This window comes from Oreochromis niloticus, unplaced genomic scaffold, assembly GCF_001858045.2.
Source record: "Oreochromis niloticus isolate F11D_XX unplaced genomic scaffold, O_niloticus_UMD_NMBU tig00002331_pilon, whole genome shotgun sequence".
In the NCBI taxonomy this organism is placed as follows: Eukaryota; Metazoa; Chordata; class Actinopteri; order Cichliformes; family Cichlidae; genus Oreochromis; species Oreochromis niloticus.
Window position 1 is genome coordinate 1 of NW_020327619.1, and position 59,599 is coordinate 59,599.

General features: G+C 45.9%; 1 protein-coding gene across 1 annotated transcript; it reads right to left on the bottom strand.

Annotated features, from left to right (window-relative positions):
* Positions 1 to 29,428: 29,428 nt before the first annotated feature.
* On the bottom strand, positions 29,429 to 33,581 carry LOC106098548 (transposon Ty3-I Gag-Pol polyprotein). The gene has a single exon (XM_019356445.1). It carries the CDS (start codon positions 33,579 to 33,581, stop codon positions 29,613 to 29,615), a length of 3,969 nt encoding a protein of 1,322 aa, XP_019211990.1. The 3' UTR covers positions 29,429 to 29,612.
* Positions 33,582 to 59,599: the final 26,018 nt, after the last annotated feature.

Sequence of the window (59,599 nt, forward strand, 5' to 3'; positions counted from 1 at the left end):
CCGTGTGAGTGGCAATTGCTGATAAGTCACATCACAGTCACGCCCTGACATTGGCGATCGCTAATACATCACGTCATAGACACGCCCGGCGAGCTGCGATTGCTGATAAGTCACAAAACAGTCACGCCCTGACACTGGCGATCGCTAATACTTCACGTCACAGACACGCCCGGCGAGCGGCGATTGCTGATAAGTTATGTCACAGACACGCCCAATTATTGGCAATTGCTCATACGTCACATAACAAACACACCAGGCGAGAGGCGATTGATGATAAGTTATGTCACAGACACGCCCAATTATTGGTGATTGCTCATACGTCACATAACAAACACGGCCTGCGAGTGTTGATTGCTGAGAAATCACAAAACAGTCACGCCCTGACACTGGCGATCGCTAATACGTCACGTCACAGACACGCCTGGCGAGCGGCGATTGCTGATAAGTCACGTCAGAGACACGCCCTGTGCTCGGCGATCACTCATACTTCACGTCAGACACACCCCGTGTGAGTGGCGATTGCTGATAAGTTATGTCACAGACACGGGCGATCGTGGGTCAAGAGTTGGGAGTTCGCCTTGTAATCGGAAGGTTGCCGGTTCGAGCCCCGGCTCGGACAGTCTCGGTCGTTGTGTCCTTGGGCAAGACACTTCACCCGTTGCCTACTGGTGGTGGTCAGAGGGCCCGGTGGCGCCAGTGTCCGGCAGCCTCGCCTCTGTCAGTGCGCCCCAGGGTGGCTGTGGCTACAACGTAGCTTGCTATCACCAGTGTGTGAATGTGTGCATGAATGGGTGAATGACTGGATATGTAAAGCGCTTTGGGGCCCTTAGGGACTAGTAAAGCGCTATATAAATACAGGCCATTTACCATTTACCATTTACACGCCCAACTATTGACGATTGCTCATACTTCACGTCACAGACACGCCCGGCGAGCGGCGATTGCTGATAAGTTATGTCACAGACACGCCCAATTATTGACAATTGCTCATACGTCACATAACAAACACACCCGGCGAGCGGCGATTGCTGATAAGTCACAAAACAGTCACGCCCTGACATTGGCGATCGCTAATAAGTCACGTCACAGACACGCCTGGCGAGCGGCGATTGCTGATAAGTCACGTCAGAGACACGCCCTGTGATCAGCGATCACTCATACTTCACGTCAGAAACACCCCGTGTGAGTGGCAATTGCTGATAAGTCACATCACAGTCACGCCCTGACATTGGCGATCGCTAATACATCACGTCATAGACACGCCTGGCGAGCTGCGATTGCTGATAAGTCACAAAACAGTCACGCCCTGACACTGGCGATCGCTAATACTTCACGTCACAGACACGCCCGGCGAGCGGCGATTGCTGATAAGTTATGTCACAGACACGCCCAATTATTGGCAATTGCTCATACGTCACATAACAAACACACCAGGCGAGAGGCGATTGATGATAAGTTATGTCACAGACACGCCCAATTATTGGTGATTGCTCATACGTCACATAACAAACACGGCCTGCGAGTGTTGATTGCTGAGAAATCACAAAACAGTCACGCCCTGACACTGGCGATCGCTAATACGTCACGTCATAGACACGCCGGGCGAGCCGCGATTGCTGATAAGTCACAAAACAGTCACGCCCTGACATTGGCGATAGCTTATACGTCACGTGACAGACATGCCCGGCGAGTGGTGACTGCTGATAAGTCACATCAGAGACACGCCCTATGATCGGCGATCACTCATACTTCACGTCAGACACACCCCGTGTGAGCTATTTGACATCACAGCAGAGACGCGAGTTTGGTTTTTATATTTGACATCACAGCAGAGAGTCGAATCTGGAATTGATGTGTGACATCACAGCAGGGAATCTACTCTTGCATTGCTATTTGACATCACAGCAGAGAATCTACTGGCATTGATATTTGACCTCACAGTAGAGACGCGAGTCTGGTTTTTATATTTGACATTACAGCAGAGAGTCGAATCTGGTGTTGATATTTGACATCACAGCAGAGACACGAACCTGGAATTGATGTGTGACATCACAGCAGGGAATCTACTCTTTCATTGATATTTGACATCACAGCAGAGAATCTACTCTGGCATTGATATGTGACATCACAGCAGAGACGCGAGTCTGGAATTAATTGTTGACATCACAGCAGAGAGACGAGTCTAGAATTGCTATTGGAAATCACAGCAGAATCATGACTCTGGTTTTGATATTTGACATCACAGCAGAGAGACAAGTCTGGTATTGATATTTAACATCACAGCAGCGAGGCGAATCTGGTATTGATATTTGACATCACAGCAGACAGACAAGTCTGGTATTGATATGTGACATCACAGCAGAGACGTAACTCTGGCATTTATATTTGACATCACAGCAGAGATTCTTGTCTGGCATTGATATTCTAAATCACAGCAGAGAGGCGAATCTGGCATTGATATTTGACATCACAGTAGAGATTCGAATCTGGCATTGATATTTGACATCACAGCAGAGAGGTGAGTCTGGTATTGATATTTGACATCACAGGAGAGAGACGAGTCTGGAATTGACATTTGACATCACGTCAGAGACACGCCCTGTGCTCGGCGATAGCTCATACTTCACGTCAGACACACCCCGTGTGAGTGACGATTGCTGATAAGTCACATCACAGTCACGCCCTGACATTGGCGATCTCTAATAAATCACGTCACAGACACGCCCGGCGAGCGGCAATTGCTGATGAGTCACGTCAGAGACACGACCTGTGATCGGCGATCACTCATACTTCACGTCAGACACACCCCGTGTGAGTGGCGATTGCTGATATGTTTTGTCACAGACACGCCCAATTATTGGCGATTGCTCATACGTCACATAGCAAACACAGCCTGCGAGTGGCGATTGCTGATAAGTCACATCACAGTCACGCCCTGACATTGGTGATCTCTAATAAGTCACGTCACAGACACGCCCAGCGAGCGGCGATTGCTGATAAGTCACAAAACAGTCACGCCCTGACACTGGCGATCGCTAATACTTCACGTCACAGACACGCCCGGCGAGCGGCGATTGATGATAAGTTATGTCACAGACACGCCCAATTATTGGCAATTGCTCATACGTCACATAACAAACACGCCCGGCGAGCGGCGATTGCTGATAAGTTATGTCAGAGTCACGCCCTGACATTGGCGATCGCTAATAAGTCACGTCACAGACACGCCTGGCGAGCGGCGATTGCTGATAAGTCACGTCAGAGACACGCCCTGTGATCGGCGATCACTCATACTTCACGTCAGACACACCCCGTGTGAGTGGCGATTGCTGATATGTTTTGTCACAGACAAGCCCAATTATTGGCGATTGCTCATACGTCACATAACAAACACAGCCTGCGAGTGGCGATTGCTGATAAGTCACATGACAGTCACGCCCTGACATTGGCGATCTCTAATAAGTCACGTCACAGACACGCCCAGCGAGCGGCGATTGCTGATAAGTCACAAAACAGTCACGCCCTGACACTGGCGATCGCTAATACTTCACGTCACAGACACGCCCGGCGAGCGGCGATTGCTGATAAGTTATGTCACAGACATACCCAATTATTGGCAATTGCTCATACGTCACATAACAAACACGCCCGGCGAGCGGCGATTGCTGATAAGTTATGTCAGAGTCACGCCCTGACATTGGCGATCGCTAATAAGTCACGTCACAGACACGCCTGGCGAGCGGCGATTGCTGATAAGTCACGTCAGAGACACGCCCTGTGCTCGGCGATCACTCATACTTCACGTCAGAAACACCCCGTGTGAGCTATTTGACATCACAGCAGAGACGCGAGTTTGGTTTTTATATTTGACATCACAGCAGAGACACGAACCTGGAATTGATATTTGACATCACAGCAGAGCATCTACTCTGGCATTGATATGTGACATCACAGCAGAGACGCGAGTCTGGAATTAATTGTTGACATCACATTCGAGACGCGAGTCTGGCATTGATTTTTGACATCACAGCAGAGACGCGAGTTTGTTATTGATATGTGATGTCACAGCAGTGAGAGCAATCTGGTATTGATATTTGAAATGGCAGTAGAGACGCGAGTCTGGTTTTTATATTTGACATTACAGCAGAGAGTCGAATCTGGTGTTGATATTTGACATCACAGCAGAGACACGAACCTGGAATTGATGTGTGACATCACAGCAGAGAATCTACTCTGGCATTGATATGTGACATCACAGCAGAGACGCGAGTCTGGAATTAATTGTTGACATCACAGCAGAGAGACGAGTCTAGAATTGCTATTGGAAATCACAGCAGAATCATGATTCTGGTTTTGATATTTGACATCACAGCAGAGAGACAAGTCTGGTAGTGATATTTAACATCACAGCAGCGAGGCGAATCTGGTATTGATATTTGACATCACAGCAGACAGACAAGTCTGGTATTGATATGTGACATCACAGCAGAGACGTAACTCTGGCATTGATATTTGACATCACAGCAGAGATTCTTGTCTGGCACTGATATTTGAAATCACAGCAGAGAGGCGAATCTGGCATTGATATTTGACATCACAGCAGAGAGGTGAGTCTGGTATTGATATTTGACATCACAGGAGAGGGACGAGTCTGGAATTGACATTTGACATCACGTCAGAGACACGCCCTGTGCTCGGCGATAGCTCATACTTCACGTCAGACACACCCCGTGTGAGTGGCGATTGCTGATAGGTTACATCACAGTCACGCCCTGACATTGGCGATCTCTAATAAGTCACGTCACAGACACGCCCGGCGAGCGGCGATTGCTGATAAGTCACGTCAGAGATACGCCCTGTAATCGGCGATCACTCATACTTCACGTCAGACACACCTCGTGTGAAATATTTGACATCACAGCAGAGACGCGAGTCTGGTTTTTATATTTGACATCACAGCAGAGAGTCGAATCTGGAATTGATTTGTGACATCACAGCAGGGAATCTACTCTGGCATTGACATGTGACATCACAGCAGAGACGCGAGTCTGGCATTGATATTTGACATCACAGAAGAGACAAGTCTGGTATTGATATTTGACATCACAGCAGAGAGACAAATCTGGTATTGATATTTGACATCACAGCAGAGAGACAAGTCTTGTATTGATATTTGACATCACGTCAGAGACACGCCCTGTGCTCGGCGATAGCTCATACTTCACGTCAGACACACCCCGTGTGAGTGGCGATTGCTGATAAGTCACATCACAGTCACGCCCTGAAATTGGCGATTGCTAATACGTCATGTCACAGACACGACCGGCGAGCGGCAATTGCTGATAAGTCACAAAACAGTCACGCCCTGACATTGGCGATAGCTAATACGCCACGTTACAGACATGCCCGGCGAGCGGCGATTGCTGATAAGTCACGTCAGAGACACGCCCTGTGATCGGCGATCACTCATACTTCACGTCAGACACACCCCGTGTGAGCTATTTGACATCACAGCAGAGACGCGAGTCTGGCATTGATATTTGACATCACAGAAGAGACGCGAGTCTGGTATTGATATTTGACATCACAGTCGAGAGACAAGTCTAGAATTGCTATTTGAAATCACAGCAGAGAATCTACTCTGGCATTGATATGTGACATCACAGTTGAGACGCGAGAATGGCATTGATATTTGACATCACAGCAGAGAATCTACTCTGGCATTGATATGTGACATCACAGCAGAGACGCGAGTCTGGCATTGATATTTGACATCACAGCAGAGACGCGAGGCTGGAATTAATTGTTGACATCACATTCGAGACGCGAGTCTGGCATTGATTTTTGACATCATATTAGAGACGCGAGTTTGTTATTGATATGTGATGTCACAGCAGTGAGAGCAATCTGGTATTGATATTTGAAATGGCAGTAGAGGCGAATCTGGCATTGATATATGACATCACAGCAGAGACACGAACCTGGAATTGATGTGTGACATCACAGCAGGTAATCTACTCTGTCATTGATATGTGACATCACAGCAGAGACGCGAGTCTGGCATTGATATTTGACATCACAGCAGAGAGTCGAGTCTGGAATTAATTGTTGACATCACAGCAGAGAGACAAGTCTAGAATTGCTATTGGAAATCACAGCAGAATCATGATTCTGGTTTTGATATTTGACATCACAGCAGAGACGCGAGTCTGGCATTGATATTTGACATCACAGCAGAGAGACAAGTCTGGTATTGATATTTGACATCACAGCAGAGAGTTGAGTCTGGTATTGATATTTGACATCACAGCAGAGAGACAAGTCTGGTATTGATATTTGACATCACGTCAGAGTCACGCCCTGTGCTCGGCGATAGCTCATACTTCACGTTACAGACACGCCCGGCGAGCGGCGATTGCTGATAAGTCACATCACAGTCACGCCCTGACATTGGCGATAGCTAATACGCCACGTTACAGACACGCCCGGCGAGCGGCGATTGCTGATAAGTCACGTCAGAGACACGCCCTGTGATCGGCGATCACTCATACTTCACGTCAGACACACCCCGTGTGAAATATTTGACATCACAGCAGAGACGCGACTCTGGCATTGATATTTGACATCACAGAAGAGACGCGAGTCTGGTATTGATATTTGACATCACAGAAGAGACGCGAGTTTGTTATTGATATGTGATATCACAGCAGTGAGAGCAATCTGGTATTGATATTTGACCTCACAGTAGAGACGCGAGTCTGGTTTTTATATTTGACATCACAGCAGAGAGTCGAATCTGGAATTAATTGTTGACATCACAGCAGAGAGACGAGTCTAGAATTGCTATTTGAAATCACAGCAGAGAATCTACTCTGGCATTGATATTTGACATCACAGCGGAGACGCGAGTCTGGTAGTGACATTTGAAATAACAGTAGAAACACGAGTCTGGTATTGATATTTGACATCACCGCAGAGAGACAAGTCTGGTATTGATATTTGACATCACAGCAGAGAGTTGAGTCAAGTATTGATATTTGACATCACAGCAGAGAGACAAGTCTTGTATTGATATTTGACATCACGTCAGAGACACGCCCTGTGCTCGGCGATAGCTCATACTTCACGTCAGACACACCCCGTGTGAGTGGCAATTGCTGATAAGTCACATCACAGTCACGCCCTGACATTGGCGATCTCTAATAAGTCACGTCACAGACACACCTGGCGAGCGGCGATTACTGATAAGTCACGTCAGAGACACGTCCTGTGCTCGGCGATAGCTCATACTTCACGTCAGACACACCCCGTGTGAGTGGCGATTGCTGATAAGTTATGTCACCACACCAGGGCCTGTGGTGCTGGCTGATACCATCCATATCACACCAGGGCCTGTGCTTCCTGTCAGGCCATCTTCACCACACCAGGGCCTGCGCTGCTGGCTGACGTCATCTACATTTCACCAGAGCCTGTGGTGCTGGCTGATACCATCCATATCACACCAGGGCCTGTGCTTCCTGTGAGGCCATCTTCACCACACCAGGGCCTTCGCTGCTGGCTGACGTCATCTACATTTCACCAGAGCCTGTGGTGCTGGCTGATACCATCCATTTTACACCAGAGCCAGTGCTTCAGGGTGGCTGTGGCTCAGGTGGTAGAGCAGATCAGCTACTGATCGGAAGGTTGGTGGTTCGATCCTAGGCTTCCCCAGTCTGCATGTCAAGTGTCCTTGGGCAAGATACTAACCCCAAATTGCCCTCCGATGCATTCATCGGAGTGTGAATGTGTGTGAATGTAGTTATAGTTTGCACTTGAGTTTAGAATTGCTTGCATGAATGGGTGAATGAGGCATGTTGTATGCAGCGCTTTGAGTACTCCGGGAGAGTAGAAAAGCGCTATATAAGAATCAGTCCATTTACCATTTACCATTCCTGTAGGGCCATCTTCACCACACCAGGGCCTGTGCTTCTGGCTGAGGCCGTCTTCATGACACCAGGCCCTGTGGTGCTGGCTGATACGATCCACATTACACCAGAGCCTGTGCTTCCTGTGAGGCCATCTTCACCACACCAGGGCCAGTGCATCTGGCTGAGGTCGTCTTCACCACACCAGGCCCTGTGATGCTGGCTGAGGCCATCCACATTATACCAGGGCCTGCGCTGCTGGCTGTCGTCATCTACATTTCACCAGAGCCTGTGGTGCTGGCTGATGCCATCCACATTACAGCAGGGCCTGTGCTTCTGGCTAAGGCCATCCACATTACATCTGGGCCTGTGCTTCTGACTGAGACATCCATATTACACCAGAGCGAGTGCTTCCTGTGAGGCCATCTTCACCACACCAGGGCCTTCGCTGCTGGCTGACGTCATCTACATTTCACCAGGGCCTGTGGTGCTGGCTGATACCATCCATATTACACCAGAACCAGTGCTTCCTGTGAGGCCATCTTCACCACACCAGGGCCTGCGCTGCTGGCTGACGTCATCTACATTTCACCAGAGCCTGTGCTTCTGGCTGATGCCATCCATTTTACACCTGGGCCAGTGCTTCCTGTGAGGCTATCTTCACCAAACCAGGGCCTGTGCTGCTGGCTGATGCCATTCACATTGCACAAGGGCCTGTGCTTCTGGCTGAGGCCGTCCTCACCACATCAGGGCCTGTGCTTCTGGTTGATGCCATCCACATTTCACCAGGCCCTGTGGTGCTGGCCGAGGCCATCTTCACCACACCACGGCCTGTGCTGCTGGCTGATGCCATCCACATTACACCAGGGCCTGCGCTGCTGGCTGACGTCATCTACATTTCACCAGGGCCTGTGCTTCCAGTGAGGCCATCGTCACCACCCCAGAGCCTGTGGTGTTGGCTGATGCCATCCATTTTACACCTGAGTCTGTGCTTCTGGCTGAGGCCAACTACATTTCACCAGGGCCTGTGCTGCTGGCTGATACCATCCATATTACACCAGAGCCAGTGCTTCCTGTGAGGCCATCTTCACCACACCAGAGCCTGCACTGCTGGCTGACGTCACCTACATTTCACCAGAGCCTGTGGTGCTGGCTGATGCCATCCATTTTACACCTGGGTCTGTGCTTCTGGCTGAGGCCAACTACATTTCACCAGGGCCTGTGCTGCTGGCTGATACCATCCATATTACACTATAGCCAGTGCTCTCTGTGAAGCCATCTTCACCACCCCAGGGCTTCTGGTGCTGGCTGATGCCATCTACATTTCACCAGGGCCTGTGGTGCTTGCTGATACCATCCACATTGCACCAGGGCCTGTGCTTCTGGCTGAGGCCGTCTTCACGACACCAGGCCCTGTGGTGCTGGCTGATACAATCCAAATTACACCAGAGCCTGTGCTTCCTGTGAGGCCATCTTCACCACACTAGGGCCTGTGGTGCTGGTTGATGCCATCTATATTTCACCAGGGCCTGCGGTGCTGGCTGAATCCATCCACATTACACCTGGGCCAGTGCTTCCTGTGAGGCCATCTTCACCACACCAGGGCTTGTGCTGCTGGCTGATGCCATCCACATTGCACAAGGGCCTGTGCTTCCTGTCAGGCCATCTTCACCACCCCAGGGCCTGTGGTGCTGGCTGATGCCATCTATATTTCACCAGGGACTGTGGTGCTTGCTGAGGCCATCCAGATTACACCTGGGCCTGTGCTTCCTGTCAGGCCATCTTCACAACACCAGGGCCTGTGCTTCTGGCTGAGGCCGTCTTCACGACACCAGGCCCTGTGGTGCTGGCCGAGGCCATCCACATTACACCAGAGCCTGTGCTTCCTGTCAGGCCATCTTCACGACCCCAGGGCCTGTGGTGCTGGCTGATGCCATCTATATTTCACCAGGGCCTGCGGTGCTGGCTGAGGTCATCTACATTTCACCAGGCCCTGTGGTGCTGGCCGAGGCCATCCACATTACACCAGAGCCTGTGCTTCCTGTCAGGCCATCTTCACCACCCCAGGGCCTGTGGTGCTGGCTGATGCCATCTATATTTCACCAGGGCCTGCGGTGCTCGCTATTCCATCCACATTACACCTGGGCCAGTGCTTCTGGCTGAGGTCGTCTTCACCACACCAGGCCCTGTGGTGCTGGCCGAGGCCATCCACATTATACCAGGGCCTGTGCTTCTGGCTTAGGCCATCCACATTACATCTGGGCCTGTGCTTCTGGCTGAGGCCAACTACATTTCACCAGGGCCTGTGCTTCTGGCTTAGGCCATCCACATTACATCTGGGCCTGTGCTTCTGGCTGACGTCATCTACATTTCACCAGAGCCTGTGGTGCTGGCTGATGCCATCCACATTACAGCAGGGCCTGTGCTTCTGGCTTAGGCCATCCACATTACATCTGGGCCTGTGCTTCTGGCTGAGGCCAACTACATTTCACCAGGGCCTGTGCTGCTGGCTGATACCATCCACATTACAGCAGGGCCTGTGCTTCTGGCTAAGGCCATCCACATTACATCTGGGCCTGTGCTTCTGGCTGAGGCCAACTACATTACACCAGAGCCTGTGCTTCCTGTGAGGCCATCTTCACCACACCAGAGCCTGCACTGCTGGCTGACGTCACCTACATTTCACCAGAGCCTGTGGTGCTGGCTGATGCCATCAATATCACACCAGGGCCTGTGCTTCTGGCTGATGCCATCCATTTTACACCTGAGTCTGTGCTTCTGGCTGAGGCCAACTACATTTCACCAGGGCCTGTGCTGCTGGCTGATACCATCCATATTACACCAGAGCCAGTGCTTCCTGTGAGGCCATCTTCACCACACCAGAGCCTGCACTGCTGGCTGACGTCACCTACATTTCACCAGAGCCTGTGGTGCTGGCTGATGCCATCAATATCACACCAGGCCCTGTGCTTCTGGCTGATGCCATCCATTTTACACCTGGGTCTGTGCTTCTGGCTGAGGCCAACTACATTTCACCAGGGCCTGTGCTGCTGGCTGATACCATCCATATTACACTATAGCCAGTGCTTTCTGTGAGGCCATCTTCACCACACCACGGCCTGTGGTGCTTGCTGATACCATCCACATTGCACCAGGGCCTGTGCTTCTGGCTGAGGCCGTCTTCACGACACCAGGCCCTGTGGTGCTGGCTGATACAATCCAAATTACACCAGAGCCTGTGCTTCCTGTGAGGCCATCTTCACCACACTAGGGCCTGTGGTGCTGGTTGATGCCATCTATATTTCACCAGGGCCTGCGGTGCTGGCTGAATCCATCCACATTACACCTGGGCCAGTGCTTCCTGTGAGGCCATCTTCACCACACCAGGGCTTGTGCTGCTGGCTGATGCCATCCACATTGCACAAGGGCCTGTGCTTCCTGTCAGGCCATCTTCACCACCCCAGGGCCTGTGGTGCTGGCTGATGCCATCTATATTTCACCAGGGACTGTGGTGCTTGCTGAGGCCATCCAGATTACACCTGGGCCTGTGCTTCCTGTCAGGCCATCTTCACAACACCAGGGCCTGTGCTTCTGGCTGAGGCCGTCTTCACGACACCAGGCCCTGTGGTGCTGGCCGAGGCCATCCACATTACACCAGAGCCTGTGCTTCCTGTCAGGCCATCTTCACCACCCCAGGGCCTGTGGTGCTGGCTGATGCCATCTATATTTCACCAGGGCCTGCGGTGCTGGCTGACGTCATCTACATTTCACCAGGCCCTGTGGTGCTGGCCGAGGCCATCCACATTACACCAGAGCCTGTGCTTCCTGTCAGGCCATCTTCACCACCCCAGGGCCTGTGGTGCTGGCTGATGCCATCTATATTTCACCAGGGCCTGCGGTGCTCGCTAAAGCCATCCACATTACACCTGGGCCAGTGCTTCTGGCTGAGGTCGTCTTCACCACACCAGGCCCTGTGGTGCTGGCCGAGGCCATCCACATTATACCAGGGCCTGCGCTGCTGGCTGACGTCATCTACATTTCACCAGAGCCTGTGGTGCTGGCTGATGCCATCCACATTACAGCAGGGCCTGTGCTTCTGGCTTAGGCCATCCACATTACATCTGGGCCTGTGCTTCTGGCTGAGGCCAACTACATTTCACCAGGGCCTGTGCTGCTGGCTGATACCATCCACATTACAGCAGGGCCTGTGCTTCTGGCTAAGGCCATCCACATTACATCTGGGCCTGTGCTTCTGGCTGAGGCCAACTACATTACACCAGAGCCTGTGCTTCCTGTGAGGCCATCTTCACCACACCAGAGCCTGCACTGCTGGCTGACGTCATCTACATTTCACCAGAGGCTGCGGTGCTGGCTGATGCCATCAATGTCACACCAGGGCCTGTGCTTGTGGCTGAGGCCAACTACATTAAACCAGGGTCTGGGCTTCTGGCTGATGCCATCCATTTTACACCTGGGTCTGTGCTTCTGGCTGAGACCAACTACATTTCACCAGGGCCTGTGCTGTTGGCTGATACAATCCATATTACACCAGAGCCACTGCTTCCTGTGAGGCCATCTTCACCACACCAGTGCCTGTGCTGCTGGCTGGCGTCACCTAAATTTCACCAGAGCCTGTGGTGCTGGCTGATGCCATCCACATTACAGCAGGGCCTGTGCTTCTGGCTAAGACCATCCACATTACATCTGGGCCTGTGCTTCTGGCTGAGACCATCCATATTACACCAGAGCCAGTGCTTCCTGTGAGGCCATCTTCACAACACCAGGGCCTTTGCTTCTGGCTGAGGCCGTCTTCACGACACCAGGCCCTGTGGTGCTGGCCGAGGCCATCCATTTTACACCTGGGTCTGTGCTTGTGGCTGAGGCCAACTACATTACACCAGGATCTGGGCTTCTGGCTGATGCCATCCATTTTACACCTGGGTCTGTGCTTGTGGCTGAGGCCAACTACATTACACCAGGGTCTGGGCTTCTGGCTGATGCCATCCATTTTACACCTGGGTCTGTGCTTGTGGCTGAGGCCAACTGCATTTCACCAGGGCCTGTGCTGCTGGCTGATACCATCCACATTGCACCAGGGCCTGTGCTTCTGGCTGAGGCCGTCTTCACGACACCAGGCCCTGTGGTGCTGGCTGATACCATCCACAGTACACCTGGGCCAGTGCTTCCTGTGAGGCCATCTTCACCAGACCAGGGCTTGTGCTGCTGGCTGAGGCTGTCCTCACCACATCAGGGCCTGTGGTGCTTGCTGAGGCCATCCATATTACACCTGGGACTGTGCTTCTGGCTGATGCCATCCACATTACAGCAGGGCCTGTGCTGCTAGCTGAGGCCATCCATATCACACCAGGGCCTGTGCTTCTGGCTTAGGCCAACTACATTTCACCAGGGCCTGTGCTACTGGCTGATACCATCCATATTACACCAGAGCCAGTGCTTCCTGTGAGGCCATCTTCACCACACCAGGGCCTGTGGTGCTGGCTGATGCCATCCACATTGCACCAGGGCCTGCGGTGCTCGCTAAAGCCATCCACATTACACCTGGGTCTGTGCTTCTGGCTGAGGCCGTCTTCACGACACCAGGCCCTGTGGTGCTGGCTTATACGATCCACATTACACCAGAGCCTGTGCTTCCTGTGAGGCCATCTTCACCACCCCAGGGCCTCTGGTGCTGGCTGATGCCATCCACATTACAGCACGGCCTGTGCTTCTGGCTGAGACCATCCACGTTACACCAGAGCCTGTGCTTCTGGCTGAGACCAACTACATTTCACCAGGGCCTGTGCTGCTGGCTGATACCATCCATATTACACCAGAGCCAGTGCTTCCTGTGAGGCCATCTTCACCACACCAGAGCCTGCACTGCTGGCTGACGTCACCTACATTTCACCAGAGCCTGTGGTGCTGGCTGATGCCATCAATATCACACCAGGGCCTGTGCTTCTGGCTGATGCCATCCAATTTACACCAGGGCCTGTGCTTCTGGCTGAGGCCAACTACATTTCACCAGAGCCTGTGGTGCTGGCTGATACCATCCATATCACACCAAGGCCTGTGCTTCCTGTGAGGCCATCTTCGCCACACCAAGCCTGTGGTGCTGGCTGATGCCATCCACATTACACCAGGGCCTGTGCTTCTGGCTGATGCCTTCCATTTTACACCTCGGTCTGTGCTTCTGGCTGAGGCCAACTACATTTCACCGGGGCCTGTGCTGCTGGCTGATAACATCCATATTACACCAGAGCCAGTGCTTCATGTGAGGCCATCTTCACCACCCCAGGGCCTGTGGTGCTGGCTGATGCCATCCACATTGCACAAGGGCCTGTGCTTCTGGCTGAGGCCGTCCTCACCACATCAGGGCCTGTGCTGCTGGCTGAGGCCATCCACATTACACCAGGGCCTGTGCTGCTGGTTGATACCATCCACATTACACCAGAGCCAGTGCTTCCTGTGAGGCCATCTTCACCACACCAGGGCCTGTGCTGCTGGCTGATGCCATCCACATTACACCAGGGCCTGTGCTTCTGGCTGATGCCATCCACATTACAGCAGGGCCTGTGCTGCTGACTGATACCATCCACATTACACCAGAGCCAGTGCTTCCTGTGAAGCCATCTTCACCACCCCAGGGCTTCTGGTGCTGGCTGATGCCATCTATATTTCAGCAGGGCCTGCGGTGCTCGCTAAAGCCATCCACATTACACCTGGGTCTGTGCTTCTGGCTGAGACCAACTACATTACAGCAGGGCCTGTGCTGCTGGCTGATACCATCCACATTACACAAGAGCCAGTGCTTCCTGTGAGGCCATCTTCACCACCCCAGAGCTTCTGGTGCTGGCTGATGCCATCTATATTTCACCAGGGCCTGCGGTGCTCGCTAAAGCCATCCACATTACACCTGGGTCTGTGCTTCTAGCTGAGGCAGTCTTCACGACACCAGGCCCTGTGGTGCTGGCTGATGCGATCCACATTACACCAGAGCCTGTGCTTCCTGTGAGGCCATCTTCACCACCCCAGGGCCTCTTGTGCTGGCTGATGCCATCTATATTTCACCAGGGCCTGTGCTGCTCGCTAAAGCCATCCACATTGCACCTGGGTCTGTGCAACTGGCTGACGTCAACTACATTTCACCAGAACCTGTGGTGCTGGCTGATGCCATCCACATTACAGCTGGCCTGTGCTTCTGGCTGAGGCCATCCACATTACACCAGCGCCTGTGCTTCTGGCTGAGACCAACTACATTTCACCAGGGCCTGTGCTGCTGGCTGATACGATCCATATTACACCAGAGCCAGTGCTTCCTGTGAGGCCATCTTCACCACACCAGAGCCTGCACTGCTGGCTGACGTCACCTACATTTCACCAGAGCCTGTGGTGCTGGCTGATGCCATCAATATCACACCAGGGCCTGTGCTTCCTGTGAGGCCATCTTCACCACACCAAGCCTGTGGTGCTGGCTGATGCCATCCACATTACACCAGGGCCTGTGCTTCTGGCTGATGCCTTCCATTTTACACCTCGGTCTGTGCATCTGGCTGAGGCCAACTACATTTCACCAGGGCCTGTGCTGCTGGCTGATAACATCCATATTACACCAGAGCCAGTGCTTCATGTGAGGCCATCTTCACCACCCCAGGGCCTCTGGTGCTTGCTGATGCCATCTATATTTCATCAGGGCCTGCGGTGCTCGCTAAAGCCATCCACATTACACCTGGGTCTGTGCTTCTGGCTGAGGTGATCTTCACCACACCAGGCCCTGAGGTGCTGGCCGAGGCCATCCACATTATACCAGGGCCTGCGCTGCTGGCTGACGTCATCTACATTTCACCAGAGCCTGTGGTGCTGGCTGATACCATCCATAGCACACCAGGGCCTGTGCTTCCTGTGACAACATCTTCACCACACCAGGGCCTGTGCTGCTGGCTGATGCCATCCACATTACACCTGGGCCTGTGCTTCTGGCTGATGCCATCCACATTACACCAAAGCCAGTGCTTCCTGTAAGGTCATCTTCACCACACCACGGCCTGTGCTTCTGGCTGATGCCTTCCATTTTACACCTGGGTCTGTGCTTCTGGCTGAGGCCAACTACATTTCACCAGGGCCTGTGGTGCTGGCTGATGCCATCTATATTTCACCAGGACCTGCGGTGCTGGCTGAAGCCATCCACATTACACCTGGGCCAGTGCTTCTGGCTGAGGCCGTCTTCACCACACCAGGCCCTGTGGTGCTGGCCGAGGCCATCCATATCACACCAGGGCCTGTGCTTCCTGTCAGGCCATCTTCACCACACCAGGGCCTGCGCTGCTGGCTGATACCATCCATATTACACCAGAGCCAGTGCTTCCTGTGAGGCCATCTTCACCACAACAGGGCCTGTGCTTCTGGCTGAGGCCGTCTTCACGACACCAGGCCCTGTGGTGCTGGCTGATACAATCCACATTACACCATAGCCTGTGCTTCCTGTGAGGCCATCTTCACCACACCAGGGCCTCTGGTGTTGGCTGATGCCAACTACATTTCACCAGGGCCTGTGGTGCTGGCTGAAGCAATCCATATTACACCAGAGCCAGTGCTTCCTGTGAGGCCACCTTCACCACACCAGGGTCTGTGCTTCTGGCTGAGACCAACTACATTTCACCAGGGCCTGTGGTGCTGGCAGATACCATCCACATTTCACCAGGGCCTGTGCTGCTGGCTGATGCCATCCACATTGCACAAGGGCCTGTGCTTTTGGCTGAGGCCGTCCTCACCACATCAGGGCCTGTGCTGCTGGCTGAGGCCATCCACATTACACCAGAGCCAGTGCTTCCTGTGAGGCCATCTTCACCACACCAGGGCCTGTGCTGCTGGCTGATGCCAACCACATTTCACCAGAGCCTGTGGTGCTGGCTGATACCATCCATAGCACACAAGGGCCTGTGCTTCCTGTGACAACATCTTCACCACACCAGGGCCTGTGCTGCTGGCTGATGCCATCCACATTACACCAGGGCCTGTGCTTCTGGCTGATGCCTTCCATTTTACACCTCGGTCTGTGCATCTGGCTGAGGCCAACTACATTTCACCAGGGCCTGTGCTGCTGGCTGATAACATCCATATTACACCAGAGCCAGTGCTTCATGTGAGGCCATCTTCACCACCCCAGGGCCTCTGGTGCTTGCTGATGCCATCTATATTTCATCAGGGCCTGCGGTGCTCGCTAAAGCCATCCACATTACACCTGGGTCTGTGCTTCTGGCTGAGGTGATCTTCACCACACCAGGCCCTGAGGTGCTGGCCGAGGCCATCCACATTATACCAGGGCCTGCGCTGCTGGCTGACGTCATCTACATTTCACCAGAGCCTGTGGTGCTGGCTGATACCATCCATAGCACACCAGGGCCTGTGCTTCCTGTGACAACATCTTCACCACACCAGGGCCTGTGCTGCTGGCTGATGCCATCCACATTACACCTGGGCCTGTGCTTCTGGCTGATGCCATCCACATTACACCAAAGCCAGTGCTTCCTGTAAGGTCATCTTCACCACACCACGGCCTGTGCTTCTGGCTGATGCCTTCCATTTTACACCTGGGTCTGTGCTGCTGGCTGATGCCATCCACATTGCACAAGGGCCTGTGCTTTTGGCTGAGGCCGTCCTCACCACATCAGGGCCTGTGCTGCTGGCTGAGGCCATCCACATTACACCAGAGCCAGTGCTTCCTGTGAGGCCATCTTCACCACACCAGGGCCTGTGCTGCTGGCTGATGCCAACCACATTTCACCAGAGCCTGTGGTGCTGGCTGATACCATCCATAGCACACAAGGGCCTGTGCTTCCTGTGACAACATCTTCACCACACCAGGGCTTGTGCTGCTGGCTGATGCCATCCACATTACACCAGGGCCTGTGCTTCTGGCTGATGCCTTCCATTTTACACCTCGGTCTGTGCATCTGGCTGAGGCCAACTACATTTCACCAGGGCCTGTGCTGCTGGCTGATAACATCCATATTACACCAGAGCCAGTGCTTCATGTGAGGCCATCTTCACCACCCCAGGGCCTCTGGTGCTTGCTGATGCCATCTATATTTCATCAGGGCCTGCGGTGCTCGCTAAAGCCATCCACATTACACCTGGGTCTGTGCTTCTGGCTGAGGTGATCTTCACCACACCAGGCCCTGAGGTGCTGGCCGAGGCCATCCACATTATACCAGGGCCTGCGCTGCTGGCTGACGTCATCTACATTTCACCAGAGCCTGTGGTGCTGGCTGATACCATCCATAGCACACCAGGGCCTGTGCTTCCTGTGAGGCCATCTTCACCACACCAGGGCCTGTGCTGCTGGCTGATGCCAACCACATTTCACCAGAGCCTGTGGTGCTGGCTGATACCATCCATAGCACACCAGGGCCTGTGCTTCCTGTGACAACATCTTCACCACACCAGGGCCTGTGCTGCTGGCTGATGCCATCCACATTACACCTGGGCCTGTGCTTCTGGCTGATGCCATCCACATTACACCAAAGCCAGTGCTTCCTGTAAGGTCATCTTCACCACACCACGGCCTGTGCTTCTGGCTGATGCCTTCCATTTTACACCTGGGTCTGTGCTTCTGGCTGAGGCCAACTACATTTCACCAGGGCCTGTGGTGCTGGCTGATGCCATCTATATTTCACCAGGACCTGCGGTGCTGGCTGAAGCCATCCACATTACACCTGGGCCAGTGCTTCTGGCTGAGGCCGTCTTCACCACACCAGGCCCTGTGGTGCTGGCCGAGGCCATCCATATCACACCAGGGCCTGTGCTTCCTGTCAGGCCATCTTCACCACACCAGGGCCTGCGCTGCTGGCTGATACCATCCATATTACACCAGAGCCAGTGCTTCCTGTGAGGCCATCTTCACCACAACAGGGCCTGTGCTTCTGGCTGAGGCCGTCTTCACGACACCAGGCCCTGTGGTGCTGGCTGATACAATCCACATTACACCATAGCCTGTGCTTCCTGTGAGGCCATCTTCACCACACCAGGGCCTCTGGTGTTGGCTGATGCCAACTACATTTCACCAGGGCCTGTGGTGCTGGCTGAAGCAATCCATATTACACCAGAGCCAGTGCTTCCTGTGAGGCCACCTTCACCACACCAGGGTCTGTGCTTCTGGCTGAGACCAACTACATTTCACCAGGGCCTGTGGTGCTGGCAGATACCATCCACATTTCACCAGGGCCTGTGCTGCTGGCTGATGCCATCCACATTGCACAAGGGCCTGTGCTTTTGGCTGAGGCCGTCCTCACCACATCAGGGCCTGTGCTGCTGGCTGAGGCCATCCACATTACACCAGAGCCAGTGCTTCCTGTGAGGCCATCTTCACCACACCAGGGCCTGTGCTGCTGGCTGATGCCAACCACATTTCACCAGAGCCTGTGGTGCTGGCTGATACCATCCATAGCACACAAGGGCCTGTGCTTCCTGTGACAACATCTTCACCACACCAGGGCCTGTGCTGCTGGCTGATGCCATCCACATTACACCTGGGCCTGTGCTTCTGGTTGATGCCAACTACATTTCACCAGGGCCTGTGCTTCTGGCTGATGCCATCCATGTTACACCAGGGCCTGTGCTTCTGGCTGAGGCCATCCACTTTACACCAGGGCCTGTGCTTCTGACTGATGCCATCCACATTACACCAGGGCCTGTGCTTCTGGCTGAGGCCATCCATTTTACACTTGGGTCTGTGCTTCTGGCTGAGGCCAACTACATTTCACCAGAGCCTGTGCTGCTGGCTTATACCATCCATATTACACCAGAGCCAGTGCTTCCTGTGAGGCCATCTTCACCACACCAGGGCCTGTGGTGCTGGCTGAGCAGAACCAACAGCATCATGAAGACCAAGAAACTCACCAGACAGGTCAGACCAAAGTTGAACTTTTTGGCCTAAATGAAAAGCGCTACGTCTGGCGGAAAAACACTGCTCATCACCCTGAACGTACCATCCCCACTGTGAAACATGGTGGTGGCAACATCATGCTGTGAGGATGCTTTTCTTCTACGGGGACAGGGAAGCTGGTCAGAGATGATGGGAAGATGGATGGAGCTAAATGCATGGCAGAAACAGGTTTCCAGCAGCTTTCCTGGAAGAAAACCTGTTGGATGCTTCAAAGAACTTGAGCTTGGAATGGATACTGACCATCCAGCAAGACAATGACCATAAACATACAGTTAGAGCTTCAATGTAATGGTTTAGATCAAAAAATATCCAAGTGTTAGAAGGGCCAGTCAAAGTTCACACCTAAATCTCATTGAGCATCTGTGGTAAGACTTGAAAATTCCTGTTCACAGACGCTCTCCATCCAATCTGTCTGAGCTTGAGCTATTTTATAATGACGAATGGGAAAATATTTCAGTCTCTAGATGTGCAAAGCTGGTAGAGACATATCCCAAAAGACTTGCAGGTGTAATTGTAGCGAAATGTGGTCCACAAAGTATTGATGCAGGGGCGTGAATCCGGTTGTTCAGTCTGACACCAGTGGCCGTGTCTGGGCCTAAACTCCGCTGCAGGTCCATATATCAAACGATCACTGTGGCATTACTGAGAGTTGAAAAACTGTCTAAAGTCTTTCATCTTTAATAAAATGATCAGTGTTCTGGTCTACCAGGTGTAACAATTGAGTTTAACATCCAGGCATCCATGAAAATGGAATTTATGACATTTAACGGCGTTAGAAGTTAGCAGGAAGTTAGCTCGCTAGCTTCTATCTAAATACAATATAGCATGTCCTGACTGCGGGGTTTTGGAAAAAAAAATTCAAACGTACAGCTCTGCTATAACTTCCAACATAAATGAAGACAGAAAACTAAACAGCAGTGACGTTTGTAGGGTTACTGAAGTTTGGGTAGCTGGTATATAATGATGTGCTACGTGACCGCTAGCGACACAGCTATGTTAGCATAACATAAACAAGCTAACTTTTTTTCCACTTGATAAAAGTTAACGTGAGTGTTCTCGGTGGTCAGGAACAAATGTAATCGCATGGCAGGATGCTGTAAAAGGACTAAACTTCAGCCAGGAGAACAAGTGAGATAATCCATCCACAATACGAGGTTAGTCATTCATATACTGCTGCATGGGCTGTGCTGTATACATCCTAAGGTTTTAAAAACTGTGCTTAAATAAATGATTAGCAGTAATAAAAGCCGAGGGAGGTCAACAGTGATCACTGACTGTTTTAGGAGCTTTTTGAGGTTAAATAGAAGAAAATACAAAACATTAAACATGTTAACAACACAAAAGCCATATTAAACGCAGACTACTTTAGGCCCGGAAGTAGGATTCGTCACGTCATCACTGAACAACCGGATAGAAATGCAAAAACATTTTTTTGTTTGTGGTTGTAGGGTGACAAAATGTGTTCAAGAGCTATGAATACTTTTTCAAGGCTCTGTAACTTCAAATCACCACAAATGCACACATCAGTGCATGTACACATATGCAGACTTACATTATCAAAGAAGCTAAAAAAACAAGCTCTGCTTTAACGTTTGAAGTAGAAAATGACTGCAAACTTTAGGAATAATATGGAATGAGTGATAATGTCATCACCATTCCATGATTTGAAAATATTTGTTTCACCTAAAATCTGTTTTGCTATTGTTTAGTGCTGTCAGCGTTAATCTTGTTAAAATGACTTTAACGTCATAACCACATTAATATGGCAAATCTCCATTAGCAAGTTAGCGCAGATCATCCATGTGTGGGGCTGCATGGTGTCAACGCATTAGCACGGTTAGCTCCTTAACGTACAGATCTTAACAGGTGCCATTTGTGGTCCTTATACACACACAATAGATAATATGTATTTATATTAAGTTGAAGCACAGTATGTTTTACTCCACCAGGCTCCTGACTACAGTAGCCATAATGCTCCGACAATCCATCAAGCAGTGCAGCTTTGTAGCTTAAGTCTTGTTAGCGCGGTTAGCTCGTTAATGTGTTGAAGCTGTCCAGCCCCACGCACAGGGCGATCCGCGGTAACTGGCTAACATAGATTTGCTGCATTAATGCGGTTATGGCGTTAACGTCATTTTAACGAGATTAACGCTGACAGCACTACTCCAAACCCAAATTACAGTTTAATAGGCAATTTGTTCTTTACTCTAGTGCATTTTTTTGTCAAAGATATTTCTCACCATGAAATTACCCGATAGCTTAAAACAGCAACACATGAACAGATTCACTGAGTAATCAGAAAAAGTTTAGCATGAATCTGGACATTAGATTTAAGCTTGAAGTTTTAAGCTTTTCAAATATCACTTGGTAGAGGCTCCTTACCGTTTGAAGAAATTGCTTCTCAATCTGCTGTCCTCTTTTGCTTGCATCTTTTTTTTTCCCATCTAAGACTGACGTTATTCCATGTTAATTAGTTTTTCTCCGTGAAAAACACAGCAACTCATCTTATCCCTGGGCGCCAGGGACTCGAGCTCCGGATCTCAGCAGAAAAGTGCCAATAAACGTTGCAGGTTGATCCAGGTATCAGTTTTACACAGGTTCTCCTCTGTGACGTCACAGTTGGAACGCTAACCATGGTTACAGGGGGACGCTTTGGAGCTTTCCTGCTCAGCAGCGAAAGATTTCAGGTTAATACATAAATACTCCAACTCTGAAACCAAGTAAAAGAAATATACTGTATATGTGTATAGTGTACCGCGTAAGCGTTCATTTTCTGGAAGAGGACAGAGTTAAAAGGTGACCGATGGCAGCCATACTGAGGTGACTTGTTGAGCATATGTCGAGCTGTCGATAAGCACTGCTGTTTTTGTGCTCTTATATACTGTTAGCCTGTTTTCGCTGGCGTTAGTAAAACTGATTTTAACTGGATGTAACATTGTTGAACTCTGATGCTTAATGAATAAACTCTCGATGTGACGATGTGAGAATGTAATTGAGATGTAAGCTAAAGGGATGTGTTCTTAAAAAGAGGACCTAAGTCAGTGAGCGATGTGTGTTCAGTGTACAGTAAGTTGTCATTTATGTTGTGCATTTGAACTAGCACACTGCACTGTTGTTGCTTGGGGGCAATGAGCACACAAGTTCTGTAGCTGTTTCAGAGCAAACTTGTCTGAGCCAGCGGTGATACACGCAGTACCCTTAAAATACTAATTTTTCATTGTCCTGCTAGCGGTGGAGGAGACTTTTCTGTTGAGGAAGAGGCTGTGCTGTCCTGCCGTCTTACTGGTGCCATTGAGGGATCAGCGGCCGCTACATATTCTCCTCGACCTCGAGTATTTGGACTGAAGGACTCACAGACACGTTTCATTTTTTTATTTTTTTATTTTTTGCTGGCCAGCTATTTTCTTATCCACAAAGGCTATATGGAGACGTTTTGGTTATTGCCACAGACGCATTCTCTTACTACGGATGGAGGATGTTGCGGTTTTACATCCCATGGACCGAGAAAGGACTCAATAAGTAATATGTTCTCATATTCCAGGGTTAAACACAAGTGAGTCTCAATCTGATGTTAAGTGAAGTGTTGGTAACTGATGCCAATGTTTTTCTTCTTTCTCCCTGTTTAAATCCCATTCATATAAGGGACCTGTTAAGGTTCATTGTTGAGAGAGGAATCCATAAATAACCACAGATCCGGTCCAGTGTGCAATTAGACAGTATTTTAATAAACACATGTGTGAGTTCAACAACCCAATCAGTATTGAACTGTCTTTACCATATTCAGACAACAGTTTTATAGGGTTAAGATAGTACAGCCCCCTTTTCTGTTGGTAGGCAGATTTAATACAGCATACGTCAGCCTAAACCACAAAATGTTCCGTGAACTTTAACATAGTTTAAAGTACATTGTCTTCGGGTCGGTGCTTCCCCTCAGCTCGTCTTCGCTGTCGCTTATCTCCTGTGGGAGATCTGTTGCAGTTCCTCTAAGTACGTCGGCACAATTCTGCATTTGCAGCAAAAATACATCTTCACTTCTGCCCTACCAAAATAGATCTATTATGGTGTGTATGTGTGCACGTGCGGGGGCGCGTGCGTGCTGTGTACTGTGTACGTGTCATGACCTCTCACTATTTGTGTCTGTATGTGTGTCTCGCCCTTAAATGCTCTCACATCTCACCCGTTACACTTCTGACCTTCACGTGACCAGGAGCCACAGCTCTTTAATAAGCTCAAATGCAATCATGTATAAAAGATTAAAATCATTTTCATAACACAGGTTTTCCTTCTCAGATCTGCCAATATGTTTGCTCCTCCTAATATAGTCCAAAAGCATCCCCAAGCAAAGCAATTTGAACTTTCCCCTATCAGTGATCCCTCTAACTAAGTGTGTGTTAATCAACGAATCAACGACTCTTAACTTGCAGTTAAACTCTGGTTTCAGTTTCACTTCTGCAAAAGCCTGCAACTTCAAAAGCCTATAACTTCCTGTCTCTGCCCTCTACACAGAACCACTGAGATCATAGAAGCATTAAAACATTTAAAATTATAGTTTAAAGTGGTTCTTCTTGGACCTGTAATAAAGACTAATATGATACCAATATATTTGAACATTTAAATGCAATATCAATACCTCTTGTATACATATGCTTACTATATGTTTATGATGCAACAGTAATGACAGTAATACCAATAATAACAAAATAATAAATCAAAATAACAAAACATAATACTTCCTCTCTGGACACTTCCCCTCTTGACCTCTGGATGTTATCCAGAGGTCACCAAAACAAATAAAAGCATGACCGAAACTAATAATTCACGGAGTAGATCCTAGTCTAAGACTAGATTCACCTTAACTGTGATGGATAAAAACCTTCTCCCTACTATGCTCTAACTTACTCTGTTCCTCAAATGCTCTCTTTATTCAAACTTGATTCAACCTAATATTACACAAAACATGAACCTAATTTCGTATTTGGTTTTTGACTTTTATTCCTATATAATCTTAAACATCACTCATCTCAATCTACAGCATTTTAACAGTCTTACAGCACTGCTGTCATATGTTTCCTGTTGTTCCTTATCTGATCACCCACATCCTGTGCACAAAACTGTCGCTGCTGCAAGTGCCTCTCACCTAAAGTCACCTCTCACAAGAAAATATATCAAGAAAATCATTATACCTGCTTATTCTACTAAAGGATAAAAAACAACCATTTTACTCACTAAGTGTAAGCACATTATCAATAGCTCCTAAATAAATTACATCATAGCTAAAAGCTGAACTCTAACTGTATTTTAGAACTCACATTTCCTGTGTTTACCCTGTTTTAATATATCATTTTATTTCCTTTTGCTGCTCTTAATGTAATGACTCATTCTAATTTATACTTTATCAGACTTAACCAAAATATATAAGCTTTTTTCCTTTGCTTCTGTTTTAAACAAAAACTTGGTCACTTCAACAAGCATTTGTTATTCTGTAACTGCATTTTATATAATAAGACTAATTTAGAGCTGCAGGTGTTATCTCAATATTTTATATGTCACTCAGTTTAGCAAAACTCCTATTCAGTTCCTCTTTCTGTCATTTGTTATTGGGTCAACTCAAATTCAGTTAAAAGCTAAAGGAATTTCAGGCCTTTTGCCTCAAGTCAATACTGTCATGTGTGTTAAGAACTCCATATGTCTGTAAGCGTGTGCAATCCTTCAATAACTCAGGTCATTCTCACCGTAGATTGGCTAATCATAATGTTAACCAAAAGTTTGTGACCCTCAAGAGACGACTCTCTGAGCCACAACTCCGTTAAAGGCACAAAAATGCAATGTGTATAAAAAACCATTTCTACATATATAATCTCCAATATTATTCATTTAAGTCAGCGAGACTTTTAACATCCTCATAAAAAGCTCTCCTCTCCCCTAGAAATAAATCTATTTACTATCTGTTTCTAAAGCCTACATTATAACAGCTTATCCTAAAAATCAAAAAGAAATCACACATTTTCTACTCATAAAGTCTTCCCCATTATTATTATTCCCACAGTTTCCCTTTAAGTTTTATATACCACTTCTTATTAACACCAGCAATTCATCTTCTAAACCTAATTCAGTTCATTTTAATCCTCTCTTTAAAGACTTTAAAGAATTTTACCATCTCTAAATTATCAAAAAACCCCAATCGTCATAAAATCATACTAAAACCCATTTCAAATTAAACAAATTAAATCTTCAATCCCTCTCTTTTTTGACACATCTCATGTGGCAAAAAACTCAACATGCTTCACCCAAGCTTAACAAATTAACAAGGGAAAAAAGGTTAGTCATATCATATCATTTCTCAGAACACTTCAGCCATCTTCCTCTCCGGTATTCTGCTCCAGCCCTGAAAACCTGTGTTTAAGGAATAAAATCAATTTAATCATCCTGACAAATCTTCTCAAACTCCTGCTCCATCGAACTCTGGATCCTTGGAATTTCCTGAAAACAAAACCTGTACTTTACATTTCATACTCTCCCTCTATGATCCAGTCTGTGTCATGACAAAATAGACTTAAACAGAACAGTTATTAATCATGAGTTACCTCAGTTAATGGTAACTTGAATTTCATCAAACAATGTTTCCCTTTTAGCATTTAGCATTCTCCCAACAATATAATGTACTCCCCTAATCTAACCCCAGTAAAAAGAAATTTTCTCAAAGCAAACATCAGCATCCCAAAATCAGCATCCCCAGATTTAAGTCTCCCACTCCTCCTGTTTGTCAACCTTTTATTTATTTCCCCTCTTGGTCCCATCACTCACATTCACTCACATGCATTCACACATGATATTTTTTTTGCTGATACTGCAGCCTTCTGCGCACGTCATCAAATGCTCCACATCAGCAAAATGAGCTCAATCATTTGTTTTATTTCGTTTTCCTTTTTAGGAAAATAGTTCGCTATACTTTTGACTGGATTGAATCGATCAATCCATTTTTAGACAGAGACTCGCCGCCAATCAGTCTCTGATTGTAATCAATTATAATTCTGTAAAGCCCACCTGATTTTCGTACTTGGTAATTTTGTCAGCGCCGTCCGTTCACTCTCTTCCAGGCCTGCTTAGAACAAAAATGAAAAAAGAGAGCTGATTATTAGCTCATCAAAGTACAAAACAAAATCACCTGACAGGTTTTCCCGAGTGCACTACTACAAAAATTTTTGGGGCCCCTCTCAGACATATCCATGTCTTAATCAAACACCCTCTCTGGAAATAAAACAACAGCCTCCAAAATCAGAAACAATCTCAAAGTTCACCCTTTCAACACCCCGAAAACCTCGTCAAACGATCAAAGACCGTTTGCACAACGTCTCCCTTCCTCACTTTGCCATGTGTTCATTCAGCACAAGATAAAAACCAATTTCAACAACGTATCATCCTTAAATTATAAATTTCCTGTCCAAATCTGCCCCTCTGAGCAGACCTGACCACCGTAATCAAATATCCTGATACTTTACCATTATATATTTTGCCAAATGATCCTCCACACCACCGCTCTCTCTTGAACTGAAAGCCTCCGACACACACGCACACAGGAAGTGTCTCTGCTCATAGACTCACAGCTCAACAGCCAACTTGACAAGAAAATTACATGTTTACACCTTATCACATTATTGAATTATTTTCATTTTCTTTCTATAATAATCACTTGCTTTAATCACTCAGTACGAGAGCACTCCTAAGTCACTTTTTTTTTTTTTTTAAACTGCTTTAGTCCCTTTTCTTCTGTTAATTCCCATAGCTCCTTTGAGTCAACTTCAACTTCAAGCTTTAAGTCTATTTTATTAAACATTCACACCATTCTATCACTCATACAAGTAGCAAGCTGATCTTCATTGCATATGCTTGTGTTCTTAGCCAGGTTTTTAATCAATGTCTCTATGCATTAAGCTTCAGGAGCTTGTCTTGGTAAGGTTAATGCATTCTCTGTTTGTATGTGTATGTGTGTGTGTTATTTTGCATATATGGCTTCACAGTCTCCCAGACTCCTTCCCAATTCTCCAGTTAAGCAGTCAGTTTTCTTTTCCCCGAATTACTAACCCAAACTTTAATTTCCCACCTTGAATAAAAGCACTCCTGGTCTTCAGCCAGGTGTTAGGGCTTGCTTTTCAGGTTCCTGGACACATCATGCTGTGAACAATTCAACCAGAAACTTGCCTTAACTTATCCATTGATGTTAACCTCTAACTTTCTTCCGACTGCTGGATCTGGAGAGTTGGTCCAAGTCTGCTTTACTCCTGAAAATAACAAAACTAAGACATTTTCATTATTATCACAAGTGGTTAAATGACCCATTTCTCTATCTCTGATCAGAAACACCAATTATGCCATGCATGTAAGCGTGTTCTTCCTTGCATTTTATGTATTCATGTTAATGTACTCTACGTGTAAGCTGTTTCTTCATTGCATCTTAAATTATAATCAGTTTTACTTCATGCATTTTTCACTGAGGTTTAGATTCAAACTATCTCACTTCTGATTCATTTCAAAAATAATCTCACATGTAACAATTTGTATGTGTGTTTTCTATTCATTAAGGTAATGACAATTATTTTCTTTCATTATTCTTACCTTTTCTAATGTTTACCTCTTTGTTATGCGGTGGTGGACATCCCTAAACAGTCATGAGTTCAGGTTTCAATTTTCAGTCCAAACATATCCTGTATTCTCGCAATTAAACTCGTCCAGCTTCATCTCTCACCGGTCTCTTTTTCATTCACAGTGTCCTGTTCGTGCTTCAAAGCTCCAGCAAACACAGTCTCAACTCAGCTGTTGTCTTCTTCTCTGTTTCTTTACAGTCTTTTCTTTTAAGTTAAGTCCCAGCATGGCAAAATATCACTCAATGTCCAGTGCTCTTCCACAATTCTTTATCCCACTGTTCAACTGCCCAGCCTGTATTTTCACAGTACATGTTGCATTAATCTTACATGCTGCTGCTGGTCCTCAGTCGTCATCAGTGTTACTGGATCAGTGGCACTGCCGTTTGCCTGCTGTATTCAAGTCCACGATGTTCTGTCGGTCTTCATCAGGCGATTGACTGGCCTTTAAGCTTCTTCTCAGGGTCAAAGACAAAGTGAGAGATCAAGCTGCACAATTTCGAGCCAAAGCCTGGCTTATTTTCTCCCAATTCTATTAATCTATTGTTCTGGTGCTGCACTCAAGGTTCCAAAGTTGAGAGACGTCCACCTGTATTGACACACTAAAGCATACAATTAGTATCATATTCATTTTTTCTTAAAGGCTTCATTTGCTTCATGTGCCTCATCTGTCTCTCTGTGTTCTTTCTGTACACACTCAGTTCCTTTTATGGGCATGCAGAGTTCCTGTTCACTATTTCCTGTTCTCTACAGAGTCTGTCTCTCTTTGTATTTATAGTCTAAAAACCCTCTTTAATTCTACTAAATCTTGATCTAAAAAACAATACACCTTCATGTCACTCACACACATTTAAATAGAGCTCTTTCACACATCAGAACAACTAACACTTCTCCACACACATCACCCTTCACCCTTCTTTAGATCAGTTTGTAGCGTATTGTGGAGGTAAACACAGACGACACGAGAGCTCTCGATTAACACTCGTCGTTTATTCTCATCACCACAGAACTGAACTCTTTTCCCTCCAAAACATAACAACAACACTTCCTGAGGACTGGGTGTGAGTGGAGCCCTCCAGTGGTCCACCACACATGCCCCCCCCGAACACCCAGTAGGGTCATCCCCTAGTCCAGAACCCTTGCCTTAATCAAACGGCCAGAACGGCTGAACCGGGGAGGTGGAGAGCTGGCTGAGGGGAAACGTGCCTGAGGACCAGGCTGGCATGGGCGGCCAGGAGAAGCTGAAGATAGCTCGGGCCCTGCCAGGTGGGGGGTGCTCCCAGAGGAAGAAGCAGGGTTGTCCAGTCCAGTGGAAGGCGGGCGGCCACGGCGGGGGGCCTGAGCCGGCACCAACTGATCATCCTGCAGCACATGTGCCGGCTTAAGTCTGTCAATAGAAACAGTCTCCTGACGACCCCCAAAGTCCAAAAGGAAATGCTTCCGGCCCGGTTGAATAACCCTAAAGGGGCCGTCATACAGTGGACGCAGCGGAGGCCTATGAGCGTCATGCCTGACGAAAACAAACTGCGAAGAGTCCAACGACCTCGGAACAAAGGTGTCGGGCAGACAATGGTGCACTGGGCCAGGAAGAGAAAACGAGTCTCTTGGGGGACGGAGAGACAGCACAGAGGGAGCGAAGCACGGGGGTGGGCTCTCGGGCAAGAATTCCCCGGGGACCCGGAGGGGCTGACCGAGGACAAGTTCAGCCGGGGAAACCCCGAGGTCTTCTTTAACCGCGCAGCGCAACCCCAGTAAAACCCATGGGAGGCGGTCAACCCAGTTGCCATCTGTGAGAGAAGCACGGAACGCGGCCTTAAGCGACCGGTGGAAACGCTCGCACATCCCGTTGGCCTGCGGGTGGTACGCAGTGGTTCGGTGGACCTTGACACCCAGGCCGTCAGCCATGGCAGACCAAAGCTCGGAAACAAACTGGGGGCCCCTGTCTGAGGTGATGTCGGCGGGGGGACCGAAACGCGAAACCCACGTTGACAAAAATGCCCTGGCCACTGCTGCAGCTGTAGTGGACGCCAGAGGCACTGCCTCAGGCCAACGGGTTGTGCGGTCCACCACAGTCAAAAGGTGCGTGAAACCTTGTGACTGCGGCAGGGGACCAACCAGATCCACATGTACATGATCAAAACGCCTCCCTGGAACGCGGAAGGATTCGAGGGGCGCCTGTGTGTGCCTATGGACCTTAGCGCGTTGGCATGGGATGCACGCCGCTGCCCATTCTTTCACCGATTTACGAAGGCCCGGCCAAACGAACCTAGAGCTGACCAGCTTGACCGAGGCCCGGACGCCTGGATGAGAGAGGGCGTGTACGGAGTCGAAAACGCGACGACGCCACGAAAGTGGAACTACAGGGCGTGGTCGGCCGGTGGAAACGTCACAAAGCAGGCTAGGCCCGCCGTTCCACACGGGTCTGTCCTCCAGTACAAGGCCCGTCTGCTCAGACCGAAGGGCAAGGACGTCCGGGTCCGCCCGTTGATCAGCGGCCATAGCGTCAAAGTCTATGCCAACGTAAACGGGAGAAACCAGCGCGCGGGATAGACAGTCGGCCACGCAGTTGGACTTACCAGCCACGTGCTGAATGTCAGTTGTGAACTCGGAAATGGCCGCCAGCTGGCGCTGCTGGCGCCCGCTCCACGGGTCAGAGACCTTGGACATCGCGAATGTCAAGGGTTTATGATCAACGTAGGCGGTGAAACTCCGACCCTCGAGAAAAAAACGAAAATGCCGGGTCGCAAGGTGCAGGGCCAGCAACTCCCTGTCAAAAACGCTATATTTGCGCTCACTGTCCCTAAGCGTGCGACTGAAAAAGGCAAGCGGTTGCCAGACACCGGAGACCCGCTGCTCCAAAACTGCGCCCACCGCCACGTCCGACGCATCGGTGGTCAACGCGATCTCCGCCGATGGAAACGGGTGGGCAAGCAGGGCGGCGTTTGCCAGCGCGGCCTTGGCATCAGAAAACGCCTGGATGCGTTCAGGGAGCCAATCAATCGGGTCCTTAGCAGTTTTACCTTTCAAGGCAGCATAGAGAGGCTGCAGCAGGTGCGCGGCTCTGGGGAGAAAGCGGTTGTAGAAATTGATCATCCCCAAGAACTCCTGCAGCGCTTTAACGGACGCGGGACGCGGAAAAGCCGAAACGGCCCGGACCTTGTCCGGCAACGGAACCACACCGTCAGCGGAAATGCGGTGGCCCAAGAAATCCAGAACCGGCAAGCCGAACTGGCACTTGGAGGGGTTGACGATCAGGCCGTGTGCCGCCAAGCGCTGGAAAACCTGATGCAAATGTGACGCGTGCTGACTCTCAGAACAGCTGGCCACCAATATATCGTCAAGGTACACGAAGACGAAAGGCAGCCCGCGCAAGACAGAGTCCATCAACCGCTGAAAAGTCTGGGCGGCGCCTTTCAGGCCGAACGGCATGCGCAAAAATTCAAACAGGCCGAAAGGGGTAATAACGGCGGTTTTCGGGACGTCTTCGGCGCGCACGGGAACCTGGTGATACCCCCGCACTAAGTCAATTTTAGAAAAAATCGAGGTGCCGGCGAGGTGGGCGGAAAAATCCTGTATGTGGGGAATGGGGTAACGGTCGTTCTCCGTGACATTATTCAAACGGCGAAAATCCCCACACGGCCGCCACCGACCGTCGGACTTGGGCACCATGTGTAGCGGAGAGGCCCAGGCACTATTCGAGCGCTGCACAATGCCGAGGCGCTCCATGGCGGCAAACTCTTCCCGAGCGACGGAGAGTTTCGCGGGGTCGAGGCGGCGCGCGCGTGCGAACACCGGGGGACCGACCGTCGGAATATAATGTTCAACCCCGTGCTTCGTTGCCGTGTTTGAGAAATTAGGAACAGTCAGTGAAGGGAACTCAGAGAGCAAACGCTGAAAAACATTCCCAGAAGTCACCAAATTAGCCCGATTCAGGGGCTCGATGGCGCGAGTGAAACAGGGCACTGAAGAAAAAGACTGGGCGTCGATTAAGCGTCTGTTAGCGACATCGACCAGCAGTCCGTGAGCACAAAGAAAATCAGCGCCCAAAATAGGAACAGAGCTAGCGGCAACAACAAAGGTCCATTGGAAATCCCGACCATGAAAACAAACAGTGACGAACCTTTCCCCGAACGTTGCGATGGGAGAGCCATTAGCCGCAATGAGCTGCGGTCCGCAGCCCGCTGCTAAACTGTCGGCGCCGGACGGGGGAAGGAGGCTCTTCTGTGAGCCGGAGTCGACCAGGAAACGTCTCCCGGAGCGCGAGTCTTCTATGAAGAGCAGCTTTTCTTTGTCGCCAGCGGTCGCGGCCACTACAGCGCGCTGTCGGGTCCCATGTCCCAGGGTAGGAAAAACACAAGGCAGCAAACAGCGGCGCGCTCTGGGGCCAAAACGCTGATGGTAGAAACAGAGGTCCCGTCCGCGGTGTGGCTGTGCCGCGACCTTTGCCGCCAGCGAAGGAGCGGACACGTCGGGGCAGGTCAGCGGGGAAGTAGGAGGCGAGGCTGGAACTAGGTCGTGATCGTGGAAAGCACGGGTAGCCAAGAGAATACGATCCGCGTCCTCAGCCAGGGAGCGATAATCCTTCGTGCCCAGGAGTGGAGAGTTGGCGAGGCCGGCTCTCACGGCCGCCGGCAGCTGTCGGAGGAAGATGTGGGCGAACAGGAATCCCCCGTCGTCCGGACCGAGAAAGGACAGCATGCGCTCCATCAGTTCGAGAGCCGTACCGCCACCCAGGCCTGAGAGGGAGAGGAGCTTCTCGGCTCGCTCTGCGTCGGAGAGGGCATAGCGCTGAAGAAGCAGCTCCTTAAGGGCGGCGTACTTCCCTCGGGCAGGTGGGTCCCGGAGGAGAGGCAACGCACGACGGGTGGCTAGCGGGTCGAGAGAGGCCACCACCTGGTGATATTTCGTGTCGTCAGCCGAGATGCCACGAAGGGCGAACTGAGCCTCCACGTGCACGAACCACGACGGGGAATCGTGAAGCCAAAAGTCCGGCAGCTCGAGCGGCACAGCAAACGCAGCCGCAGCCGGAGGCAGAGGGCTGGCGGCTGCTGATGCATCCAGAGCGGAGTCGGTGCCACCATCGGACTGCAGCATGTTCGAGTCAGGGGTCACCAATGTGGAGGTAAACACAGACGACACGAGAGCTCTCGATTAACACTCGTCGTTTATTCTCATCACCACAGAACTGAACTCTTTTCCCTCCAAAACATAACAACAACACTTCCTGAGGACTGGGTGTGAGTGGAGCCCTCCAGTGGTCCACCACAGTATACACTTATGTGTTTTCCATCAGAAAAAATAAACTCAATTTCTCATACCCTCACTCATGCGTTTCTTGAATTAAAAGCACTTGCAAACTTTAAACATCCTATTTTACATCACAAAAGAAATATATTTCACACTCCTTTATTTCATACACACTTTTTAAACGTTCTAACCTCTTTCAGACGCCATAAATAGTCTCACACGCACTGCCTTTTCTCTCTCAAACTTCCATTTTCCACTCACTCAGACAAATCATGCAGAGTCACTCAAATCAAATACTGACAGCATTCACACAGTTAAAATCACTCGAAATACGCTTTCATACGAGTATCTTAAACATGCCTTCCATGATCAGAAAGAGCAAGTCAAAAGAAAAAAGAAAAAGAAAACTGAAACCTCTCATCGTCCTCACAGCTTCTCCCCACACACACATAACTGAAAAAATAAAACACACCCCCATTTATTACTCAAGATATATACATCTATCAAAATTCAGTCACTTACTATACATCCACACTAGTATATTCGAACTGTATTTATACACTTCTAATGAGCAAAACCAGCATCTTACTTACAGGCATTCAGCAATATCAGATAAAGCTCAATAGTCTCGAAACTGAAAGCAACCCTCTGCATGCGCGTCACCGCTCCTCATTTGCATTTACACACACCATCAGTGCACATCCGGCTGTGCATTGCTGACACAGAGACTGATCTTACTCATAGATCTCATTTTTTATATTACAGACGTCTTTAATTACAACTGCACAGATTCTAGGCCTCTTAAATCCTATAAATTTCGACAAATTTACCCATAACGGTCCGACCGATAAAGTCCCTGACTTTTTTGCGACCAATTTTAGCCAGTATTCCGTCCCTGACGGTGGCCCGATTGCTAATGCCCTAACCAAATTTATCGTAGCCAAAAAAGCGCAAATAGGAGACTCTAACTCCTAGCAATTTCGGAGGTTCCCAAGTTCTCCCCGGTTTGTCGTACCGTACTATCCCTACTTACTGGTAGGCCTAGGGTCAGCGTCCCGCCCTAGTGCAAGCGTTACCAAGGAGAAAAATGCGCTTCTTAAGGGTCCCAGACTCCTCGTCCTAAAGTAATTTAGAATAATTTGAAACAACAATCTACACCCAAAACAGGATTAAGATTAAGGACAACCCTCAACAGTTTTGGAGATTCCCGAGTCCTCCTCGAATGTTGCCCGAAACTATCCCTAGTCGCCGCTAGGTGAAGGATAGATTTCTCTATCCAGCAGGGAGCGTCACCTCCGAGAAACTTCTTAAGGGTTGCATAACCAATGGGACTTGAACCCACACAATGACCAAATTCCCTATCATTCTAAGAGTTCACTTAGCAGTCCAACTGCTTTCTCTTTTCATTCCTTTATTCTCATTACTCAGTACTGTCACTTATACTTCATTATCATTACTTCAACCGGTAAACTTCATGAAAATTTCACCAAATTCAAAACAGACATTCACCAGTAATTTTCAGTGAGTAGACTTTAATTTGACATGTCCAATCTAGCACATTTTGGAAAATTCAACAGGTATGTGCCTTACCTTTGTTTAAGCCGGCTTGTCTCTCACTTCAAACCACTGACTCGCATCTGCCCATCTAATCACCACGGACCCCGGATCTCTCCGTCTACACCAAAACCATCCCTCTCTCTCACCGGAACGAGCCCCCAAATGTTAAGGTTCATTGTTGAGAGAGGAATCCATAAATAACCACAGATCCGGTCCAGTGTGCAATTAGACAGTATTTTAATAAACACATGTGTGAGTTCAACAACCCAATCAGTATTGAACTGTCTTTACCATATTCAGACAACAGTTTTATAGGGTTAAGATAGTACAGCCCCCTTTTCTGTTGGTAGGCAGATTTAATACAGCATACGTCAGCCTAAACCACAAAATGTTCCGTGAACTTTAACATAGTTTAAAGTACATTGTCTTCGGGTCGGTGCTTCCCCTCAGCTCGTCTTCGCTGTCGCTTATCTCCTGTGGGAGATCTGTTGCAGTTCCTCTAAGTACGTCGGCACAATTCTGCATTTGCAGCAAAAATACATCTTCACTTCTGCCCTACCAAAATAGATCTATTATGGTGTGTATGTGTGCACGTGCGGGGGCGCGTGCATGCTGTGTACTGTGTACGTGTCATGACCTCTCACTATTTGTGTCTGTATGTGTGTCTCGCCCTTAAATGCTCTCACATCTCACCCGTTACACTTCTGACCTTCACGTGACCAGGAGCCACAGCTCTTTAATAAGCTCAAATGCAATCATGTATAAAAGATTAAAATCATTTTCATAACACAGGTTTACCTTCTCAGATCTGCCAATATGTTTGCTCCTCCTAATATAGTCCAAAAGCATCCCCAAGCAAAGCAATTTGAACTTTCCCCTATCAGTGATCCCTCTAACTAAGTGTGTGTTAATCAACGAATCAACGACTCTTAACTTGCAGTTAAACTCTGGTTTCAGTTTCACTTCTGCAAAAGCCTGCAACTTCAAAAGCCTATAACTTCCTGTCTCTGCCCTCTACACAGAACCACTGAGATCATAGAAGCATTAAAACATTTAAAATTATAGTTTAAAGTGGTTCTTCTTGGACCTGTAATAAAGACTAATATGATACCAATATATTTGAACATTTAAATGCAATATCAATACCTCTTGTATACATATGCTTACTATATGTTTATGATGCAACAGTAATGACAGTAATACCAATAATAACAAAATAATAAATCAAAATAACAAAACATAATACTTCCTCTCTGGACAGACCCTAATTTTATCCTGCTACAAACATATTCACACAGTGTTAGTTAAGGTTCCTTTAAACTACACATGTAAAGCGGATGTGAGAGAGGCTGTGATGAAGTCCTGGAGTTCTTAAGAACGTACGTGCTCCAGTCCAGAATTTGTATGAGATATTGGACACAGGTGGTAAAATGCTGTCAAACCCTGAATAAATTGTCCTCTGTTCTTACAGATATTGTTTCAGTTATTCTTTGGTAAGCTGACATATTGGTTACATAATCATATGGTTTATCAGAGGGGAAGTGTGAGTTTTAGAATACTGGAGGTTAGGTGCTATAATATTCAACCGTAGTAGTAGCTTATAACTAGGTGTTGTCAGTTAGCAGTTGTTGTGTCAAAAAGTCATGTCTGCCATAAACTAATTTCCGGTATTTGTCAAAAACCAGTTGATCATATTTAAACTGCTATAGACAAATTTTTTGGTCTGTAATATGTGAAACATATGTCAAATGTATCCATCATGAGTGATATCGAGTCATCTTGTGTCACAAACAACATTCCTGTCACAAGGTAGAAGCTGCAATCACTTTTTGGCAGTGATTTTTATTTCTCATTCATTTATTTGACATTAAAATGACTTTTTTTTAAGAGTAATCTGGCCAAGGGGACACCAGAAATTGCAACAAATATCATAATAGTTCTGTAAACACATTTTAAGTGGCCCACAAAGACTGTATTGGTTTTAATGTAGTTACAATAACACAGAGTTATAAATATACTTGAAAAATGGGTCATTATTAAATTTGATATATACCCTTTTGTAAATCATGTTCACTAAAGTCTATTTACCAATATAAGTAAAGACATTGGAAATCAGTTTTTCGCAGACGATCACTTTTGGCACAACACTGGAGGTAAAACCGGTACAATCCTGAGTCTGAAGGTGCAGACACAAATTCAGATATCCCTGGGATGTTTAAGAGTTTAGAATTTCTGACTTATCTTAGTCAGATAAGTCAGTAATCACTCAAGATTAGTTCCCAGGTACTCCTGAAATTAAAGAAATATGCAGGGGATTCAGTCGATAAATAAAATGTTAAAAACATCATTATCATATCAAACATGATCAATTTGGAGGGAATTTGTTTGGCACATGCTGACTGCATTCTAATTATAACCACAACTGGAGGTGAGAGCAGAGAACAAGAGTGCAGCAGTTTGGTGAAAGGAACAGGAAAGGTGAAGAAGAGGTGAGCATCCAAAAGACGGGCAAGGGGACAGTTTCAAAGGAGACATTATGGCACAATAAAAGCACAAACTGTAAGAGCAGAGATTCATTCATATTTTTACTTTTTTTTCTTTAGGTTTTACTCCCACTGCTTACAATAAATCAGATATATAGAACAATCAAGAAGAACTCAAATTGCATTGATTGTTTAGTCCATTATCATTCTGTGGCTTCAACCTTTAGGTAACATATATTGTTTGACATTTTATATAAATGTGACTATAAAATATAGTTAATAATATTAAAAAGGTGCTGTTATTGAGTGAAAATTCCAAAGATTTCAGGTCTGGATTTAGCCCCAGTGTTTTAAGATCCTAGCAGCGCTCGTATTTATGGCCACATTTTTAAAAGATACAAGGTTTCTGGGTACTGACTCAGAGGGACCGCTTTAGTTCATTGAAACTTTAATGTCAGTTTAGTTTAAGACATTAAACATGTTTTGTATCAAATTTATAATAACAGAGCTATGCTGGACATAAGCAACTGTGTTAGTGTGACGCTCTGCATATTTGAAGGATTACGATAAACTTCAGTTTTTACTGAATCTGTAACATTGCCTTGATCTGCCTACATCATTTTTTAAAATTGTTTGTGTTGTTAAATGAGTTTTGTGTCACTGTGCACAGAGAAAAACTCACCTGATGTAGTGGTAAAGCCATGTTCACCACTAGATGGAGACAACCTGGCACAGGTATTTTCTATACACACTAAATTTCACAGTGAAAAGCCTTGGTGGGAATTTTTGTTTACATAGAAAGCAAAGGAAAAATGTCTTGAGGTCTTTTTCCAGTGTTTTCAAAATTGTTTTTTTCAGATACACATCAAAACTTCACACAGACAAACACACACAAAACAACAAAATATGTCAAATTACATGCACGTCTCATTCATTTTTCAGAATCGCACCACTTTTAGTTTTCATGGAAAATAACTTGTGTTATTCATGACATGACATCATTTCAAATAACTTTGTCAGGTCAGTAAATACCTGCCACATAAGTATAAATCTAAATCATACATGTGTAATATAGAAAAAAAGCAAAAGCAGTTGTGCTGTTTGTTCATAATAAATGAGTAGGGGTGCATAGTCAGTAAAAGTCACCAAGGCTCTGCAGAGCTCCAAACCTCCTCTGCCACAGACAGAAGCATCAAAAATGTGCGCTGGGAGCTTCATGGCATGGATTTCTACAGCCAAGCAAATCTATATGTATGTGGCCAAGAACCTTAGTCCATGTAGGGTATCTTAGCACAGTTTGCTTGTGTCAGTTAGGTCAGCTAGTGGGAGGGCAGAGAGGGCAGCCTTTACATTATTTTATTGTAGAGTGACAGGAACTGCCTATGAGCTTCTAATCAGGCAGAAATATTGACAGAAAATATATCAAAGGAAATACATTGATGAAAATCAAAGAAGAGAAATATTTATGTGATGTTCCATTTTCCTGAGAACTGATTGGCTGTGATGCCTCCTTCAAGTACTACATGCTACTTTGTCCTGCTAGTTAAGCCTGCTGTCTGTTCTCGGGCTTCCTCCTGTTTCACTGGCATATATCCATCACCAGAGGGCTCCACTGACCTGCCTGCTGACATCAGAGCACACTCCTGTGTCATGTGACCTGGCTGGAGTTGCAAAGCTAGACTCAGACCTGGCCCAAGCAAATTCAAAGGCAGTTGTGGTAGAGAGAGCAGGGAGTATAGTAAAGCACTGGAAGGATGAGGTGGAAACAGGAACCATACAGATTCAGTGGACTTGGCATCCTCCATCTGTCTCCATGTTCTCTTTACTGGCCTTCTAAAAATCACTTCTAAGAACTTCTCCTGTAGCTGTGACTTTTGTTTAAATGTTTAGGATAACATTTAGAATTCAACTTTACTGTCATTACACATGTCTAAATACAGGGTAACAAAATACAGTTCGCCTCTAATCGTCATCAGCTCTGCGACAGCGGACCTACTAAATCGTAGTCCCTCTGCGTTTGTGGCTATAATGGGCGATTTTAACCACACGAACCTCTCCACTGTTCTACCTACATTCAAGCAGTATGTGGACTGCAAAACAAGAGACAATAAAACACTGGACCTGTTTTATGCCAATGCTACTGAGGCATACACCTCCAGCCCTCTCCCTCCTATGGGCAGGGCTGATCACAACCTGGTCTACCTGAGTCAACTGACTGGGATGTTCTTTGTGATTCTCATCAGGACAATATTGACAATCTGAAAGGCTGTGTTACAGACTATATCAACTTCTGTGTGGACACTGTGGTCCCCAAAAGAAAAACATTCTGTGCTTCCCCAACAATAAGCCCTGGGTTACCAAAGACATCAAAGCAACCCTGAACAAGAAAAAAAGAGCTTTCAGAAACGGTGACAGAGATCGGCTGAAACTGGTGCAGAAGGAGTTGAAAGCCAAGATTGCAGGCAATGTAGCAAGTGAGATCGGTGAGAAATAAACCAGGAGTGATGGAACGAAAAGATCAAACAACAGATCTTAAAGTCAATTACACATAATAAATGAAGAGAACAAAAGGCTAACTGCGTGGAAGGCTGAGATACTCATCACTTCTGCAGATGAGCAGCAGAAATAGCAGAATAAACAAGGAAAGGGTTTTCTTGTTTTTACTTTTTTTTTTTTCAAAACACTACACAGGATACAAATTACATTCATATAAAATTCACATACATATACAAATTACACATACAAATTACAATTACATATTGCTCATCAAAGAAAAAAAGAAAACAAAGGAAGAAAATCAAGCATCAGAGCCCACAACTCACTTATTAAACTTACAGTTTCAATACATCCCAGGGGAAAGCTTTCCCAAGTTTCAGGTCCATTGTTCTTCTTTTCCGTAAATCTGTAATGATATGTTTACTCACCACATCACTACTTATCATCTTTTGCTCTATTACTCCTTTGGCACGGGTTTTCCAAATATGTGTCTTTATTACACACATTATTAACCAAAAAAGTCTCCTTTTGTCTTCACCCATTTTTTCCTTAAACGAACCATATTTAACCGCTTTAATGTTAACATCAACATCATAACCGATTTCTGTCATCTTCGGCCTTATCTCAGTTGTCCTATAGCAGTCCAATAAAAGATGCTCTAGAGTCTCATCCTCATTACAGCCTGTCATAGGACATTTCTTGGTGGTAACGAAGCAACTCCACTGGATTACCGCTCTCACGGGGAGGCGCTCGAGCGAGATGAGCCATACCACATCCCTCATGCTTTCGGATATTATTTTATCTTGCATATTCTTAACTATCAAAAGGTTTTCGTCTTTATCTGCGTACTTATATTGAATTAGGCCTTTATTTTTAATTTCATTAATTTTATTATAGATATTATTAGTATTATCCTGTAAAATATCGAGACTATAATGTTCCCATTGTCCTAATAAATCCCCAAACATAAGTCTGTGGTATGGTACGCCTGCTCTGGCTCTGCCTCTTTTTTTGCTCCACAATCCTTCCTTCCCTCAAACCCATGGGGCACCTCGGGAAATTGCGCTGTGAATATTTTTGTTTTGCGAATTCTTTTTTTCAATCTCCAAGTCTGGGGCTCCCAATCCTCCGTGCTTCCTACTCTTGTACATAAATTTCCTCTTAGTCACCTCACGATTAGATCCCCAGATAAATTTGGTACACATTTTACTTATTTTAATAATTGTTTTTCTTGGAGGAGGAAGTATTGTGGCGAGGAAGAGAAGTTTTGAAATTATGTGTGTTTTTACTATATTAATACGTGTTTTATAATTTGTATCTTTAGTTTCCCATTTCATAATTTCCATTCTGATTTCACTTTCTTTCTTAGTCCAGTTTAATAAGCAAGAGTCAGTACTATCAATCCACATAACCAAGATTTTAATCTCCCTGCATAGGGAGATCGCCATTTCAGGTCTTCTGATCTGATGTCCAAGCCACACCCCTTCAGTTTTATCTTGATTCAGCTTGGCACCTGATGCCAGTTCGTATTGGTGTAATATCTCCATCACTATAGACAGTTCATTTTGATTTCTAATTAACACCCTCACATCATCTGCATACGCCAAGGCTTTAATCTTATGGGTTTTGTCAAGGAGATATCCTTTAATTCGTTTATCATTATTTATCCTTTTCAGTAAGGGGTTGATTGCAAGAACGTACAATGCAGCACTTAAAGGACATCCTTGCTTAATCCCACACTCAGCACTAAAAGGGAATGAGAGTTTTCCGTTTACTTTAACTCGCACCAGGGACGTTTTATAAATCAATTGCACAATGGAAATAAACTGATCCGGGAAGTTATAGGCTTTCATTACTTGCCATAAATAGGAATGGGAGACAGAATCAAAAGCTCTCCTTTGGTCTAAACCTAGGATGCAAAGCTCAGACTCTATTCAATCTTTCAAAACATGGTTGAAAATGTACCTATTTAATTTGGCAATCCCCACTAGCTAGTGCCCTTATCTTATCTATGTTAACCCTTTTACTGCATTATTGCTGATTCTCCTAAATAATATTTTATATTTTGAGTTGACCCTATCTCTGAACTGAGGCCGATATCTATTTTATTTAGCCCACACTCCTGGTTTAATTAGTGCTTCCCATCTGTTAGTATTAGTATTAGTACTAGTTCTTGTTTTTGTACTTTGCTATGTTTTATAACAATGGCTTATTGCATTATTGTGAAGCACTTTGGTCTACCTTTGATTTCAATTGTGCTATATAAATAAAATTGTATTGTATTGTATAAAAAATTAAATATTAGTCAAAAATAACACATATAAACACAAAATGCAGTTTCTAAACAATGTTTTTTTTTATTAAGGAGAGAAAAATCCAAACCTATATGGCCCTCTGTGAAAGACTGATTGCCCCATAAACCTAATAACTGGTTGGGCCACCCTTAGCAGCAACAACTGCAAGCCAGCGTTTGTGATAAATGGCAATGAGTTTATTATTGCTTTTTGGAGGAATTTTGTCCACTCATCTTTGCAGAATTGTTGTAATTCGGCCACATTGGAGGTTTTTTAAACCATGAACTGCCTTTACAAAGTTATGCCACAGCATCTGAATTGGATACAGGTCAGGACTTTGACTAGGCAATGCCAAGGTCTTCATTTTGTTTTTCTTAAGCCATTCAGAGGTGCACTTGCTGGCGTGTGGTGGATCATTGTCCTGCTCCAGAACCTTTAAGTGCACTTCAGGTTGATGTCACGAACAGATGCATTCTTCTTCAGGATGTTTTGGTAAACAACAAAATTTGTGGTTCCATTTACCACAGCAAGTCTTCCAGTTCCTGAGGCAGCCCCAGACCATCACACTACCACCCCCATAATTTACTGTTGGTATGATGTTCCTGTTCTAAGATGCTGTGTTACTTTTATGCCAGATGTAATGGACACACATCTTCCAAAAAGTTCAACAGTCCACTGAGTATTTTCCCAAAGGTCTGGGGGATCATCAAGATGTTTTCTGCAAAACTGAGACCAGCCTTTGTTCCTTTTGCTCAGCAGGGGTTTTCATCTTACAGTATGATTTAGCAGATGTAATCAACAAGATGTAAGCAGGTTTTTCATGAGTTGTCCTGTTTGATTTCCACTGACAGTACACTGTTTACACTGTGTCTTCATTTAAGCGTCATCAGATAAAATTTATGTTCATCTCTGTTACAGATGTAACATCTCTGTTTGATGTTACAGACCATGAGCACCACAGCCATTGTGCATCAGTCACACACAGGTCTTACTTTAAACTAACTTGATTATCCTGCAGATTAACCTGCAGAGGATTTTCATGTGGTTTTTAAATAACACAGTTAGTTAAATTAGTTTGTTGTGCAGTGACTTTCACAATATGAGAACATGAGGACTTACATGTAAGATTTAAATTTACATCAAATCCCACTGAGCTGTCCTCACCCTTAAATATAAGCTCTCTTCTTCCTGTCCTGTCCTGGATTATTTCTCCATCTCTGAGTGAAGTTGTCTCAAACTCTTTTCTGTCCCTGTGAAACAGCAGCTGGACCCTTAGCTAGCAACACACTGTCTGTACCAGTGAAACAGGAGGAGGCCCGAGAACAGACAGCAGGCTTAACTAGCAGGACAAAGTAGCATGTAGTACTAGAATGAGTCATCACAGCCAATCAGTTCTCAGGAAAATGGAACATCACATAAATATTTCTCTTCTTTGATTTTCATCAATGTATTTCCTTTGATATATTTTCTGTCAATATTTCTGCCTGATTAGAAACTCATAGGCAGTTCCTGTCACTCTACAATAAAATAATGTAAAGGCTGCCCTCTCTGCCCTCCCACTAGCTGACCTAACTGACACAAGCAAACTGTGCTAAGATACCCTACATGGACTAAGGTTCTTGGCCACATACATATAGATTTGCTTGGCTGTAGAAATCCATGCCATGAAGCTCCCAGCGCACATTTTTGATGCTTCTGTCTGTGGCAGAGGAGGTTTGGAGCTCTGCAGAGCCTTGGTGACTTTTACTGACTATGCACCCCTACCCATTTATTATGAACAAACAGCACAACTGCTTTTGCTTTTTTTCTATATTACACATGTATGATTTAGATTTATACTTATGTGGCAGCTATTTACTGACCTGAGAAACTTATTTGAAATGATGTCATGTCATGAATAACAGAAGTTAAATTCCATGAAAACTAAAAGTGGTGCGATTCTCAAAAAATGAATGAGACGTGCATGTAATTTGACATATTTTCTTGTTTTGTGTCTGTTTGTCTGTGTGAAGTTTTGATGTGCACTGAAAAAAGTGATTGGCCAGCTCTTGGATTTATGTAAGCATCTTGCGTGTATTTAACACAATTGCCTCATGCTTTAAAAGTAAGTGAAACTATATAGTGTATAAACTACATGATATGCAGAGAGGGTAGATTAAATTGTTCATATCATGATCGAGTGAAGTATAGGTCAATAATATAGCAATGTTAAATCTCACGACACTGCACGTGATTTCAGTCTTGCGCGCTCAGTCAAGTCGAGCAGCCGCCTCTACTTTTTTTGGTATACTGAAAAAAGTAAATTGGGTTGTTGTTACATTAAAAAAGTCTAACTTGTAATTTGAACACAATAATTTCATGTTTCTAAGAACGTAACTAAATCATGAAGGATCTGTATGAAATTCAACAACTTAATTTGCTCTTGTTGAGATGACATGATACAATCTAGTAAGAGTGGTTAGTTGCTGAACTCATGAAATTCACAAGATCACACGAGATTTCAAACTGCAGGAAAATCACTGGAGTTATAAGAGGCAGACAACTACACACACACCACGTGTATGCTATCTGCTATTTATTGTGGTTTAACCTGTCAAGGACAAACACGTACAGAAAATTCTGCATCAAGCCTTGAAATCATAGCTTTTTGTTAAGCCTGGATTGATGGCATGGTGGTTAGTTGCTTTACAGTAACAAGGTTCTGGGTTCAAATCCACAGTCTCGCTTGTTTGCAGTGATTTCTTTCTGGGTATTCTGGTTTCCTCCCACAGTCAGAAGTCATGCAATTATTAGAGTTGGTGATTCTAAATTACCTGTGAGTGCAAATGGTTGTTTGTCTCTATGTGATTGGTGAGCTGTCCAGGGTGTGCCCTGCCTCTTAACCTATCACTTTAGGGTTATGCCCCAGCCCCCCTGGAACCAGGATAAAGATAGGAGGATGGTAGTTGTTGTAGATCCATTCATTTTTTATGGTAACCAGACTCTAGACTTTGTTGAACATTATGTAATATGAAGACAACACGTAGTATTTAAGTGACCAAGTAGTACTGGGCTAAAAGTTATTGAATAGTGTTGAAATAAAATGACAAAATTGTGAAGGATTAAAATATTCCAAGAGCTCAGCTTACTTCATCTAAACATGTTTCAATCGCGTTTTATGAACACAAAATGTACAGGTTTACTGAATATGAAAAAGTTGTGTTGATTTAACTCAGTTGTTTAAGTTTCTGCCAAAGCAAAACATTTGTGTGCAACCAATGTCCACTATTGAATTAAGTAAATCCAACATGGCCTTTTTTTCAGTGTGTATCTGAAAAACACAATTTTGAAAACACCGGAAAGACATCAAGACATTTTTTCTTTTACTTTCTATGCAAACAAAAATTCCCACCAAGGCTTTCAGTGTGAAATTTAGTGTGTATAGAAAATACCTGTGCCAGGTTGTCTCCATCTAGTGGTGAACATGGCCTTACCACTACATCAGGTGAGTTTTTCTCTGTGCACAGTGACACAAAACTCATTTAACAACACAAACAATTTTAAAAAATGATGTAGGCAGATCAAGGCAATGTTACAGATTCAGTAAGAACTGAAGTTTATCGTAATCCTTCAAATATGCAGAGCGTCACACTAACACAGTTGCTTATGTCCAGCATAGCTCTGTTATTATAAATTTGATACAAAACGTGACCAGTTTAATGTCTTAAAGTAAAATGGCATTAAAGTTTCAATGAACTAAAGTGGTCCCTCTGTGTCAGCAACCAGAAACCTTGTATCTTTTTAAAATGTGGCCATAAATACGAGCGTTGCGTTTAGTCTGTGATTGGTTGGTTTTGTGGCACATTTATAACGGTATACAGAGAGAGTTAAGCGGGCAGGGTGCAGAGATGCTGAGAGCAGGTCCACAGATGTGTGTCAGCACACAGAGCAGATGTCAACAACTGAGCGAGAGGGCTGTTATTGTGTGTGTGTGTGTGTGTGTGTGTGTGTGTGTGTGTGTGCGCAAATGTGGTTTGTAAGGACATTTTGCAAGAATACACGCCACACTCTCCGGACATTTGGAATTATGAGGACAGGGCCGATGTCCTCACAATTCATGGAATGAAAACTCGATGTGAGGGTCCTTATATAGGTGTCAAAAGCCTAAATTCTAAGTTTCAGCAAAAACAAAAAAAAGTCCTTACTATTCACAATTACCCAACTTTTGTGTATAATCTGTGTATCAACACAGCGCCCCTGTAGACCGGTTTGGGTACTGCACCTGTTCATGAATATTCACACAATGTGTATTTTTTAAGGCTTCTGATTGGCTAACAGCCGGAAGGTCCCTATAATTACGGTTTTTGTCAGATAGTGTGTGTTACATAAAAATTCTGCGTTCTGATTGGCTGGCAGGCGAAGGTCCCTATAATTAAGGTTTTTTTTTTTTTTTAAAGATTGTGTGTTACAAAGCAAAGTTCTGTGTTCTGACTGGCTGACAGTTGGGAGGTACCCATTGTTATTGTTTTTGTTAAAAATTGTGTGTTTCACAACATGACCATAGATAAATCCTTACAACTCCTCTGTTAAAATTAAAACACCACTTTCAGTGATACTAAGATGACTAAACTACTTGATCAAGCACTGAATAGATACTGTAGTTATGGTTTATTCACTCTTGACTGTTTGATGATTAATTTTTAAACATTTCTTTTTTCATATTTTGCTCTTAGAATCCTTTAAATTATAAACGTTGTCGTGATTGTGTGTTTTTGTGTACTATTTGATTATCTCCACTCTTTGGAGAGCATTCTTTCGTTAAAGACGCAGTCTAAATTCTTATCACCCATGGAACAATGCACCTGTGATTAATCCATTCATCAGTGAGGACTTCTTAAGAGTTGGCTTCCTCCTCTCTGGTGCCAGAATGTCTTCTTAGACTGCAGTATTTCACAACCACGTCTTACAAGTTTAGAATAATGAGTATCTAGTATTACCTAGATGCTCTTTGCTTTCGCGTATAGCTTGCAGCCTCTCTCTTCATGCACTGGAAACATACAGTGGCTTGCAAAAGTATTCGGCCCCCTTGAACTTTTCCACATTTTGTCACATTACAGCCACAAACATGAATCAGTTTTATTGGAATTCCATGTGAAAGACCAATACAAAGTGGTGTACACGTGAGAAGTGGAACGAAAATCATACATGATTCCAAACATTTTTTACAAATAAATAAATATTAAATTGGCCCTCCAGTGAGATGACAGTGCCTGATGTGGCACACAACTCATTTAAGTTTGAGACCCTTGCTGTAACTTCTTACAAACAACCTCCACTGCTTCAGCAACTGAAGCACAAGTGAAAGATCAAACATTATATGAGACCAATGTTTCACCTGTTCAATAATGACATCTCTCACCTTCCCAACAAAATCCAAAGTGTTCTGGATGTGGTGTTTGGGGCTGCTTACAAATGGGTTGTGGACAGAAGACAGAAATGTCGAGGTGTTATCGGTGACCAAGCTGACCATCCACACAATTGGTCTTAAACGTACACCCTGTTTATGTATCATTGGTAACCCATAACACACCTCTTTCACCATCTTATAATGCTGTGATTGCAGTCATTCCCCAACTCTCTGTGAATGGTACTCATAAGATAAGTTAAGATAAGATAAGATAAGATAAGATAACCTTTATTAGTCCCACGTGTGGGAAATTTCTTTTGTTACAGCAATGGACAGTGCAAAGTTGCATAGAAAAATTAGAGAAAAAACACTGGAATAATATATCCATAAGATACTGTACACAATAGAATAGAATAAAATAAAATAAAATACTATATACAATCAAATAAAATAGAATAGAATACAAATGCTATATACAATTGAGTATAGTACAACGATGCCAGAAAAGAGTATTGCACTTACTGTTATTGCTATTGCACATGTGTGGATGTGTGTGTTTGATCAGTTGAAGTCTTTGTTGTAGAGTCTGACAGCAGTGGGTAGACCGGTGAAATCTTTCCGTCCACATCGTGGGTGCCGCAGCTACTGAAGGAGCTGCTCAGTGCTGTCAGAGTCTCCTGCATGAGGTGGGAGATGTTGTCCAACAGGGATGACAGCTTAGCCACCATTCTCCTGTCACTCACCACCTGCACTGTATCCAGAGGGCATCCTAGAACAGAGCTGGCCCTTCTGATCAGCCTGTTCAGTCTCTTCCTGTCCCCGGCAGAGATGTTGCCGCCCCAGCAGACCACACGGTAAAAGATAGCTGAGGCCACCACAGAGTCATAGAAGGTCTTCAGGAGTGGGCCCTTCACTCCAAAAGACCTGAGTCTCTGCAACAGGTACAGCCTGCTCTGCCCTGAATTATGAGACCAGTCCAGTTTATCGTTCAGATGAACAACAAGGCACCTGTAGCTGTCCACAGTCTCAATGTCCATACCTTGGATGTTCAGTGGTTGCAGTGGGGAATGTTTGTGCCTGCGGAAGTCTACCACCAGCTCCTTGGTTTTAATAGTGTTGATATGGAGGTAGTTCTGCTGGCACCAGTCTACAAAGCCTTGTGTCAGTTCTCTGTACTCCTTGTCATCCCCATCAGTGATGAGGCCAAGTATTGCAGAGTCGTCAGAGCACTTCTGCAGGAAGCACTGGGTGGAGTTGTGGGAGAAGTCTGCAGTGTAGATGGTGAAGAGGAACGGTGCCAGAACCATTCCCTGTGGGGCCCCCACACTGCAGACAACCCTGTCCGACACACAGCCCTGAGTTCTCACATACTGTAGTCGGTCGGTGAGGTAGTCCAAAATCCAGGTAGTGAGGTGATGGTCCACTCCTGAGTTCTCCAGCTTGTCCTTCAGGACCGTGGGCAGAATGATGTTAAAGGCACTGGAGAAATCAAAGAACATGATTCTCACAGTGCTCCCAGCGGTCTCCAGGTGAGAGAGGGAACGATGCATGAGGTGAATGATGGCATCATCCGCTCCAATGCCAGGCTGGTATGCAAACTGAAGTGGGTCCAGTGATGAGCTCACCAGGCGCTGAAGCTGAGCCAGGACCAACCGCTCCAGGATCTTCCTCAGGACGTCAGAGCCACCGGACTATAGCTGTTGAGGTCCTTGGGGCGTGAAGTCTTTGGCACTGGTACGACACAGGAGGTTTTCCAGAGCTGTGGGACTCTCCCCAGCCTCAGGCTCAGGTTGACGAGGTGCTCCATCACCCCACACAGTTGGTCTGCACAGGACCTAACCACCCGTGAGCTGATGCCATCTGGACCCGCAGCTTTCCTGGCTTTAATCCTCCTCAGTTCCCTCCTAACCTGGGTGGTTGAGACATACAGGCTGGAGCCTTGTGTTGAGTGTGTATTGGATGCTGTTGTTGGGGTGGGGAGGAGTGAGCAGGGTGAGTAGAGGAGGTGTTAAGTATCTGAGGTGTCAGAGGTATTGGTGGAACAGCAACAGTGGGGGTGGGTGAGTCTGCAGCCGATGTTGAAGACTGCCTCATGGATGAATCAAATCTGTTGAAGAAATGATTCAGTTCATTTGCCCACCTCACATCCCCCCAGGCAGAAAGTTCTGACCTTTGTGGCCCGAGATGGTTCTGAGGCCTCTCCAGACCTCGCCAATGTTGTTTTGTTGAAGCTGGTTCTCCATCTTCTGCCTGTAGCTGTCCTTCCCTTTCCTTATCGGTCCCCTCAGCTCTCTCTGCACCCTTTTCAGCTCCTCCTTGTCTCTAGATTTGAAGGCCCTCATGGCCACTGATCAATGGTCACGACAATTTGGATACTAATGATCATGGAACTGACCTCACAGCCCATTGTTGGTGCTAGTTTCTGTCATTATGCAAATGTACTGTTTATAAGGTTGGGGAAACCTGCAGTCTGCTGAGACTGAAGAAGTCACCAGTTGGTGATGAAACATTTCTCCCACTAAAAATGGTATGTCCAGATGAACAGATTCAGCATTCTGGTGCTCTTTAAAGAATTTTTGAGATAAAAGTAAGGTTGGAGATTGGCCTATAATTAGATAAGACAGCTGGGTAAAGTGATGACTTTTCTCTTGTTCATAGTCCCTCGTGCTTCAAGAGGACCACCGTCCTGAAGAAACCTAATGTGAGCTGTCTCAGTGACTGTCACCCAAGAGCACTTACTTCCATCATTATGAAGTGCTTTGAGCATATAGTCAAAGTTCACATCACGTCTTCGATGCCTGCTCGACCCGTTTCAGTTTACATGAAGGGCCAAAAAGATTCACAGATCATGCAATAGCATTAGCTCTGCATACTGCCCCCTCCCACCTGGATCGTAAAACACATGCAGTGGTGTGAAAAAGTATTTGCCCCATTCTTAATTTCTTAATTTCTTAGTTTTTTTTGTTTGTTTGTTTTTTTTGCATATTTGTCACACTCACATGTTTCAGATAATCAAACTAATTTTAATATTACACAAAGATAATCTGAGTAAATACAAAATTTATTAAGGGAAATAATCTATCCACACCTACCCACTCCTGTGTGAAATAGTAACTGCCCCTCTTGTTAAATCATCAATTAGCTGTGATTAAACACAGTTTTTGTCAAGCTCAGTTCAGTTTCACTAGCCACACCCAGACCTGATTATTGCAGACCTGCTGAATGAAGAAATCACTAAAACAGAACCTGTCTAACAAAGTGAAATAGGCTAAAAGATCTCAAAAGCAACACATCACTTCACAATCTAAAGAAACAATATGAGAAACAAAGTCATTGACATCTATCAGTCTGGGAAGGGTTACAAAGACATTTCCAAGGCTTTGGGACAGCAGAGAGTCATTATCCAAAAATGGAGAATACTTAAAACAGTGCTGAACCTTCCCAGGAGCAGCCTGCCTACTAAAATTACTCTAAGAGGGCACTGACGACTCATTCAGGAGGTCACAAGAAAACAGCCAGAACAGCATCTAAAGAACGTACGGTTATGGTGTAACCTTGGTTCTGTGAGTGAGAGACTATCTCTCCCCTCCGTTACATATTCCATATGTACGGGGTACGACCCCCCTTGGTAGTGGCATGTGGATTCTTCTTTAAGACACTCCGGCTCACCCGGCCACACCTCACAGCTTATGTATAAACAGCTGTACCAGCGATAGTTTGATCGGAACGCGCCTCTGAGCGGCCTTAAGGTGGAGAGATAGTCTCTCACTCACAGAACCAAGGTTACACCGTAACCGTACATTCTCTATTATATTGAGGCTATCTCTCCACTCCATTACATATTCCATATGTACGGGGTAACTCTGTAAGACACCCGCGAGGAGACGATGCAACTGAACCGAGAGTGAATGTGCCAATGAACCATTGACAAATGTACACATAAGCAGACCACCCTGGTCAGAGCTTCACCAGACGCGAAGGCCAAGCCTTCGGCATCTTTCAGCAGGCGCAAGATTGGCCTGAACTGGCCCTGCAGATGCAAGGACCGCAATTGATTGGCCACTCAAAGTCAACCCGTGAACCACCAGGCCGAATGGCAGGAAGCGCAGCACCAGTTTGGAACCTGCTGGCTGCGAACCTACAACATGCGGGCAATATGCCAGACAGAGAGTCAGCGCCACAGGCTGGAGAACACACACGCCACAGCGAGGTCTGACTGGTGCGTAAACCGGTGAACCGCGGGCAACACGCCAGGGGAACGCATGTGACCTGTCCATCCCCAGAGTCAAAGCCGCCCCGTGCCATCGACAGACAGGGAAGGGGGGCCGGCAGCCTAGCCTGCAGAAGTGGAGGGCTAAGCATTGGGAGGACCCGAAGGTCCACTCCCAGCACAGAGCAGCCACTATGTGCTGCCCGCAGGCAGATGAGCAACAAGAGCGAACTCGCAAAGAAGATACTCATGGTCAGTCATTCAGTTACAGCCCACTGAGCGGGCCTGTGCAGGCCGCGTAAGCTGTGACAGGCAGGCGTGCACCAGACAGAGAGCCAGAGCTGCTGGAGGACTCACACTCACTGGCTGACGAGCCCGTGTGCACACTCTGCAAAAGATCTCCAGCTGGGGCCTGAGAATCCTAGGGCCAGAACTGGAATCCAGGAGCAGACTGAGGAAAGAAGCACAGCTCACTGAGCTGACGATTGGGAATCCCGCTGGCCGTGCAAACCTGCAACATACGGGCAAAATGCCAGACAGGGAGCCATCGCTGCAGGCTGAGGAACACTCTCTCACTGGCTGATGTATCACACACAGCTGAGGTCCAACTGGCGCGTAAACCGGCGAGCCGCGGGCAATACGCCCGTCTGGATGGGGGGAGCTGGCGTCCTAGCCCACCAAAAGGCCACATGGGGACTAAACCCGAAGGTTTACCCCAAGGCAGAGTGGCCGCTAAGCACTGTCCGCAGAGAGGGGAGCAGCAAGAGTGAACTCCATAAGAGACACTCGTGCACAGGCGGCGCTGCAGGCTGGAGAACACTCACTCGCCGGCTGAAGAATCAGACTAGGTGAGGTCCAGCTGGCCCGTAAACTGACGAATGCGGGCAATAAGCCAGGGTAGCACAGCCTATTAAGCCACTCGAGCATGGCAGCTAGCTAATGCCATGACGCACAGTGGATGGCCGAGCAGGATGTGACGCAAGGCCTGTCTAGGAGCCGAGCATCCAACCTGCACCGTCCACAAGGGGAGGGGCTGGTGGCTTAGTCCATGGAGAGTGGAGGGCCCAAGTGGGGAGGCAGCCCAAGTGGGGAGGCGACCCAAGGTCCGTCACCAGGGCATAGCAGCCACTCTGCGCTGTCCGCAGACAGGGGACTAGCAAGAGTGGACCCAACGAGACACGTGTGGACAGTCAGGAAGTTTCAGCTCACTGAGTGAGCACCTGCTGGCCATGTAAATCGCAACACATTGGCAATGCACTAGACAGAGAGCCAGCGCTGTGGGCTCGATAACACTGACTCGCTGGCTGACGTATCAGACCCAGCGAGGTCCAAATGGCGCGTAAACCTGTGCACCGCCTGCAGCAGCAGCACAGCTGCTAATGTGAAGGGCCGAGGTAGGGATGCGACCTGAAGGGGGGCGCTGGTGGTCTAGCCCGCTGAAAGGTGAAGTGGGGACTTAACCCGAAGGTCTGCCCCAGGGCCAAGTGGCCGCTAGTACTGTCCGCAGAAAGGGGAGCAGCAAGAGTGAACTAGAGAATGAGACACTTGTGCACAGCCGGTGCTGCAGGCTGGAGAACACATACTCGCCGGCTGAGGAATCAGACACAGTGAGGTCCAGCTGGCATGTAAACCGGTGAATGCAGGCAATACGCCAGGGGAACACAGCCTGCAGCTGCAGCAGCTATATGCCAGAGAGAAACCTGGCTAAAATAGGCTGGAGAACGCTCACTCGCCACAGCGAGGTCCAACTGGCGTGTAAGCCTGAGAATGTGGCCGGATCTCTGGGGCCGGAGATCTCCAGGGCCCAAGTTGGAGTCTTGGGGCAGGGCGAGGCCAGAAGCTCTGGGCCCCTACCCTGGCCATATGCCCCACAGGCACCTCAACAGCGAGGTGGCTGCAGCGTCGACCGGCAGCCTCATCAGGCAGCCCTCTGTCCAGGTCTCTGGGCTGACAGCCAGAGGTGGCGACAAAAAATGAGGTGAGCCGGTAGTATGGCGTGCTCCATATAAGCGAGGGCAGGTGCGAGGAAGGAGTCAACAGCCGTCCTGCACCGTCTGTGTCCCCAGCCCGTCTGCAGCTGTCACTCCAAGTGCCGCTGATGGAGAGTCAAATGGTATTATTTAACAGTGCTTGCCGCTGTTGTTCATTTTGCTTGTCTTGCCGCATGTTAAGTGGGTGACTGGACATTTCATTTTGGCTAGCTTGTTTATTAGCAATGACTTGTGCCACATTCATGTGCTCCTAACTTTTTCATGTTTGTCAAATAAAGAATGGTTAAAATTCTTTGAGCCTTTAAAAATGCACCTGATTTGTCTGCTAGATGTGGATGAAAGCGGCAAATCTTGCACCACATTTCAGTGCGCTCATTGTTAGCTTCAAGCCATGGCACATCTTGGAGCCACTTTTCTGAAAAAAGTATTTTCTTCGGCTCTGGCTCCGGTTGGCGTTTCTTAGCTGGTGGCGGCACACCAAAGAAACTGCTTAATGTCTGGGTTTTTTGGGGGGGACATTTAGCTGGTGACAAGAAACACATGGAAGGTTGAATGACACGGTCATGTATGCAAAGGCACTTGGTAACGCAAGTGTCACTAGGCATTCCTAATTTTGTCACGCATGCTAACTGCGTACCAGTTATGTGCACCCTGTCTATAACACACAGACAAACAACCACTCACTCAATAACTACTATCAAATTATCATGTCTATTCAACCTAACATACATGTTTTAGGTCTGTGGGAGGAAGCTGGAGTACCTGAAGAAAACACACACATGCACAGTTAAAAATGCAAACTCAGCCAAGTCTTTATACTAGGAACCTTCTGGCTGTGAGACAACAGTGCTAACCACCATACCACTGTGCCACCCATAGTAACTCATATAATAATTGATAATATATGGACAGAAGTATATCCTGGAATACAAATAACATATTCATCCATTACTAAAATGCATTTAGCTGTCAAGTTCTGCAATCTGTATTTACTTACCTAATTCTCTCCCTAACAATCAACAATACAAATTCTCCAGCCCCAGAAAGACTGGGTTATCATTTCCACACTGGTTAGCCTTTAGTCTATCAAGTGTGTTGTTATAGCTAACAACTACTGCAGGAAAATGGCAAGTTTCTTTAAGGTATTGTTCTGTGTGTTCGTAATGCTTGTAACCGTGGACTATGCTTCTGAAGATGAGATTAAGATGGGAGTCTCTGGGAATAACTAGGTGAGGAGCTATTAATGCCTTCATATACCAGCTGCCATAATTTTGTACAGTTCTATATTGTAAACAAAGCCAGTTTTACACTGTAGAGTTTCCATAGGATTTAGAAGTTTCAGATTTCTTTAGTCATATCATATGATCTGACTTATTTGATGTTCCTACTGCTAAACAAAACAAAGTTTGGTTTCTCAACTATCCATAATTGCTAGTAATAAATGCATCGGTTTGTAGATACACCTTCTGTATCTTCATACAAAAAATCAGAACAAAATATATGAATAAATACATTTTTCAGAAGAAAGCCACATCTTGATACATGCTGGTTTAATATAAGAAGCTAAAATATGTCCCACTATGTTGTTGGTTGAATCTCAGATTTGTTTAACATATGCAGATATAAATTAAGTGTGAAACCATTGCTTTAATGGTGGCCCTTGGCTGGTGGTATGTGAGGAAACATGTATTCCATTGTAGTGTACCTTTGCTTCAAATAAATAACATCCTTTTTTTTTAAAGGAATGTCCTATTAAACAAAAACAACAAAATAACAATGCAATAAAAACCCAGTCCTTCCTCACTGTAAATATTTCACTGAATTCCATTTAAAAGACAGGGTAAGCACTCTCGTCACCTGACCACTTTTAGCCAATGAGCTTCAGTTTTCACCCCTCCCCTCACTTCGTGACTTCCAGTTGAGGAGTATTGACGCTTGGCTGTGAACTGGTGTGGAGACGCTAACAGGTAACTTTAAACTTTTGAATTTTTCCAGCTTTGTAGTCCAGCAACCAGTTAGATTTAGTTTTGTCAAGGTTTTTCTTTGATGTATATTCCTTGATTAAGTTTTGTATTTCAAGCTAATTCAAATGCTAAATCTAGCTTTTTTTGATGACACGTTGTGTATTTATTAGTCAAGGTTAAATACCTAGTCTAACACATATCTTTTTAGTTAAACTGTGACATTTGAAATTACTGAGATGTTATTATTTACTCATCCCACTGTCTCCAGATTTTAAGCAATGCTACAATATACGTGACATGCTATTAATGAGACATTTCAGATAACCGTGGTAGCTAACATTTAACTCTCTGGAGTGCAGATCACATGGCCAATTTATGGTTTATCAGCAACATGCGTATCAGTTTTTTAAAATGTGTTGATGGGCCAAGTAAAACCAGAGTGAAGATGTCATCACGTTTAGTGCAGGAACAAATAAAAACGTGATTTCCTTTAAAAAAGAGATAGATAGATATTTTTACCTCTCCTTCCTATTGTGGTGAATAAATGAACAAGAGCTGATCAAACAATTATATGGCTGTTTTGGTTGTTTATTAATAGGGAAACTTGTGGGAGTGATGGCAGGAGAGACGGTGTCTATAACAAGTTTTGAGATGTGAGAGATTTGTGACATTAAGTGTGTCTGGAGTGTATAGTTAGTTTGTAGTTAAATCTGCGTTTGATTGATTGTTTTGTGTGTCAAAATGGTGAAGTGAATGTCACCTGACCCTGGCTAAAAAGCTACCAAAGGCAACTGAAATCTAAACGCTGTCTCCAGGTGTGCAACAGGAGTGATACACTAATTGCCTGCATTTTTATGTAAACATTTGTATAGAATGTGGTTTGTAAAATTTGTACATATGTTTTAGAAATTTGAAATTAAGTAATGAGAAAAAATCACTAAACATGTTTGTGGTTTTCATAGTAAAAAGTATAACATTTTCCTACTCTGATTTTATGTTTTTGTGTAATTTTTTTAGGTCAATTGTGTTAATACAATATGTCAAAATTACAAAATAAATGTAGTCAGACATGTGAGGTTGTTCTGTAAAGAATGATGCCAAACAAGGCAAGGAAAACTGTTTTTACCAGCGAAATATAGAGGTATAATCAAAAGTAGTCGAAAACAGCCAATTATACCTTGAAAGCACCTTCTGTAAAAGATCAGTTTTCACTGTAAACTACATTGAGAAGTATTATACAAATTGTACATTTTTTTCCCTTTTCTGAGACAGTGCATTGCAATGAGGCAGCAAAGAGAAAAGATTAAACCCATAGATGAAGCTGATGTGCCATGGCATCGTCCTCCCTCAAAGATGATGAGCAGGTGACTAATTTTCTGCTGTTGTAATTATTGCAACCTAGTCTAACACATATCTTTTTAGTTCAACTATGACATTTGGAAATACTGAGATGTTATTATTTATTCATCCCACTGTCTCCAGATTTTAAGAAACGCTAAAATATATGTGACATGCTAGTAATGAGACATTTCAGATAACTGAGGTAGCTAACATTTAAGTTTCTGGAGTGCAGATCACATGGCAAGTTTACAGTTTATCAGCAATATTTGTATATATCAGTTTTTTAAAATGTGTTGATAGGCAACGTAAAAGCAGAGTTATGATACATAATTTCACATTTTTTCCTGAAAACTGTCATCACGTTTAGTGCAGGAACAAATAAAAACGTGATTTTCTTTAAAAAGTATAGATAGATAGATATAGTATTACCTCTCCTTCCCTATTGTGGTGGATAAATGAACAAGAGCCGATCAAACAATTATATGGCTGTTTTGGTTGTTTATGAATAGGGTAAACTTTTGGAGTGATGGCAGGAGAGAGCAAGACAGCGCTCTCTATAACAAGTTTTGAGATGTGAGAGATTTGTGACATTAAATGTGTCTGGAGTGTATTGTTAGTTTGTAGTTAAATCTGGGTTTGTTTGATTGTTTTGTGTGTCAAAATGGTGAGGTGAATGTCACCCTGACCCTGGCTAAAAAGCTACCAAAGGCAGACTGAAATCTAAACGCTGTCTCCAGGTGTGCAACAGGAGGAGTGATACACTACCTTTTGTCAGGCCTGTGGTGTGTCCCTCTGTTCTGTCTTGTGGTGGACAGGAACAATTTTGATGAGTGGCACAAATAATTTGTGTGACATCTGATTGTTTTTAAATAATAATAATAATAATAAATTTTATTTATAGCACATTTCAAGACACCAAGGACACTTTACAATAGGATGAAACGCATAATAGAACAATGACAAAATAAGAAACAATAAAAACAAAAGTACAAGATAAAATTAACAAACATTGGGTTCACAGTGGACATGCAAATTTGAACAGGTGGGTTTTGAGTTGAGATTTAAACTGGGGGAGAGAACCAATGTTTCTTATATCTGGGTGTAGAAAGTTTTACAGCCTGGGAGCAGAGCAGCTAAAAGCTCTGCTTCCAATGGTGGTGAGGCGGAAAGAAGGCACAGCAAGCTGGATAGAAAAAGATCGAAGTGAGCGGGCAGAAGAGATAGTGGTTAACAGGTCAGAAGGGTAAGGAGGAGCAAGGTTATGAAGGGCCTTGAAGGTGAGCAGAAGAAGTTTGTATATTATTCGGAATTTCACAGGGAGCCAGTGAAGTTCCTGAAGAACAGGGGTGATGTGCTGGTAGGAGGGGGTTCTGGTGATAATGCGAGCAGCAGAGTTCTGAACCAGATGAAGCTTATGGAGGGATTTATGGGGAGACCATGCAAGAGAGAATTGCAGTAGTCAGTACGGCAGGTAACGAGATATGGACAAGAATGGACGGAGACTGGGTGGAAGAGAAGGACGTAATCTGTTTATATTGCGTAGATGGAAATAGGCTGAACGGGTGAGATTATTGATGTGAGATTTATAGGAAAGTGAACTATGTAGGATGACACCAAGGCTCTTAACCTGAGGAGAAGGGAAAACCAGTAAATTTGTAAATAACTATACAAGAACCACCTGAGGAATTTCCTGCATTTTTATGAAATAGTTGTATATAATGTGGTTTGTAAAATTTGTACATATGTTTTTAGAAATGTGAAATTAAGTAATGAGAATGAATCGCTAAACGTCGTTGTGATTTCATAGTGAAAAGTATAACCTTAACCTACTCTGATTTTATGTTTTTGGGTCAGTTATGTTAAACAGTATGTTTAAAATTAGAAAATATAGTAGTCAGACATGTGAGGTTGTTGTGTAAAGAATAATGACAAAGAACGCAAGGAAACTTTTTTTTAAAGGGAAATATAAAGGTAAAATTTAAAAGTAGTCGAAAACAGCCAATTATACCCTTGACTCCAGAGGGTTAGCACCTCCTGTAAAAGATCAGTTTTCACTGTAAACTACAGTGATGAAGTATTACACAAATTGTACTATTATTTTTTCTTTTTCTGAACAGTGCATTACAATGAGACAAGCAAGACA

Coding starts and splice junctions, on each gene's coding strand:
- LOC106098548 (XM_019356445.1), bottom strand. CDS start 33,581: ATGCTGCAGTCCGATGGTGGCACCGACTCCGCTCTGGATGCATCAGCA.